This window comes from Neofelis nebulosa, chromosome 1, assembly GCF_028018385.1.
Source record: "Neofelis nebulosa isolate mNeoNeb1 chromosome 1, mNeoNeb1.pri, whole genome shotgun sequence".
Classification (NCBI taxonomy): domain Eukaryota; kingdom Metazoa; phylum Chordata; class Mammalia; order Carnivora; family Felidae; genus Neofelis; species Neofelis nebulosa.
This window is the reverse complement of record NC_080782.1, coordinates 72,775,721-72,847,809: the sequence shown is the minus strand read 5'-3', so window position 1 is coordinate 72,847,809 and position 72,089 is coordinate 72,775,721. Positions and strand designations below refer to the sequence as shown.

Here is a 72,089-nt window from a genome sequence, read left to right as displayed (position 1 = left end):
CTTTTAGGATCAGTTTGAAAGGTTCTAAAAAGCAGTTTTGGTTTTGAACAGAAATAAAATTTATGGATTAATTTGGGGAAGAATGTATATTTTCAGGCTATTGATTGGCCTTCCTGTATATTTTTTTAATTTTTTTGGTATTTATTTTTGAGAGAGAGAGAGGGAGAGAGCGACGGAGCCTGAGGGGGGGAGGGGCAGAGAGAGAGACACACACATAGAATTCAAAGCTCGCTCCAGGCTCCGAGCTGTCAACACAGAGACCAACGTGGGACTGGAACCCACAAACTGTGACATCATGACCTGAGCCCAAGTTGGAAGCTTAACTGACTGAGCCACCCAGGCACCGCTCCTTTATAATTGTTTTATATTTAGATCTCCCTATATATTCTTAACCAGTTTCAAACAGTTGGTTACATCATTTTAGGTTTATTTCTTTTTATTTTCTATTTATTTGTTGTTATATGGAGTATTTTCTACTATATTTTAAATAGATTATTTGTTTTGTATAAAAATGCTATCGATTTTTTTACATTGACCCTTGTGTTCAACAACCTTGCTAAATTGTCTTCTTGGTTCTAATATTTTCTATGTAGAATTGAGGAAGGGTTTGGTGTACATATTTCCTCCATAAATGAGAACAATTTGGTCGGTTATTTTCCAATTTCTATGCCTTTTACCTATGATTTATCCAAAAATGCCCTGAGTTTTTCGTAGAGGGTGTGTCAAAATTATGAGGTCATTGTGCTATCTTAATTAGAACTTCTTTGATGTTTGGTCCAAGTAAAGAAGAGGGCCCAGTGTGGCAGGCTGTACATCAAAAGAATAATGGAATGTTTTAGGAACAAATTACAAATTTCTTCTTTTTTAAGTTTATTTATTTATTTTGAGAGAGAGAGCAGGAGGAGCAGAGAGAGAGGGAGAGAGAGAGAATCCCAAGCAGGCTCTGCGCTGTCAGCATGGAGCCTGATGCAAGGCTTGACCTTGAAAATATGAGATCATGACCTGAGCTGAAATCAAGAGTCAGACGCTTATTCAACTAAACCACCAGAGCGCCCCCACAAATTTCTTGTTTTTTTTTTAATGTTGATTTATTTTTGACAGAGAGTGTTATGTGAGCAGGGTCAGGGCAGAGATAGAGACAGAGGATCTGAAGCAGGCTCTGCACTGACAGCAGTGAGCCAGGTGTGGGGCTTGAACTCATGAACTGTGAGATAAAATGACCTGAGCCAAAGTTGGATGCTTAACCGACTGAACTACCCAGGTGCCCCATAAATTTCTTATTTTTAATTTAGACCTTAGTTATCTTTGAAAATTTTCTCAAGATAAGAGGAGAATGCTGAAAATGGGTTTCTGTACTTCTTGGTGTTCTCCCTTAAAAGATGAAATTATCATAGGAGGACTTAACTCATTAAGAAGTGATTTTATTGATCTTAAGAATCTATATAATAATACATCATAATATATAGCAGAAGATAATAGAGGACCCAAATCTAAATGACATTTCTTTAGACTTACATAGTCAGCCCACTTGGTTAGTTTTCTTCTTTAATTAGTGTCCAATTTTAAAATTCATTCTTTCACCTTCTCTTGAAAATCAGAGATGAGGCAACATTCCAGATGGCAATATTCTAGTGGATTTAAATACTGCTTCCTCTCGAAATAGGGCATGCATTCTCCTGTGTGCCATAATCCAAAGTACTGCTTTTGGCTTCTTTTATGCTGAGACAAAGTGTCACTTGCCAATTTTCATCCCAGTTTCTGCTTTTATTTTTCCTCTCTTTTCACTGTAAGAGTTAAGATCTTCCCACATTTGTGCTACTCCCTATCTGCTATAGGCATTTGAGTGTTCTAACCTTCTTGTGGGCTTTTCTTATGTAAAGTATTTTCCAACTACCAAACCTCCTCCTTCATGAACATGGAGAGTCTAATTCATTGGCAATAAATTCCTTTTTGGAATCCACCCAGTTCTGATGAAACATAACCTCCATCTCTCCAACAATATACATTTCCCCCAGATTCCCTCCTTCCTATATTCTTATTCTCTGCTTCACTCTGTTTTAATCAGTTTCTCGTGTAACTACGTCTTTAGTGAGTTCTGCTTCTATGCAGCTGACCTTTCCAGAAATCCTGAATATGCTTTTGCCTGTCTGCCCTGGTTATTAGTGGTGACCTGGCAGATTCAGTTCATTCAAACAGCAGCTACAGTGTAACACTAAGCTGCCTAAGGGCTTATGGACCTGCTCCTCTGGACCTGGAATCTCTGCTGTTCCTCCCAGATTGTCTTGTAGAATGTGAACCCATGGGGACTGCACCCATGAGGTAGCTTTTCTCTTGAGGTTATGCAGTCTGACTGTTATATATTTCATACAAGGGAATTTTCTCATACATTCCACATTCACCTGAAATTTCATTTCATTTCATTATTCCTTTCAAAAGTGTTCAGTAATTACTGTCTCCATTTGTTATTTATATTTAGACTATTATCGTTTTCTTACTTTGTTGTTCCTCAGAACTTACAAAAAATCTTCAGCACCTTTAATCTTCCTTTATAAATTGTTTCTTCTATCCTTTTTGTCATCTTCTTATCAATCTTACCCATTGCTTCTCTCAGAAGTTCTTATATGTGCACACAGCTCTTAGATAATGAGGTGCCAAAGCTGATCATAGTGACCCAGCATCATTCTGGACACCCATTCAGAGAGGGCCCTTCTCATCCCAACTCTGGGATGTGGGGCCCTTCACATTCCCTTCCAAGTAATAATGGGAGTGTTTCTCCTCTGTGTCTCTACATTATTTTACTTTAAATCATTTACTAAACATGTCTCATATTAGATAGCTTTCTTCCTTCCTTTTTCATTCAATTATATCTTCTGACATTTATTAGTCAATAGTAAAAATGTTTTTATTCTGTCTTTTCATATCTCCTCACATGCTGACTAAGATTTATGTATTTTATGTCATTCACTTACTATAAATGCATTTGCTGGTATTATATGGTCTTGTGTGGCATGTCAAGCAACTAACAAATCATATTTTGTTAAGTTTTTAGCTCAAGATCAGACTATGACAAATAATCTTTCTATAAGATCATAAACATTATAAAGGAAAAGATTCAGGAGGACCTAAAATGTCGGTGCACCCAAGTAGCTCAGGCAGCTGAGCATCCTACTTTTGATTTTGGCTCAGCTTGGGATCCTAGAGTCATGGGATCGAGGCCCACACTCAGCATGCTTGAGATTTTCTCTCTCCCTCTCCCCTCTCCTCTGCTAGAGCTCTTTCTTTCCCTCTCTAAAATTTAAAAACAAAAACAAAAAACCTAAACTGTGAATGTATATATCCTTAAATACTTTTTTACATGTTAAAATGGTTAGTTTCAGTTTTGCATCTCTTGGGACTTATTCAAACATTTTAAAAACTGAAATGAATAGTAACTAACTTAAAAAAAAAGTTTGGGTAATTAAATCTTAAATGTATAACGTATTGGTATAATTTAAATCACATATTCTGTTCTTAAATAACATTCTAGTTAAAAACATCTCCTCCATTATAAATATTCTATAACAGTATATGAGAATTTGTGAGCTCCTCTTAGGTTTATCACACCTTAATACAATCTTTTAAAATATTCCTTTTGAATTATGAAATATTTTAACACCAAATAAAGCTAAAGCAATGTTGACAAGTTTGCAATAACTAAATGGATTATAACTGATTTTCCTATTAAAAATCTAAATCAGTCTACTTAGATTATTTTCATCTCTAATGTAAATACTTTTTAACTTATTATCATGTGATTAGCGGTTATCTTAGAGGTCATCTCTGCCTCTGTGATATGCTCCATTATTCAGTTTTTGGTGCTGATCCAGCTGCATTACAGGGACAAAAGCAGAGAATTTCCATGCTGCTCCACCATCTTGGCCCCTCCTAAGCTAATTATCCATTATTCGGGTTTTAATATGTAATTTCACCTTCCTGAGACCTAGAAAATATTTTCAAGGAATCCACAAAAATATTATAGTTAATTTTAATAAATTATTGAGCAGGTCAAATTATTTCATATAAAATCATGTTAAGAAGAAAGGACGTCTGTGAAGAAGGATAATGGTGGTTTATCCTTGGTTTAGGTAGGAGATCAGATCTGAAATACATAATGGAAGAAATGCAGAAGTAATAAGTACAATCTCTCTGTTACTCCTTTCTTCCCAGGTTAAATGGCAAAGGGCACTGTCACCAACACATAAAGTAATTTTGTAGGACAAGAAGAAGGGACCAAACCAGCATGTGTCTTTTTCTATACCTGTTATTTGCTGTCTCGGACTATTCCATGTTCTCCCAGACACAAACTTCCTACTTCCTCAACCCCAGTGTGACAGGCCCATTTGTTATCGGTGACCTGAGTGAACATCCAGTCTGGGTCAGAGATTTTCCACTTAAGGAACTATACACGTTCTACAGGCGCACCAGATGAAACGTTTTTCTTTTCTGCAAGAGAATGGGAAAGTGTTTGTTACCAAGGATCACAACCGAATTAATAGAAAACTATTCTTCTTTTCCTTTGAAAACAGCATGAAATTCAAACTGTATAACGTTATAAGATTAATTGGTTATTTTATTGGCTAATATTAAATTTAATTGGCTAATAAAAAAGTTTACATTATCAATTGGTAAATAACATTTTTTGAAGTCAACTTGGAATTATTTCCACACTCCACCATATAATCTTCTGTGTTTAAGTCCCTTCATCTGAAAATGGAAATAGTTACAGTTAATACCCTAAGGTTGTTTTGAAAATTAAAGGTGACAATGCTTATAAAGTGCTTAACACAGTGTCTACAGCACTGTAATCTTTCAATACATGTTAACTCATTATTTTTGTTATTATTATCTCAGAGTTGTTTTTATATAATCACCAAAGGGCATTTTAGGGTTGCACTGTGATACATTAGCTATTTGGTTTTTTCCTGGGTAGATTATTTCATGTATAATAGTGGTGAGTGTTAACTAACTGTAGGTAAAGATTAGTTACAAATAGGAAAACAAGGTAGTCATATTTCACAATTATTAGTGCCATACCAAAATAGAGCTCACCATGAACATAGAGGTTCTTAATAAATGTTGCAGGCTTCCTGGGTCAAAAGGAGTCAAAATAATAGTTAGAGACTATTGGGTAGCTAACTCTGAAATCAAAAACAGTAAGAAGTATCCATGATCCACATTCCAAGAATGCTTCAAGCAAAGTAAACATTGAATGAAATTAAAAGAATTAATGAATTTTGTAAAATGGGACTACATATACTAACCAAGGAAGATGTTAGAAAATGACATCGTTACATCGTGTGAGCATACTGAAGTTCTCCAAACAATGACTAATGGTAACGTGTTTACTAAGCATTAGTCACTTTGGATGAAAAAAGTCTGTTAAATTCTCATAGTTACAACGTTTTAAATGTAATTACTGTTTTCTAGTGAACTATTTTAGAACTTTATTGCAATTTTCAATGTCACAAGAAGAAATTGCATGGACTGTGGCTTTTAGACCGATAGTGCAAAAGGATAGAATATCTCAATTTATTAATTTTTAAAGGAACTATAGTTTACTTGAGGTCTGGATAAAAAGAAGACATTCTGCCTAATAGCAATATATCCCATGATCATAAAGAGAGACCTCACATTTATTATGCTAATTTGTACCAGTTGATGAAGGGATCGGATGTAATATACTTGTCTCTTGAGACAAGTATAACAATAGGAAATTTGATCATGCCATATTTGCAGGAAGAACAGAATGTTAGGATAGGTAAAAAGATAATATGAGAGGTAATTTGATTTGGCGAACTCCAAATGACTTTGGAGACTGCTCATGAAATTTTGATGAGTGGACACAGCTAGGTTGGAAGAGCCAAAGATCAAACTTCATACTTCTGGCTGTGTCTGTTTCTTTGTCTTTTCCTTTTGCCATCGAAAGATGCATTCAGTCTCTGAGAAAGAAAATTCTCATTGAAGGGAAACAATATATTAAATAGCATAATGCCACTGTTTGTAAGCTCACATGTAACAATTTTAATTTGTTATTAATCTATGTGTAGAAAAGAGATACTCATTATCTCTTTATATTATACTAAACAAATAATTTCTATGAAGTCTAAAAGTTGGGTAAGGATAAATAATATGAAGTATAGAGATACTTCCTTAAAAAACAAATTAAAAGTTTAAATGAATGATAACTGGAGAACATAATATGATGGCAGACAAAGATGAGCCTTTTCAAAACTCATAGAAGCAAAGTACTTCAATTATTTGAGAAAGAAGTTCATGCTTAAAGAAGTAATACATAAAATATTACTTTATGCAATCAAAATATTCAATCATTCCCATCTGCCTCCAGGACTAAATCCAAATTCTTTACATTGATCTAAATTTACCTATTTCTTAACATTTCCCTACTCAAACAGTTTATTCAAGGAAAACTGTTTAATGTATTATCCCTGAAAATATTCTTGTGTGTGTCCTGATTTTAGTATTTGCTCACACTTTGTGTCTTTTTTTAAATGCCCTTCATTTTTCTCCATGATCAACTAAAATCTGTCTGTCTTCACAATACAGGTCAAGATTCATTTCACCTTTAAAGCTTCTCCTATCACTTCATCCCATGGAAGGCTATCCCTCTTTTAGTTTCCCCTGGCATTTGTCAAGATCTATATTATATTTGTCAAGATCTATATTAGCCTGGAACTAGCTCTAGGATTAGAACCCTGGAGATCTTGCCTTTGAAACCCTTATATTAAGTACTAGGCTTTGCAGAGATGAATGTGCAATAATCACTTTTTTAGGTAAGGATGCTGCTGATGAAATGAAATGTGATCAAATTTTACATCCAGATATACTGTTTGCAGGACATTCTACAAGGAATTGTTCCTTGACAAGCCTAGAGTTACCTACATATGAGTTATCTTTCTATCACTCTAAATCCTACTGTAAGAGGTAGGCTATGGTTCTTCAGAAGATTGAAAGATACAATCTTAGAAAATGTTAAATATTGTAGATCTACTTATAAAGCAGCTAAGAAGTGATTATTATGTACTAGGCATCAAGATAGGTACCATTTGGGAAAAAGCAATCAGTGACTGTAGAATATTTCTCTATGCTATTTGTCTTCAAAATGGCTTTGTCCTTATTTACTTTTGTCCTATTTTTTATGTTAATAATTCTACAAATAGAGAATAAACAGACTAAAAGAATACATTAGGTTTTCTGACAATGATTTAATCTATGTCCTTTAGTGGCTGCAGCTACCTTTATCTCTAAAGGGATATATATTAAATATTACATTAATATTATTAATATTATTATTAATTAAATATATTGCATGTTTATTAATATATATTAATATATATATTAATATATATTTTTAAGGTTGCTGATTCTTACAAATGAAATAAAGAGAAGGGTTAAATAATCAGCATACTTTGTATTATACATGAAGTGAATAATTTCCCATCAAGTCAGTTAAGAAACCAACAAAATAATAGGCATGAAATCATTAAATAAGAACTGAACCGGCTGCAGTGGGCGTAGGGGTAAATAAATGACAAAAGAAAATATTTAAATGGTATTCGATGAAAAGTTTTTTGTTTATTTATTTGTTTTATAGGCAACAGCAAGTGCCATTTTCAGATGACAGGAAGAAAGCCACTTGTTTTGCCACATGGAATTTTAAACCCTTCCATCACTGAGCCCAGGTCTGCAGCATAAAATAGCACACAAATGCAAGGGGAACAGAACAGGCAAAAAAAGTCTTATGAAAAAAAAAAGGACTCCCCTAGTTGGCCAGAATGCAGTTAGTCACAGGGCTTTGAAAGTCAAATGTCCAAAATAAAAATCAAATTCTGTATGAAATAAGGTACAGTTATTCCCATGCAATTAAAAACAAATACCTTAAATAATTATGCTTTTGGAGTTAGGGTTACAAGAGATTATGACAAGAAAACAACCCAAAGCTTCCAGCTCAAAATTTTTTTCAATGTTTAAGTGGACACATTTTAAATGAAGTAAGCCTTCTGATTATTCAAGTTACATATATACTAAAAAATATGTTGTCTGAACAAAGCACTTATTATTAGCATAAACTTATGAAGTCACTGTAGCTACCATTCAGCAAAAGGGTAATTTTTCAGATGATTGTTAAGCAGTTCATGAATTCCTAGAAAGGCAAGAGAATTAGATTAGCAGCTATGCAGCCAGGAATAAAACCCAGACCACACTAGGATAACTCCAGTGCCTACTGCCCCCTCATAGCACACCCTCTGATGCAGGGCAGTGTTCACCTCATTTATAACCCACCACCAATTCCTTTTTTCAGAATTTATAGGTATGTGTGCGTGCAGATGTGTGCTGTGTAGATACCTTTATATACCTATATATAATCTGTACATCCATATATACTATCAACTTCTTGTAGATCTCCTTCAATAGGGTGGGTTTAGCTGTTCCTCAGTACAGCCTTTGATGGTTTGCATAAAGTCCTGAAGTAGGAGAACACTCCAGATATCATGTATCTATATATATATAGATAGATAGATAATATCGATGTATTGATTGATACTTCTATCTCTATCTCTATCTCTGTATCTATATATATTGATATATAGATATATCGATATATCCATCTCTATATCTCTCTCTATCTCTGTCTCTATCTGTATCTATCTATAGTGGGTAAAATGGGGAGAGCAAGTTTATTTGTGGTTTATTTACATCGTATGAGAAGCACTTTGGAATCTTTCATTGCACCACGCCCAGAAGGTATTGGATAGAAGTTGGCAGGAGGCCAGTCAGGCAGACGCAGGTGTACAGGGCCTGTGGAGGAGGGAGTCCTCTTCTTTCCCTTCATTCTACCAACTTGGACAAAAACCATCTTGCCATATGTAGAAGAATATTTTCAGAGGTTAAAAGAGGAAAAAAAAACTGAATTAAGGATATCACGTGCCAGCAATCACAAAACTTGAATTCTCAAAAGGATTAAAGGACCCAGGAGAGCTAACGTTCTTTAACATTCATGAAACATACCCCTGAGATTAAACGTTGATTTCTCAGGAAAAAAGCATTAACTAAATTCTGATTCAACAAAATGTTTTCCTCCAATTTAAATTTAATTCTATACAGAAAAGCTTTCTTGTTTTGCACCCAAAAAAAGATTTATTTATAGACATTCTCTTTTGCAACTATGCAAGTGCTAGAAATTATAAGTGATGGTATGCCTTTCCCCATTCTTATTCCTTTCTAGTATTCCTTTGTCTCCAGTAATTCTTCCTTCCTGTGGTATTACTCTCTCAAAAGAAAAAAAGATGGGGAACCTGGGTGGTTGAGTCAGTTAAGCGTGAGACTTCTGCTCAGGTCATGATCTTGCGGTTCACGAGTTCCAGCCCCCATGTCAGGCTCTGTGCTGACAGCTCAGACCCTGGAGCCTGCTTCAGGTTTCCTGTCTCCCTCTCTCTCTGCCTCTCCCTCACTCGTGCTGTCTCTCCCTCTCTCTCAAAAATAAACAATGAAAAAAAAAAGGAAAGAAAGAATTTACTAGGATAGAAAACTGTTATTTCATTCTTTTTTATTTTTGCTTTTATTATCAAAACCTGTTTAAATTTACTGTTAAATTTAAAAATGCCTATTTAAATTTCTTCTTTTAAGAAGAAAGATGATTGTAACATTTTTCAGATTAAGTTGGCTACTGTATTATAAACATCAAAAAATCTGCAGTTTAACAAATCCAGTCAATGAGCTATTGAAGTCTTAAGTTTTTCTGGTGACATTACACATTGACAGTATTCAACTGAGACAGCTCTCTGGTACATCAAAGAATAAGGGTGGTCTCCATTATTCCAAGTACTCCACAACATATTTGTTTCAAAATGTTTTTCAGAGATTACAGTTCTATTAAATGGAGATGATCATTTGTATAATGAAAAACATCTTAACTAAAGAAATTATAATGGAAGATGTATATCTGTTATTAACTTCTTGGCCTCAGTGTGATTTTTAATCTGGTCTGAAAAACAGAGGCTATTCGACTTACAGATATTGATGAGGGAACAAAACCTCCCTCTCAGCTAAAATTTTGTTCATATGGATATTAATATCTTTGAGGTAAAAAGATCTGGTGAATTCCTCCTGGTCTTTCTTGGCCAACAGTAACAATACCTAGTAAGTAACAAGATACAGCTGGCCCCCAGGTATGTCTGACTCAGGTTTCCACTATAGAACATGATGGTTGTTACCCAATTGTGCTATTTTATTATAAGCATTTTCTCTTCTCAAAAAAAAAAAAAAATGTCAAAAATATGGCAATCATAACATGCCCTTCTGTCATTTAGGCAGGGGAAGAATTGTTTCCTTATAAATTCTTGATTGAATATTTTGTCTACCAGCCTCCAGGGAGCTCTCTGAGTTACAAGGTGGTCTGGCAGTCTTCTCAGATATGACGGTTTTCTTCCTGGGTGCTATTTTCTCTTCTTCCAAACACTGATACGGGGCAACAGGGTTAACCATAAATGTCGAAAACCAGTCCATCAGCCCCCAGCCAAATGCAGGTTAAAGTGGTGACACAGAGAAGAATATACTATTTTTAAGACAACATAATTCTTTTTTCTACAAGTTTAAGGTCACAAACATAGTATGTCTTATTTCTAAAGAAATGAGAAAACTGAATCTAAGTGATAGTCAAAAATGCTGATAAGCAAGTGCCAGTGGGAAGAAGTAACTATCAGAGACCACCTACACACTACAAGTGAGCCCCCCACCCAATAGATAAGGACTTAAATCTAAGTGACCTGCCCCAAAAAGAGCAAGTAGATTTCTAGTCAGGCACAAGTTTAACATATACATATTCTACTACATATTATATATACAGCAACATACATAAGAAAAACTTCATATGATTGAACTAGAGGATATGACAGAAAGTAAGGTAAATTTAGGATGAAAGCTTGAGCAAGTAGAGCAAATGAAAAAGATTAATTCCCCTAAAGTCTCTCAAGCCCCAGGTTCCAAAACAATTCTCATGTAAGAATCATAACGTAAAAATTTTCTAAATGCCAGTAACACAATAATGCATTTGTAGTAATTTCAAAAAAAAAGGGGGGGGTGGAGGAAACAAAAAAAGATAATGCCCAGTTGCCCACCAAGGATCTGAAGTCATACTTAATTAGGATGGGCCCTAATCCTATAAGATTGGTGTACTATATAAAGACACAAGACTCAGACACACAGAGAGAATCCATGTGACAAAGGAGACAGGGGTTGGAGTCATGGACCTACAAGCCAAGTATTACCAAGGATTGCCAGCCACACAAAAAGCCAAGAGAAAGTCATGGAACATATTCTCTCCTAGAGCCCTCAAAGAGAACATAGCTCTGCTGACTTCTTGACTTCTGATTTGATTGGTTGCTTCCAGAAAAGTGACAAAATAAATTTCTGTTTTAAATAAACTGGATACACCAAAATAAATTTCTGATTTAAAGCCACCCAATTTGTGGTACCTTATTACAACAGCTCTGGGAAACTAATACAGGGAAGATACTCCCAGTGATTCCATCCAGAAAGTATCTTCTCTTCAGAAATGTTTGCATAGTTCTGAAATTCTCTAATGGAAATAGAAGGAAATAAAATGTAACATCTGTGAGTGGCATAATCTTACATCAGGGGAAAGCTAACGTGTTCACCTTGAATATCAGAAGAGAAATGGCTAGTGCAGAAGAAACACTGGTGATAACCGTGAAAGCATTTTAATTAACATATCATTTGATGCAAACAAAGGAACATATGTGTTATTCCAAAGCATAAAACTATAACAAATATGCTTGAACCACCACAGAACCCAGGAAGAGTGGTAGGAGATGAGGAAGGGAGAAAAATAGCGAGATTATACGGGATTTTGTAGCCCACATTGAGGACATAATCTTTCACTTGAGAAAAAAAAAGGAGCCATCCTAGGATTTGATGCAACTTAGATTTTAAAGCTGAACACTATGCAAGGGCCATGACATAAATATCTCTTCTATACCCAAAGCTTGGGTGCAGTACTGTGTTTCCAAGTTGATTGGCCAAATGATAGATGAACCCTTTTATGCAACATTGTTGCCTTCACAAAAATGTTCAGGATGAGAGAGCTGAAAGGCCAGCCTGCCACTCACTTAAGTAAAGTGTAATCCTTATAGGAAGGCAGTATTACATACTGACTGAGACCACAGACTCTGGAAGCAAGCTGCCTGGATATGAAACCCTGTTCACCATATGCAAGTTTCAAATCATCAGTTTCCTCATTTTAAAAATCCCTACTTCCTAGGACAGGGGGAGGTGATGTAAATACTAAATGTGAAATTGTATCAAAAGCCATGGTATCATCTTGAAACAGAATAAGAATTCACTTGTAGTCATATGATATATCATAGGATAGTTGTAAGGATTTAATGAGATAATCCAAGTAAGCACACATAGTAAGCACTCCATAATATATGTATCTGTGTGTCATTATTATTGCTGTTGGCAAAACCAACTTTCAAAATACATTATTAAACATTATGCATTTTCAGGCAATAATTTAATAGACTCCATTGTAGTTAGCATGCAGAATGAAAATGACAATTACAACAATTACAATTTCCATTTTAATCCAACGCAGTTCAACAGAAGATTAGATACTTGTATGAACACTAATAATGTTTGCAGAAAATTCATGACAAAAGAAATTGCAGGCATCTAGAAAAAGGGTCAGAGGAAGAACATAAAACAGAACCTTTCACAGTTATTGATATCATTCTTTTAAAATGTACACAAAATGTTTTCTTTGAGTCATCAGACATTTTTCCTGCAACGCACTGTTTACATCATATTTATGGATGAAGATATTTTACTAAGATCATATAAAAGGAGATAAAATTGTCCTTTTGATCCCTACCCCACCTTAATCATACCTCATGCTCAAGAATCAAATAAACCCCAAATGGAATATTAGCCATAGTCATTTTGCAAATCAACTAACAAATATTTAATTGGTTTCTTGAAAAGATATATAGAAGGCTTTAGTGGAGTTTTATCACATTATGACAAATTCTGAAATAGATTGGCATCTGGGTAAATTGAAATCTCAATATAGATAATATTTTTCCCTATAATCACTTTGCAATGAGCAACCTACCATTTTATCTTTCTTTACCTAGAAGTTCTAGAGATTTTGCCCTTTAATTTAATGTCTAAATTGATTCCATTCTCTTCCCACAACTAATGACCACATTTGGTTCATTTTCAATAAAACTTAATGACTAAATTAAAAAGGTTAATCAGGTTTAAATAAAGATGAGGGTGACATTTCTTCCATATTTGTCTGGCTCCCAACCTGCTTTCTGCTAACTTTGAATTCTGCCTTCTGTGAAAATTATGCCCTCTAAAAACACGTGTTGTGAAAAAGGCCATATGGGGCAAAATTGAGTTTTGGCATCCAAAATGTAAGAATATTTTAAAATAAAAACATTATAACAAATGAGGTAGCCATTTAATTAACATTTTAGGTAGGGGTCATTGCTTTTCATTTGGATGAAGAGAAACCAAAAAGAAAACCCCAGGAGAAAATATAACATCAGAATACTTTACTAAACACTAAAAAAATGGGCATGAGACAGTAACATGAGGTCTAAACTGAATCCCATCGAAGGCTGTAATTAGCCCATGCTTTCGTATTTTGTACAATACAATGAAGCACTATTTTACCCAATATATCTTAATTAAAAGCAAAAACACAATACAACACAAAGCTACCATCAAAGAGGCGTTATTGGCACTCACATAATACAGAAGATGGGGAAGGATTTTGTTTTCTTTGTTTGGCAAGAAAATTGGAACTAGGCATTCTATTTTCCACACAGCTCTCAATATAGAAGCATTTGTGTACCAAAAATTGCATTTGCACTGTAAATTATATGGATGAAAGCCACAGAGAAAGAGATAGTTTGTTGTTTTATAATTCAATAGTAGTAATGCTTGGATTTCTTTTCTTTCTTTTTCACAAAGAAAATAATTATTGAAAGCTTGGTTTCTACCACAATGTGTTAGTTGAATATTCTAATGTACATGTTTTATATTCCCTTTTCACTAGGATGCATTAATTATGCTGTGGCATTAAAATATACACACAAAATAATTTTCCTGTCACCTCAATTTAAAATTTTCAATATCAAAGAAACCAGAACTATCCACTGTGGTCTGTTCTTTATAATTTGCTAATATGAGGGAAGAAAAACAATGAAGTAAATTCTAGCCTTTAACAATTATGAATAAATTCTCTCCCAGAACCCAGTTATCTCTATACCGAATATAAGCACGAATGTAAGCAATGAATATAAGTTGATTTATATGGCATCAAATACCCATGATGTGACCATTTATGAAGAGATTTTAACGAACGTAAGTGAACCAGTTGAAGATTAAAAATGAAAACAGGGGGCGCCTGGGTGGCGCAGTCGGTTAAGCGTCCGACTTCAGCCAGGTCACGATCTCGCGGTCCGTGAGTTCGAGCCCCGCGTCAGGCTCTGGGCTGATGGCTCGGAGCCTGGAGCCTGTTTCCGATTCTGTGTTTCCCTCTCTCTCTGCCCCTCCCCCGTTCATGCTCTGTCTCTCTCTGTCCCAAAAATAAATTAAAAAAAAAAATGTTGAAAAAAAAAAAATTAAAAAAAAAAAAATGAAAACAGAATTCTCAATAATCTGTATAGAGAAAGATAACCCAAATACCAGTCAACCATAAGACAGACCATATGGAGTATTTGAAGTTCAAACATCTTTTATTTTACATCTGATATCTAAGATGTTATTTCTATCAAATTCCTCAAGGGTTTATAAACTGCAATGCCTTACCAACTGGGGAACAAAATGCACAATGGTATATCAGCTGACTATTTCCACACAGTGCTGAATGAATTTCTCTAACTTACCATAAACCTTAAACTCAACTATGAGAGCTGGTCATTCTAACTGCCCTTGGAAAGTGGGAAGCAGGAGAAAGGTCAAGAAAGTACAGCCTATCACTAATATAATCTAGATGTATTAATTACAGATGAAGAATCAGATGAACTTACTTTCTCCAAGCCAAATAGATAATACCAAAGGGAAGACCAGAACCCAGAACACCTATTTCCCAAGCTCTTTTCCTTGATACCAACATTACAAAGATGAAATGCTATTTTTTTTATTTATTTATTTATTTATTTATTTATTTATTTATTTATTTATTTTTACTTTAGAGAGAGAGACAGAGCTTGGGGGTCAGGGGGAGTGGCAGAGAGAGAGAAAGAAAGAGAGAGAATCTTAAGCAGGCTCCATGCTCAATGCAGAGCTGGACACCAGGCTTGATCCAACCACCCTGGGACCATGATCTGAGCCAAAATCAACCAACAGAGCTATCCAACTCTACAAAAAATAAGCCAAATGACCAAAACAATCTGGAAGTTGTGAAGTAGGATTCAAGTGCCTATCCCAAACTTCTATACCATCCTTGTGATAAATGTACCATGTGTTGCCCCATGGCATAGTGGAAGAAAAAATCCTACAAATGTGCCAAGGAGAACAGAAGAGTAATGGTCTTCAGTGAACAGTTCAGAACTCCGTCTGTGTCTACTGGAAGAATTGTGGCAACTAACCTAAAACTGTGGAAAGTGAAGGTCTTTAATGAGATGGAATAAGAAGTTTAGATGGATTAAGCAGTTTAGGAAAACTATGAAACTAAGGTTTGCTGGAGAGTGCCTGAATCTAGGTCATATGTAAATCTTGATTTTAGCAATAATAGATTAAATCGTCAAAGTGTTGGGTCTGATAAATGTGGCTGAAATAACAGGATGGATATTCAAATATAAATCCATTAGTACAGCACTTAGTTATGTCATAAATACCTAATCAGTGAATATTAGATACCGTTGATGACTTTATCACAGTGTAGCAGAATGCATTTGTGAAGATACATTCTTCATTAGATTCAAATGTTGATGAGGAAAACTGTATCCACGGCCGTGCAGCGACTGCTAAAGATCAGTGGGAAATAAGTTGGGTTGAAAAAGTTAAAGGAGAAACAAAAATGGGGAGATAAGTCAAAGGCTCAAGTCTAAAGACATGGTACATAAAACTACGTAACACCATGAAGCAGTCTCCAGTGGTGTGCTTACGTAAACAAGTGTCCCCCTAATCTGCAGGAGGAAAAGAAAAGAGAGTGGTGGAGAGGAGAAAGACTGTTCTGCTTCTCCATCCCTTCTAGCTCCCCTGTGTGTTTAGACTTATTAATGAATCCATCAGGAAAAGGTCATCTGTAGAGGCAGAAAAGTGGAAACGTTCTGCTCTAATGATTTATACTGCATAGTTTCCTTACTGGTGTTTTTAAGGGCAAAGTCTTCCCGAGTCAGTGTTAAGTTTGCTTCACTTTGAAGCCATTAATAACCTATTACATATTATTTTTTTTTCAATTAAATGAAGTATCTGCTTTTTTGGTTTTCATAACAGGAAATATATTTAAAGAACTCAATTGTGCAAACTACAACTGAATGAATTTCATAGCAATATGTTTGTGGCCCTCTTAAATCCAAATTTCCAAATTAACAAATTTCAGAATTATTGGCCAATTTTTGCATAGGAAATCTTAAAGATAGGGATGTGCCATCTTTGTATTCTTTTGCTGCCCAAAGTCTAACAAGGTGACTGGTATATAGTAGGTACTTCAAATATATAAGGAATAAATATATGTGTAAACATGGAAATAAATGTTAACATGACAGAACCTTAAAGGATTAGATTTTATCTCAAAATGATTTTATTTTTTTATGTCGTGATTTAAAAGCCAGTGGTTCCTCTTTTATCATATACTTCACATACTTTTTCTCTGTCCATTTGCTCTGGTATCTAGGATTGCCTAAAAATAGTAATAGTTGGCCTGTGGAGGGCATGAGAGACTTCGCCAATGCGAACCTGCCCAGCTCTGGTGCCCAGATCACCGCTTTTTGGATGGGGAGTCTTGGCTGGTGACTTTTACTTCAGCCCTCCCAGTGCGGCCACAACTGGCGTTGCTCTGCTGTGCTCCATCACGTTCTCCTAAAGATGCATCCCGACTTATCTCGACACTGGCCCACTGAAGAATACAATGTCTTCATTAACTGGCTTAGGGAGTGTCACAAAAATTATAGCATTTGGGAAATTTTTGGTCATTGCAATGATCCTGATCAGGAGAGGAGAAAATGCTTGAATAGTGAAGACACAGAAAAGAAGACCAAGAGCAGGGAGTATAACAATGCATGCAAAAAAGATGTGTGTTTTGTTTTGTTTTGTTGTAAGTGAACTCCACACCCAAAATGAGGCTGGAACATACCACCCTGAGATGCAGAGTCGCATACTCTTGGGACTGAGTCAACCAGGTGCCTCTGAAAAGGAGTTTTAATCCTGCAGAGGAATCTGAAAAACAAATTACAGGCATACCTTGGGAAAAAAATAGTGATAGTTGGCTTTGTTATGAATGCTATGATACCTCCAAAATTTAGTCTGGAGAATAAAAATATATCCACCCTGAGTGATCTAGTCACCTTTATATGTATTTGGAAAAACTTGGTAGGTAGTAACTTTTTTCCCCCAAATTCTAACTCAGAGAAATCCCTGCCTTTTTCCTATATACATATGGGACTCCTCCAGATCCCAGACATAGTAAAACAGACATTCTGGGACTTGATTTCTAACTTGAGTAACTAGAGGATTTGAATTCTGTAGAATAAAATACAAAAAAAGTCTTGCATCTGTATACGTTGTGCCTCACATTCCTTAAGTAACTTGATTTGATTCCAGTTGAGATTGTGGAGGGTTCAAACAGGGCTTTCATGTTTGCTTGTTTTTAACCGCAGAACACCCCTGTATTCTAAGAAATTTGACAAATGAGTGCAGGACAGCAAGTCAATGCAGACTGGACACTGTCTTTAGAAAACCTCTGTGCAGATCTGTCACCACCTTGGCTGCTCAAACATTCAAGCACTGTAGAAACAGTGAGGAACCTAAATGAAATGGTAAATAATTGTCCTGTCATCTGAGCATAGATACGTGTTTGGAATCAGTATGCTTCCTGTCTTAGTCTGGTGAGATTGCCGTAACAAATTACCATAGACCAGGTGGTTTAAACAACAACAAATTATTTTCCTACAGCCCTAGAGTCTGGAAAGTCAAAGAACAGGGTGCCAGCCTGGTCAGTTGGTGGTGCACGCTCTCTTCTTGGCTTGCAGACAGCCATCTTCTCATTGTGTTCTCACATGGGAGAGGAGAGATCTCTCTCTTTTCCTCTTCTTATAAGGCCACCAACCTCATCTGGTTATGACCTGGCCCTTAATTACCATCTAAAGATTCTCACTCTAAATGTAGTCATATTAGGGGCTGGGATTCAACATAAGAATTTCAGGGAACATAATTCAATCCAAAGCACTTCCCTTAACCAGTTTCAGTTGCAAAGACCATGTGGGATAAATGAATGAATATAGACTGAAAAACGGCAAGGCCAGAGTCCGTTTGAGAATTAGCAAAGTCACTTAAATTGAAATTGTGTGGTACCTTGAGCCATTGTTTTTGCAATATTACAGATCTGACAATGGCAGATATTGGAAAAATGTGACCTAGTAGATGTTCTTTGTTTGATACAAAATTGTTGAAATAAATCAACAGGTATTTTCCCCGATTTTAAGTAAGTTTTAATGTAATCTTCAAGTTACCCCTTCTGGGCGATTCTGAGCACCTGAAAATAGCCATGATATTTTTCCCATTATAATTTCCTCGTCCTACATGTGAGTGTGCCCCAATCCCTTTCTTCAACATGCTGATTGCTGCCCTTAATGCTGCTATACTATAGCACTAATATGATGCTCACTTCAGTTAGAAGCTCTCTGCATATCTTGCTTTCATTTCCTGTTCTATTTGCTATAAACATAGTTATTTCCATTCTGTTGCTTTCAGTCACATATGGCATTTTGAAACAGTTAAATAAAGAGATTATCAATATTAGATCTATCTCAGCTGTAAAACCTACATTTATAGAGAAATATGATCTATTCAATTTCATTTCTGAAAGCCCAGCATCCAAGCGATGGTCATAAATTCACATGATTACCCTAAGCATTAGATTTTGCATTTGGATCACTATTTAACTGGAAAAAGAAATCAAACATTCATGCAAGCAAGGAAGCAGCTCTCTATTAATGACATGTGCAAGGAAACTGAAAAATATAAATGATTCTGACCAAGATCATCAATAAAACTTGACACTCAAACAAAATGACTCTATAGTATCTCCTTTGGGGACAGAGAGCATGAGAAGAATATTAATATTTTGCCAAATTCAACATTTTTCAGGAAATCACTTTCTGTGTTACGAATTTGTCAGGAAAATTGTAAAATAGTAAAAATGATATATACTATTATCTGTAAAAATGCAAAGTACATATTGACTAATATTTAATTGAAGACTTCCTGAAAGAGCTTCAATAACATCAATTATTTTAAGCACAATATTATTATAATCAAGTCCGATTCAGAGCCTAAGGAATGATGTACGCAAAACAGTCACTTTAACAAATAAAACTTTTTAAAAAATCATAATCTTAATGGTTGCAGATTATAAACAAGTTCATTTAGAACATTCCTGCAGTGAAAAGGAATGATGCTTGCAGATCTGAAAAAATACATATGACAAATTAACATGGCATTTACTTTTTGTTATGATCTGGAAAGAATTCTGAAAATTATTATTTCACTGAAAAACAAATGCATTTGTTTTTCTTCCTTCAGCCCCTCTCCTGAAAATAATAGTCCAACTTAAACATGAAAGGAAAAGGGAATCACCAAAGGGAGTTCCTTTCCTGACACTCCAACTTCTCCATGGTTGTTCTGATAGTATATCCCTTAAGAATGTTTGGGGACTAAGACATATAGATGTTATAATTGAAAACCAAACAGGGGCTAATGTCCACCACGGGGGAGATAATTAGAAAAATCATGTATTGGGCTACTGTTGTGAATGATAATCAAGTAGAGCTCTATCATTTGATTACAAGCCTCATTCAGTAGAGCCCACGTGTTCTTGGGCATGAAGTGATTAAGCAATAAGCATGCTGAGCTCCTGCTGGGGGGTAGAGGGATGGCAGAGATAGGAGGGATGGCAAGGAGTTGTTTATTAGCATAGCAAGGGAGTGTCACGCTGCTGAACAGTAGACAAGAGAACCAAACTGAAGAACAGTGTTCAGAGAAACTCAGAAAGGACACCATGATGTTGCATAGTCATTGCTGGTATGAAGCAGTAAAATGGGAAGCCCGTATTTTACAGATCATTTTCTTGCCATTGGAAATAATAGATTTGATAAAGACTGATCTTTGAGGTAGCGTGAGCATAAGTTATGGTTATCGTAACTAGTAGGTGTGCCATTTTCAAATGCATGCCCACTCCACTAATAAATGAGAAACTCCTTGATTGCGGTCTTGGCACTGTTAAAATGTTGCCTGATAAATTCTGATCTACCAGGTTTGAGAGCCTCAGGCACATGTAAACATAAACACCTTTGAAAAATCAGCACTATCTTCTCTGAAGCAAAAACAGATATCTGAGCAGAACACTGAGGGATAAGAGTAACCTGGGATGCATAAAATAAAGTCCAGAGCAGACCCAACAAAAGCAGAACATTTTGTTGGCTCCACCCTTAAGCGGGCCAAAATTGATATTAAAATCCACTATATATTCTTTATAGCGCATTTAAATGTTGACAAAATTTCTGGCTCATGGATCTGAATCGAAGGAACATCTTGAAGAATTTGTTTCTGGTTTTTTTTTTTCCAAATGGAAACTCTCTCATAATTTATTTAAGGACTTTCACAAGATTCCTTTGGTATGAGTTAAGAAGAAAATAAAAGACTAGAAAATCTTTGGCCAAATCTCACTTAGTATACAACAAAGATCTCTTTGATATTTATTCCAGCATATTACAAATCTTAGTCTAATATCTGAATTTTTATCTAATCATCCATAGGATAATTTATTTTTATTTCCTCATTTCCTCCATTTCATCTTTTTATAGGATGTCCTTTTGGTGTGGGTGAAGCGTGGTCCATACAGTGTAATGTCATCTATGCGGTAAGTGCGTTTGGTTCTTAACGTTTTACAACATACTATCAAGTAAGAAAGCTATAGCTAAGAATCTTTCACATTTACATATGTTCGTCTTCAGAAACCTCACGTTTAAACTCCCTAACTATCAATTATTAAATTAGGGGGACAAATACATTCTTCGTGGCCTGCAGGAATTTTATGAATAAATATAATGAAAATGTAAGGCAACCTAACACTATGCAAATCATTTGGCCTTTAATAATAATAAAACATGGGACATATTCAAGAATATGAAACTTCCTAAAGCCGTGTGCTGTATGGAAACATGTAAGAAAGTGTTTTTACTTTCAGGGAACAAGACAGTGGGGTAATTCTGAAAAATGTCTGGTAATTCTGATTGCACAGATCTTCAGAAAATCTTTCATATTTCCTATGAATGAATGTGTTCCAGTAGGGTTAACTGTACATTAAATCCTGTATCTCACATTAGAGATTAAAGGATATAATTCTCTAAATTGTAGTTATTCAAGTTATATGTGTTTGAAAAGCTACTGTTTGTCATTTTATATGTTATACATATTTAGAATACTGCCATAGCCAACATTCATAACACAAGTATAAAATCACATGAAATAATGACAATAAAAAGAGATGTATACTCAATTATGTTTTTAATGATTAAGGTTTAGATATTTTTTCCATGACCCTTTTTCTTTTCTGAAGCTAGATTTAAATTTTAAGTCTCACCTTTCGGCTCTAAAGACCCTAACAGGAACGCTCAAGAAATATTTTTTAAAAAGAGAACTAGAATATATGACATCACTTTGTATCTGTCATATTTAGTGTTATAAATTTTAAACTATATCTCTTGGATTCATTTTTGGCTACAAATGCATATTATAGTTGAAGAATGCCTTACAAAATAATAGGTATGTTCAAAGATAGGAAAGAGCCTTAGAATGTTCCTCTCTCCACTCAGAGATGACATGAACTCCATCTTCAGGCTGTAATCTACCGACCCAGTCATTGATGTCTAACAGACATAGTTTCCCACTTAATAACCCCTTAAACTTTATCTCTTTGACCCTCTGCTTTAATACCACACTTTCCAAACACTGCAGGATATCAAAAGAAAAATACAGAATTACTTGGCATGTTAAATTACTATTCCCAAAAAATGTCCTGTGGAATTTTTTGTGAGATAATCAATATATCTTTGAAAGCCTTAAACTTATAGAAATGCTGAATATATAATTTATTAAATTAAGTTTCTCTACAAAATTTTCCCAATAGTTGCATCAAATTAGTTCTTGAATTTTCACTACCAGTACGGTAACCTGTATTAGTCAGGGTTCTCCAGAGAAATAGAATGAATAGAGTGTGCGTACATATATAGAGTGAGATCTGTCTTAAGGAGTTGGTTCACAGAAGAGTAGGGAATAGTAAGTTCAAAACTTGTAAGGAAGTCCAGCAGGTTAGAAATTTCAGCAGGAATTGACTTGCAGTCTTGAGTCTGAAGACAATATGAATGCAAAATTCCTTCTTCTTCAGAGAACCTCAGTCTTTCTCTTAAGGCTTCAAATGATTGGATGAGGCCCACCCATATCCAGTAGATTAAAGAATAATCTACTTTATTTAAAGTCTACTGATTTCCATTCACAGCTGAACATTTTTTTTCATGGCAACACGTCTAGGCTGGTATTTGACCAAACAACTAGGCACCATAGCCTAGCCAAGTTGACATTTAAAGTTAACCTTCATACTAGCTAAGTCATCATACTAGCTAAGAAACTATGCTTTCTTCCCTTGTCTTCCTGAAAATCACACCAAAGCAACAAAGAAAAGGAACACCACCCTGTAACTTCAATTTTTTAGGGAAATTAGGAGGCAGCTATAATAAGCTGCCTTCATCTTACATGTGGGGGCTGCCAACAGAAGCTTAGATGGACACAAGCCATAAAGGAAGAAATCATAAGAAAGCAGAGAGTTCAAGAGGCCCTACCAGGGCAGTCCTCTGACTGCATCAACAAAGATGAGGGGCTCACTCAGAAGTGCAAAATCTACATCTCTTGAACAGGAGAGAACATGATCTCTGGACCAGATATGATAAAGAGAAACAAAAGTGGCGGGATGTTGTAGGAGTGCACAAAGACATACACAGAAGCCACATTGGTAGGAAGCAGTCTGTCTCTATGGCAGCAGGAGGAGAGCTTTTAAGTTGTGAAGGCTGGAATGCTGCCTAGGATCCTTTCAAGCTACTTTCATAAGAACCATCTACAAATATCTAGTTTAGGAAAATGTAACTTATTCAGTGATAGGTACTAAAAAAAGATATGGCACAGAATCAGTATATAAATACTGTAAAAATGTGGTAAAGATCACCAGATTAACCAACAGATTAAAAATACTCAGAATTCTTTCATCTTCCACTTCATATATTTGTAGGGCTCCCTCTCCATCTCACTCGGCAAAAGCTAGACTTGAGAAGAACCTGTGAAGCTCAAGATGATATCTCTTCCCATTACCTCTGACTTCTAAACCTTTCTGTCCCCTAGCCATCTTGCTTTTCCAAGAACATAGAAGGCATAGTCATCCCTCAAAGACTTTTCTTGTTCTTTCCTCTGCCTGGCATATTCTCCCCAAGACAGCAATATCACTCACTCCCTTATCCCCTTCAAATTTTAATCAACTGTCACCTTCCAAGGGTGATTGTCACAGGTCACATTATTTAAAATTGTGACAAACGCATCAACATTCCTTATTCCTCCACTCTGAGTGGTATTTCCCTGCATAATACAAGTCACAACCTGATACAGTATTTTCACAAAACTTTTATTTTATTCTGTATTATCTACTGCTATATCCTCAGTGCCTGCTACAGTGTAGGAATTCAAAATACATTTTTTTAAAAATAAATTAGTGAATATACACTCTTCAGACAAATGTTTCCACAGAACAGATAAAGGGTATGCCCAAGCCTATTCTTAAAAATTTAAAAAAAAAAAAAACAAAACTGAATTCTTCACTTCCATGAAGGAAATTCAAAAAGAACAAATTTAAGAATGTAGGACAGAAAGAGGGGGACAAGGAAAATATGCAATAAGATTACTGGGTGCAGACAGGCACAGGAAGAAAAAAATAAACACATATAGAAAAATGAAATTTGAAATTTGATGAAAGAGACACCTCAGAAAATCCAATAAAGAACATATGAAATAGAAACAAGCAAAGCAAGCAAAAAAGTAATAGAAAATAACTGTGTATACAGATTAAAATAAACAAAATGTGGCATATCCATATAGTGAAATGCCACCGACTCATAATAAAGGAAAAAACCATACTCAAAATACAGATGAAAGAAGCCAGATATAAGGCCTACATATTGTATGATTCCATTTCTGTGAAATCTGGAAAAGGTAAAACTATAGTAACAGCGACATGGATCAGAGATTGCCTAAGGCTAAGGGTGGGGGCAAGAATTGACTGCACCCAACATGAGAGAGGTTTTGGGGGTCATCAAAGCGTTCTAAAATTTGACTGTAATGGTTATTGTACAACTATATACATTTGCCAAAACCCACAGGACTCTATGCTTACACTAAAAAAAATCCCAATGATTCTTTTTGGTTTTGCTATTGATTAAGGATTAGAGAGAAAATAATGTATTAAGAAGACAGGCAAATAATACCTAATATACATATAATTAAACTTCTCTAAGAACAAGGTTCAAATAACATTTAAATACATAAAATCAAGAAAACTTTTCTGAAAGAAATTTATTCTGGTTTATTTATTAACTTATTAATTAAAGAATATCATTTACTATATATCAGGCACAGTATTAAACATTTTTAAAATGATAACTTAATATCATAACAACCTTCTTTGGCAAATCCAATTATTTTCCCTGTTATACAGATGAGGAGACTTAAATACAGAGAAGTTAAATAATTTTATCAAGTTTCAGCTAATAAGTAGCAATGCCCTTTGTACTTACATATTAATAGCCACATTATTTGGCAAAGCAAACTGAGTAGGATGCTCATCGCCAGACATATGTTAGTAAAATTACTAGAGTTTAACTATAAGTAGCCAAGGGAAAATAACCAGATATCTAGAAGGGTAAAAAATGAGGCTGGCTACAGAAAAAGTCAATGCCAGAAGACAGTGGAAAACATTATAAAATAAAAAGATAACAAAAACAAAAAAGAAAGGCCATTTATAAATTTTATAATAAGTGCAGGTGTCATGAAGTCATTAAAATTTGAAAATGAACAGATTCAGAAAATACTGTTCACATGAGCTCCTCTTAAAACTAAAACAATTGAGCAAAATGATAAAAGGGCAATTTAGACTAAAAGGCTAGGTGGTGATTAGGGTTCTTCAGAGAAACGGAAGCCATACGATGTTTGTGTGGAGAGACAGAGAGACAGAGAGATTGTAAGACTTTGATTCTTGTGATTTTGGAGGCTGGTGAGTCCAAAATCTGCAGGGTAGTTAGATAGGCTGAAGACCCAAGAGAGCCAGTATTCCAATTCAAGTCCTAAGGCAGTCTGCCTTAGAGCTAAGAAGGGCCGATGATCCAGATGAAATCTTAAGGTAGTCCTCTTCTTTGGAAGAGGCAAATGTTTTTGTTGTATTTTTCAACAGATTCAATGATTGAATGAGATCAACACACATAGTACAGAACAATCTACTTTACTCCTAGTCCACTGATTTAAATGTTAATTTCACCCAAAACATTGTCACAGAAACATCCAGAATGATGTTCGATGAGGTATCTGGACAGGCCAAAGCCCAGTCAAGTTTATACATAAAATTAACCATCACAGGTGGTAGAGACAATATTCTCTAATAAAAATGCAACAAAATTAGAAATTAACATAATAAGTAAATGTATGTATCTACAAATCTGGAAATAGAAAAAAATCTCTCTTAACTCAAACACAAACAAACAAAATTGCAAAACGTCCAAAAAAAAAAAAATAGTCCATATTTGAACATTTGGAATTTAGATAATCGGTGCTCAGAGAAAAATGCACAGCCTTTAATACTTAAACTGGTTAAAAAGAAAAAAAAAAAACAAAGTAAGGAACTGATTCAGTTAGAAGTACAGAAATAAATTGAAAGCAAGCATAAAGAAAAAAATAGCAATAAAAGTAGTATTTAGTGAGATAAAAATATGCAAACAACAAAAACAATTTTAAAAAACCCTAAAACTGCTACTTGGAAGAAAAAATAAGCAATAGAACATACAAACCGCTTGTTAATAAAAATTGATTAGAATAAAGCATATAGGACCCCCGAGTGGCTCAGTCAGTTAAGCATCCTACTCTTGGTTTCAGCTCAGGTCGTGATCTCACCGTTCTTCAGTTCGAGCCCCACATTGGGCTCCACCCTGAGAACATGGAGCCTGCTGGGGATTCTCTCTTCCTCTCTCTCTTCTCTTCTCCTGCTCATCTTCTCTCTCTCTCTCAAAATAAATAAATACACTTAAGATTTTTTAAAAAAGAAGAAGAAAGCATATAATTGGAAGTTATTATGAAGAAAAATTCATAGAAATAGAGGAAATTGGATGACTAATAAAAGTGCTATTTCAATAATATAAAAATAAATTTGAAACCTGGATAACTGATATTTTTTCCTAAGAAAAACAATTTGTCAAACTTATATTCAAACTTTGGAAATCAGAAAAGGTTAATTTCCATAAAACAATTGAGAGAAAAATAGTCAAAGATTAAAGGGCTTCACAGGAGAATTCCAACATGTATTTAACAATCAGCCCATTGAAATGCTATTAAACGGCTCCAGGCATAAAAAAGAAAGCAAGCTTATAAAAAGAATATGACATTGATACTAAAGCCTTAAGACTTTGAAAACAAACTGTAGAATAATCTCACATAAATATTAATACAAAAATAGTAAATAAAATGCTGAAAAAGAAAATACAGCAAAATTAAAAGATAATTGTACCATGACTCAGTTTTGTTACATAAACGTAATGATGATTCAACATTAGGAATTCTATTAATATAAGTAGTATAAATCACCAATATCCATGATAAAAAACATTTGAAAGAATTTAGCAACCACCCCTAATAAACATTTAGTTGAATTATATGGAAGGGTATTTTTGTAGGTGAAAAAATAAATCAAATATTGTTCAGCCTAATAATACTAAGTGAAACAGAAGCCAATGAATTCATAATAAAAAGAAATCTATCTCAGCTCACAAGCCAATGAATTCAGTTAGAGTAAGAAACTGTAGGTAAAACATTTTGGAAGGGGGTTGTAAAATTACTACTATTTGCTAAGATATGATTGCTTACCTGCAGAACCAAAGAGAATGAACTAGAAAATTATTACAAAACATTCAGCAAGCTAAAGGGATATTAAATTAATATTCAGAAACCAATAGCTTTCATATATGCAAATAACATCCAGTTAGGTAATACAAGGAAAGAAAAAAAAAACCCATTTACAATACCAAGGTTAAATAGGGAAGAACAGCAATAATAAAGATGAAAAAAATCTCTTTTAAGAAAGCTTTAAAGCAGCTTTGAAGGACAGGACTAGACATGAACAAATGTAACAGCATACTGTATCATTCAATAGGAATACTCAATATCATAAAGACTTTACTTCTCTGTAAGTTACTCTATAAATGTGATACAATCTAAATAAACAGTGCTAATTATGCAAACTATAAAAACTAATCATAATTATAACCAAACATAATGTTTAAGTAGAAAAATAAAAGTCCCCGGCAAAACTCTGGAAAAGAATAAGGTAAACAGCAAGGAGGACCCTCCTTATGACATAAAAATGTGTTTATAATGTTGTATAATAAAGATTAGTAAAGTTTCAACATTAAAACAGTGAGGTGTTGGTTCATAAACAAGCAGAGCAATGGCCCAGAATAAAACATTCCAAAGTCCATATAAATATATATATATAAATATATATAAAATATATATATATATATATATATATATATATATATATATATATATATATATATAAATTTGAAAGAGGATAAAGTTAGCCTATCAAATCAGTGGGGAAAAGATGAATTATTCAAAAATGGCATTAGAATTACTAGAGATAAGTAAGCTATATCCATACCTCACACCAGACACCAAGATAAATTCCAAAAATAGCAAATATTTAAAAAGTACATAAATGTGTCAGAAGAAAACAGGAATAATAACTTCATAAAACTGGAGAGACAAAAGCCTTTCTCAGTTTAACTCAAAATCCAGAAGTCATTAAAGAAAAGATAGATTTAACTACACAAACATAAAGAAAGACTGCAAGGCCAAAGAAAAAATATTATAACTATAGTCAAAGGGCAAATAAAAAGTGAAGACACAATATTTTTCAAAATCAGTTAAAATATCTCAATATATAAATTCCACAAATATTAGTATTAAAGAGTATCAATAAGAAAAAGAACAATAATCCAATGGATCTTTGGTAAAGGGATATGATCATACAGTTCATAGGAAGGCAAATACTTTTTTTCTAATGTTTATTTTGCAAGAGAAAGAGAGAGATAACACAAGTAGGGAAGGCATAGCAAGAGAGAGAAGGAGAGAGGACGAGAAAGTGAGAGAGAGAGAAATTCCCAAGCAGGCACCACACTGTCAGCACAGAGCCCAAGGAGGGACTCAATCTCATGAGCCATGAGATCATGACTTGAGCCAAAATCAGGAGTCAGATGCTTAACCAACTGAGCCAACCAGGTGCCCCAGCAAATGTTCTTTAAAATATTAAAAGTAAAGCATAAACTCAATGAGAATAAAAGGATACACATGAATGACACAGAAATGTCATTTTTTTAACCTATCAATTTGGAAAGAAATGATAATATTCCATTATATGCTATAGGTCAGACTGTGTGGGAAGCCAATTTCATATATTTCTAGAGTAAATACATATTTACAGCTTTTATGATGAACAATTTGGTAATATCTATGAAAATTTTAAATGCATATATATTTTGACCCAGTAATTTCACTTCTGGGAAGTTTTCCACGAATATATTTGTGTTTTAAAGAATGTAAGCAATATATTACTAATTACATTTAAAAAGTTTTCTTAAAAAGCAAATGTTCATCAATAGGGAGCTGTTTAAACTATGGTGCATCCATATAATGCGATACTATGCAACTATAAAAAAAATGAGAAAGCAAAAAAAAAAAATGAGAAAGCACTTAATGTGTGCATATAGATTTATTGTTAAGTGAAACATCAGGGTGTACAATAGCATGTGTAGAAAACAGGGAAATAAAAATACATATTCATATTTGTTTAAGTATAAAGAAACTGCTAATACTGGCTCTCTGTGGGACAGAGGTGATAGGGACAAGGAGAAGAGAAAGACTTTTTTGATAACTTATATTTAATATGTTTTATAATTTGGGGCCTCAAAATATTATCTAGTAAAATAATTAAATTTTTTAAAATATATTATAAATTCTAATGCTTAATATTGCATGACTATCTCTGAAACTTATCTTTCAGTTAAATATTTATGATAGATTTAGAATCGTTGTCTTCATTCTATGTTTAAGTATTCAGTCAACCGTTCCAATTCTGTTTATTTTTGCATCATTCTCATCTAGTTTAAAACTATAGACATCTCATATTACACAGTTGCCCAATGTTTTATAGGTAGCATAAAGCATGAAATTTGAGTTCATATTGATTAAGAGATTTTGGGGAATGTTTTAACATAGTAAAAAAAAATTAAAACTTCAATAGAAGCATATCTATGTTTTAATGTAGAAATACGCTATTTAAGTCATGGATTTTATAGCCCTCCCATCCTTCCCCTCACTCCCAAATAAACAAGAAAACAATAGCACATAATATTGGAAACTAATGGGAAAGTCTCTTCAAATGAAGCCCTTCTCTTCTTTCCACCACCATAACCATACACACCCACTTGGAAATGGATTCATAGGATTAGAGCAATCCAAGAAAACTATACTTACATTTGATGTTTTCCCAGACAGCGAACCAAAATTAAAATGTTGCCATGCTGTCCAAAAACATTTGTTGAAACTTGTATGTTTGATATGTGGAAAATGTTTATAGTTTTGACACCCTGTAGAAATTAGGACAGGATGTATCTTCAAGATCAGCAGTCACTGAAAGGCTAGCATTCATCAACTCCAGTGGCAGTTAATCAGTACATGCTGCCTCAGCATCAATGGAAGGACCAAATATGGCCCAATGGATAGGCCCTGAAACTCCAAGAAGAAAAAGAGGCAGCTAGGCCAAAACTTCTATTCATCTCACTGTCTTGTACTCCCTAGAGTAGACCAGCCACCAACCAAGTACAACCAATTGATTCAGGTCAACACAATGTGGGCCAGAGGAATTACCTAGCCAAGCCCTACCCAAATTTCTGATCCCTCACATTTTGAGATATAATAAAGAGTTTTCTATTTTAAGACACTAAATTCGGAGGTGTTTGTTACGTAGCAATATATAATAGGAACAATCAGACAGGAAAAACTATTAACTGATGGTATAATTTGGCATATTTTTTTAAACGAAAAATGTTTCATTTGATTTTCCATCTTCAAACAAGCAAAAAACCCTTTCCTAACAAAGTACTCTTTAACTAAGGTCAATTATCATCTCCCTATGAGTGTGTTGTCACTATTCAACCTCCATGCAATTAGGGTACTATGTCTCATATTAAGTAAATACTACATTTTCATAATGCAAAGTAAACTAGAAATTTCAAAAATTAAGAAATTATTTCCCCAATATTTGAGTAGATATTCATATAACGATAATATCAAAGATTCACCATGATGATATTTTATTAGATATCAACCACCTCAAAATAATAATTTTTTGATTATTTTAGTCCTTTTTCATTTTTCAACCCATAAATCCAGTATTTCTAAAAGTGAAGATTTGACAGGTCTCTGACGGCCTGACAAGCCTCCTTTAATAACTCCTTCTTGGGAGGAACAGCACTGCCGACATGGGTCTGCGTAGAGAAGGCCTGTTTAATATTAGCTTTCCATCAGTCCAGTTGTGTGACTGAGACTCTGAGCTACATTGCTTTAGGCCTGCTGGCAAGAGAAAACCTGTTTAATTACCTGCCCCAGCTGTACTTACTAAGTGGAATGATTATTAAATCTGTCTCTCTATTTCACAGTTTCAGTATACAATTCAAATCTGTGCCAAAAGGAATGGGGGACACAGATTCTGTAGGAGTAGGCAGGATTAAAACCCTCATCGCGACAGGTGTCTTAAGAGTATTGTTGCCTAGGGCTCAGCCGACCCTCTGTCCTCTAATATAAAAATGGAAGGTTCTTAGATGCTCTGCCAACTTTGAAACTGAATATAACCTCTCATCATTTACCCACATTATTGTCCAGTTCACGTTCAAAGGCAGATAATAATAATTCTTGGCCTTTTTCTACTTTTTTTACCTGCCGAAGGATAATTTGAGCCCTTTACTCTTAAGTCCTAAGACATGATAAAACCACAAACTTGTATTGTTCTCATTTGCAAATTCCCATCATCTGTTTCTCAGAGTTCATTGCTCTCCTACCATTTGTGACAGAGGGAACAAACACCCACCCTTAGAGCAAACTAAGTGACCTGCTTCCATTGTAATTCCTGCTATGTTGAAAAATCATGTAAGGTTTGACTCTACCCCATAATATATCCGTGTTCAGAATTTACAAAAATAATGGTTAAATCATTAAAATGTTTATTAAAATAGGGCCTCCAAGAAAATGAAATGTGTTTATTTTGTAGTCTAACCTATAACTTTAAAGAGCCTCTGCACACTTTGCAGAGGTAAGCACCAAACTTTGGGAGTGTATACTAATTTGTACTCACGCTTTTCTAAAAACAGCTCTTCATTCATAAAATCCTTTTGTTGTCTAATCTTGTAACTTATCTTTCTTTCTTTGGTATTTACTTTGCTTTATAAATCAGTGGCAAATTAAATCTCATTTTTTGTCTGTAAACTTTAAGATAGTTTTTGCTAAATTCTGCAACCAGAAAGTAAACTAGCTTTTGCACTAACTCCACTTGTGTCATTGATGATGTATCTAAGTGCCAGTTTAAATAATACAGTCTCCCTTTTAGTGTTTCACAGTTAGAATTCATTTCTGTTTTGCAATTTTGTTTGGAATTTTAAATCAGGGTGTTGTTAGTGCCATGATTTAACAACGTGTAGGTTAAATGAATACAGTAGGCCATGAGAATTGGTCAGAGGAATACTGTATTTCCCTCTTGTTATTTATGGTAGACAGAAATTTGGTGTGACAAAAAGTATCAAATATGAATGCAAATCATACAAATAAAGAGTTTATCGATAAGCATTTATGGAATTAGTAAGGGAAAAACGGCACCCTTTTCTCACTCCATCAAACCATAACATTTTTGGTATAAATAATGCATTGTCATTTGGGGTATCTATGCATCCTGTATGACCAGCCATGTCTTCTTGAGTAAGTCACAGAGATGATATCAATATCAAATAAAATTCAACAAGTTAAGCATCTCTTTATGCTCATTCTTTACGAGGATTACACCAATAATTTTGCCCAGCTGTATGAAATGTCACAGAGCCTCGTGTAATCTTTGAGATCCAAATCATGGACATGAGGAATAATGTGGTGGAGGAAAAACACTCTCAACTTTCCATTCTGAGTCCAATCTGAGTTTGACTCTTAACCCTGCAACTCATTTTTTATGTTATCTGAGACTCATCATTTTTTTTCCTTTTTAACTTACTTATTTTTTTCCTTTTTTTGTATGAGTGTCTGTGAGAAATAAAAATGCCTGGTTCTCCTGATCATAGGATGGTCATTTTTGTTTGCCAGTCTGTCAGCACCTTTTGAGGTTTTGGGGGGGAGGAAGGGTCTTGTTGTTTACTTGTCTTTTAGTAAGGTATAATTGACATACAACATTATATTTGTTTCAGGTGTACAACATACTGATTCGATCTTTGTATATATTGCAAAATGATCACCATGATAAATCTAGTTAACCTTGAGTTACAATTTTTTTTCCCTTGTGACGAGAATTTCTAAGATCTACTCTCTCAGCAGCTTTCAAATACGTAATGTGATATTATTAACTATGGTCACCATATTGTACATTATATCCCCACAAATTATTTATTTTATAACTGGAAGTTTTTACCTTTTCATTTCACTCTTCTTGATATCAGTTTTTCAGCTGCAAAATAAAGGCTTTGTTCTAACATGACCATTCGAAAGTTCTCTTCCAAGTTTGAAATTCAAAAGTTACTAAGTTTATTGTGTTATTGGATGGTTGTGAGTGTTAAATTACTGAATTATTTTAATATATGCAGTTTTAGCACAGGGTCTGGCACAGAGTGATCTAGTACAAAGTGAGTGTTCAAAATGTTTTCCTGTGGCCAAGCTTAGCCTGTCTTATGCTATGTAACTTCACATTCACATTAGAACAGATTAGCATCACCTCAAGTTCCATCATGATTCACTAGTCAACATCAGTATTTGGTTCTCCTTTCCCCCTGGGCATCCTGAAGGTTACATTTATCAGGTTTCTGTGTAAATTGTAAGTTGGATGAGAACGCATGACTCGTTCTGATCAAAGAAATGTAAGCAGAAAAAAAGTGTGTTACTCCTTGGCTGCGGTGAGAAATGCCTATGTACATTTCTTCTGACTATCCCTCCTCTGCTGCTAGGATATGACTCCATCGCTACAGGTACAAAATGGTGGCACTGTGGCAGCCTGGTCCCTGAGTGTTTGTATGGAGCAGATGTCCCTGACAGACTACACGGGATATATACCATGAGCAAGAATAAACCTGCTGTTAATCAACACAAAGTTTTTGTTCTTTTTCTGCAGCATAACAGCCTATCCTGAGTAACATCCTTCATGCCATTAAAATGAATTTACACAGTTTCCGAGCGGTATATTTAGCTGTGCCTTCCTCAGTGCCATTCAGATACAGTTATTTATTTCCTTCCCCTCAACTTCATAATTAAACCACAAACCAATTTGGTTAATAATTAATATCTTTATCCTGTGGGGGAGGAAAAAATAAATTTCCCTTTACTTTTCTAAGTTCTTGGTTGGGATTTGCCCCCCTCCCCACTGTGATAACAGGAGAAAAACAAACAAGTTTAATATCATGTATATACATGATATATATATATATATATATATATATATATCATGTATATACATGATATTATGTATATATATATACACACACACACACATGGGAGAGACCCAGGAAAACTGAGTAACTCCCCAAGTGGCACAGTCACCTCCTTAAATATCATCTCCATATAAAGACAAAAGAAAGATGTTGGGGGATAGGTGAGGTGGAGAAGAGCAGTTATGGGAAGTTATCAGTCAAAGCACATTAAACAAGGCTATGGTTGTTATGCAGATTTAAGTCTGTGCCTTCTCCTTCAGTAAGAGCTTCTAGGGAGTAGGTCATCTTTGTCTTCCTGGTACACAGAGGGAGACACCCTTACAAAAGGAGATTTCCCTTGTAAATGTAAATATCTATTACAGAAAGGTAACTTCTACTTGGTTTTCACAGCTTCTCCTAGGTCTGGTGTTTCTTATAAATAAACAGTCTAAAAGAATGTTTACTCCAAAGAGGGATATTTGGGGGCAATAAATTCTGCTCCCCTTCATCTCCTAAATCTCTCCCACAGGTAGCCCTTCCCTTCTAGTCCTACCATTACTCCCCCAGTCCAGGCCTTCAGCTGTTCTCACAAGGTTACATCTGTAGCCTCCTGACAGGGTCTCAGTGCCTCCAGATTACCCCACTCAGATCTCTTTACCCTTGATTAAATTTAAAATGCAATTTTGCCTTACTGGTCTCCTTTAAAGAAAAAAAAAAAAAGTTTCCAATATCAGGAGTCCAAGCCTGGCAGTGTGACATAAAAAGCCCTTCCATGAATTTGCCTGTTAATCTCTCCATTTCCTACTTTTCTTTGCCTGGAAAACTAATATCTAGGAGATCATGAGTTGCCTATACTTCTAGATACACCATGGTGATTCACACCTTCTGACATTGCTCATGCTATTCTATCTATCTAGAATGACCTCCCACTCTTTCTTCATCTGACTCATTTCTACTCATTCATCATGATTCAGTCAGTCTAGAATCCCAGATCCTGTTGTATTCTGCTGTGTGGCTACACCTACTCTGTGTGTACTTCTAAGCTTGTTATAATGTAACTGTTTGTGTCTTTTTTGCCTACTAGATCCAGAGCACCTAAGGCAAGGATATGCCTGTCATGTATCTTTGTATTTCTCGCCTGCCCTCTATAATGCCTGCTAGTGCTCTGTAAATGTTGGTGAAAAATTCTTACCCCTAAGGATCACTGTTCTTAATGCCTGGAAAATCCCACGCTCTTGTCTCTGATTCAGCTTTTACTTGCCCCCATTTTGCCATCATATTGCGTCCTCACACAGCAGTCCTTCTGACTGAGCTTCTGTTTCAGTTTTCCTGCTGAGACAGAAGCTGTGCCATGGACCAACCCCCTTCAACGTGGACTAGCCCTGCTGTGCTGTTGTCATTTCCTTGTTTTTCAGAGCTAAAGTCTGTTTCACATGCACCTTGCTAAGAGTTATCTTGCCAGGAACAAACTGATCACTTTGTGATTCATGATGTAGCCGTCTTTTTGACGTCAAGTATCACCTACCTCTTTTCTTAGAACCTTCCTTCCTGATTCTACCTATTGGAATAAACTGCTCATATAGAGCTGTAACCCAAGTCAGGCCCAAAGGACCAGTTCTACCTTCCGCTTTTCAAAGATAATCACTTTCCTGCAATAGAAAGAGCCATTTATGAACATCTGCCAGTGCCTCCATACTTTCCAGAAAACGTTAGAACGTGTCAGCCCAGTTCTAAAAGATCTTTCCACTTTTTTTGGAGGGAGGAGCAAGTAGAGAAAAAAAAAATAGGTAGTTCATATTGAAGTGGTAGGTGACATGGTGATATGGTCCCGAAGAAAAGAAATGTAGTTTGAAGCAATAAGACACCAGTGCATAGAGAAGCTGAGATCACCTGCATTAGCACCTGCATTGTACCTTTTCAATCTAAAGTCTTTTTAATCCGGACAATGCCACAATTTTCAGTTATTTCATGTTAAAACTATTACAAAGGGGAAATGGAATTTTATAATTAATATAATTGTATAATTCAAATACATGTATAATTCATTTTATAATTAGGTTCATTTCACAGACATTACACCAGGTAACAGTCACGGTTGCATCTACCATAAAGGCCTGGCATGTTCTCGAGGATCACTGAGTGTGTTGTTGGTGATCAGTTAAAGTCCAAGTTTTAGGGTTAACTTGGAACCCTTTTGAGAAACAAATCCATTCCTCATCTCCCCTACATCGGCATCTCTTCACAAAAGAAGCAGCACAGATTAACCTCCCTGGAGACAAGGTAGGGATTGGAAGAGCAGGTGTACAAGCCCCATTATGTGACTGAGCAACTTGTGGCATTCAAAAGGGCCCCACACTTTGTTGAACGCTTTATTGTCAATCTGTCAAGCTCTCAATATTTTTGAATAAGAGACCCACATTTTCACTGCCCACTTGGTCCCACAACTTAAGTAGCTGATCCTGGCTGAACCAGTAGATATGTGTTTCTCATGAAACCTTTCATTAAGGTGCCATTGACCATTCAGAGTCTGTAACATATGAATCAGGGGATACATGTGAAAGTGAGAGTTAATTCTTCCTTAGCCAGAGTCCTTATTATTTCTAAAAGTCCTAGAAAATGTATAAAAGCTAGATAAAAGAAAAAAAAACACATGACCCAGAAATACAGCTGTGATCATCAATATAATCTCTACCAAATATTTAGCTTTATGTGTTTGGGGAAGGAAAAAGAATTTTCCCTTTACTCTCCTAGCTTTTCAGCTGAGAATCCTTGTAATAAAAGACGGATTAACAGGAGAACGACAACAACAACAACAACAAACCCAGAAGTGTAATAATATATGTACCTCTTGTATACAAGACAGATACCCAGGAAAACTGAGTAACACCCCAACATGGCCCAAGCTGCCACCTTGAATTCCATCTCCAGCTAACTACAAAAGGTGTTGAGGGAGGGGGCAGTTATAGGGTGTTATCAGGTAAAACACTATAAACAAGACTATGGTTGTTATGAAGCTTTAAGTCAATGCCTTCCCCGCACATAAGATTTTCTAGGGTTTTAGTCCTCCTTCTCTTCCTGGGACAGAGAGAGCCACCCTTGCAAATGCAGATATCCCTTATGAGTATAAATGTCTCTTACTAAAGGGTAACTTTTACTCTGTTTTCAGAGCTTTTCCTATGTTGTGCTATTTATTAAAAATGATCAGCCTAGAATAATCCTTATGCCAAAGAGACATATTTTGGAGGCAAATTCTTCTTTCCTTCATGTGCCATTAACAGAAAATTTGGTTAGGAAAAAGGTCATTTTTAAGCTCAAAGTCTCCTGCGAGGAAAATGTATAGATAAAAGACTAAACAATTATCTTGACAACGGTTAATGTGCTCCTCTCCCTTTGTAATCCAAATTGTAAGAAGAGTCGTTAAAACTTCAGTTATTATATCAGTATAAAATTAAACTATTTTCTTTATAGTTCATCACACTGCAACCCAGTTAAGAGTTGTTGCATTGTAAAGAGCTGTACTTTGTTTACAATTAATTCATTGAGCTTTCCTTTTAGTAGTCTTGATCAGAACAATTTCATTTGTTATTCATGCTGATTTACATAAATACTCCACAGCGTTTTCCTATTAAAGGACACTTAAAATGAAGGGCAACATTTGCTTCTCTCCTCTTCTATGCAATTTATTTCATGTTTTCTTTGAAGAGGGTTGTTATGATCAGCAGACAGGAGCGAGTGAAAACATAATTTTAAGTCTTGAATGGTGATCATTTTCAGTCTTTTAAAGACTGCTAGCCTTAATTGATTTGTCTCCATGTGAACTGAACTGTTATGTCTGAAGAGAAGCTTCCTTTAATCTCTCGTATACTCTGAGGACCTAAGCATAATGAATAACTTGCTTCTAACTCATTCATTCATTCATTCATTCGTATAGTACTCAAAAAGTACTAGTTGGGTATCTGCTATGTGCAAAGCACTGTCCTTAGGCATAGGAGATATAAAAACAGGAAAAAAACAAACATGATCTGTAACCTAGAACATAAAGTCTAGTAGAAGAGATAACATTTAACAAGTAATCGTGAAAACAAAGGCAAATGGCTTCTGTGGCAAATATATGAAAGAGAAGTACTCAGAGCTAGGAGACATACGGAGGAAGTCAGATGGGTTCTAAAGCAACATATTTGAGTGAAGATCTGAAAAATAAGTAGTGTGCAAAGAGTAATTACAGTAATTATTTACATCAGAAACAAACATTTAGAAAACACATTTTAAAAGAAGATATTTCTTCAATTACAGTTAAAATTATGACATACTTGGCAATGTTTCTTTATAAAGCATGTTCAAGAAATTCATGGAGGAAAAAAAGTCGATTTGAAGATGTAAAACAAAACTTTTAAAATGTCTATGCACTAAAAACTCATTATCAAAATTATGTCACTTTTCAACAAATTAGTCTCTAAATTCAATGCACTTTTCACCAAAATTTAAATACAGTCTTTCATTGAGTTTGATAACCTAACTAAAGAGAATGCATGTGGAAGAATAAAGAGCTAAAAATAGGGGCGCCTGGGTGGCGCAGTCGGTTAAGCGGCCGACTTCAGCCAGGTCACGATCTCACGGTCCGTGAGTTCGAGCCCCGCGTCGGGCTCTGTGGGTTCTGGGCTGACAGCTCGGAACCTGGAGCCTGTTTCCGATTCTGTGTCTCCCTCTCTCTCTGCCCCTCCCCCGTTCATGCTCTGTCTCTCTCTGTCCCCCAAAAAAAAAAAAAAAAAAAGAGCTAAAAATAGCAAAACCGAGGGCACCTGGGTTGTATCCAAATCCGGATTTCCGCTCAGGTCATGTTCTCACTGTTTGTGAGAGGAAGACCCCAATTGGGCTCCAGGCTATCAGTGCAGAATCCTGCTTGGGATTCTCTCTCTCCCTCTCTCTCTGCCCCTCCCTCACTCTCTCTCTCAAAACAAATAAATGTAAAACAAAAAACAAAACAAAAAACAAAAAAACGAATAGCAAAAACATTACTGAATAAAAACACTTACACTACAAAATATCAAAACTTCCTTTATACAGTAAGTTTTAGTATATTCATTATTGATACAAGAATTTTAAAAGTAAACCAAATGGAGAATTCATGATATAGGACAAATTTGATACTGTAAATCAGTGGGGGAAGTATGGACTACTTAGTACACGTAGGCATTTGGTTATATATGATCATAAAAACAAAATATGTCTCATATAACACACAATTGTAAATTTTAAGTCTAACTATAACATTAAAGCACAATAAATATGGACCGCTTTAAAACTCTGAGAAGAGAATGTAAGATAGTACTCTTACAATCTTAGGATACAGAGATTTCTGGATATGAAGCACCAAAAGCAATTTGTAAGTAAAAAACTGAAAAATTTAATTACATTAAAATTTAACATCTGTTCAATAAAAGACATCATAAACTAAGTTAAAAGAGAAGACACATAGGTGTGCCTGAATGGCTCAATTGGTTGAGCGTCCGACTTTGGCTATCATGATCTCATGGTTCATGAGTTCGAGCCCCACATCGGGCTCTGTGCTGACAGCTCAGTCTGGAGCCTACTTCGGATTCTGTGTCTCCCTCTCTCTCTCTGCCCCTCCCCACTCATGCTCTGTCTCTCTCTGCCTCTCAAACATAATAAAAAAAAAATTAATAAAAATTTAAAAAATAGAGGACACATATAAGGAGAAGCTATTTGAAACACATGTGATGAGAATATTTTAATGTCTAGATGTAAAGCATTTTTATAAATCAATAGGAAAAAGACAATGACCCTATATAACATTGGATAAATTAGGTGAATAAGCAATTTATAAAAAAGGAAATTGCCAATAAAGTTATGAAAAATATTGAACGTTATTAGTAATCAGGAAAATGGAAATGAAAACAGAATAGTTGACATGACCAAATTTTAGGAAGCAAGTCAAGAAATGGATGTTTCGATATGAGGATGAATTGGTAAATCTGTATTAGAGAACAATTTAACAACATTTTATGAAATTGAAAATGTCCAAGCCTTAACCCAGCAATTGTACTCATAAGTATATATATATATTAGAAAAACTCTTACATTTAGGCATAAGTAAAATGTGGAAAAATATTCATTGAACTATTACTTATAATAAAATAATAAGAGGAGGCATAAATTACCACATGATTACAGTTAAATATAACCATTAAAGTGAATAAATTAAGTCAACATGGATACATTTACAAAAAGCAATATTGCTTAGGTAGCAGGAACTGTGTAAACCATGTGAACCCATTATATGCATTTTTTAAGATGCAAAAAAAACTATACATACACACACGTTCAGGGATCCCTATCCGAACTCTTGCTCTTCAAACATAGGAATCAATAGATTCAGGTAAATTTTCATATAAATCTCCTCCTCCCCCTCCATCTAAATTCTCACTACTTGCTATTTGAAATTCCAGAAACTAATAGATTCAGATAATTTGCTATTCTTTGCTCCCTAATCCTGTACCCAAGCTCTTATTATCCAAATTCAGATAAAGATTATAACTGTACAGAGAGGGTAACTTTGAGTCTAAAATAATTACTGGGGATGCACCAGATTCCCAGTAGTGTTGATTTAGGATTAGGAAGGAAGACAATGGAATAATAGCTACACAAGTTACTTTCAATGTTTCTGTAAAACATTTAGTGTTTAAAAAAATTCTGAAACAAATGTGAAAAAATATGTAACTCAATAAATAATGTGTAGACAATAATGTTTGCTGTTATTCTATGTATGTTTCCTAACACTCAAAATAATGCAGACTTTGAAAACTGTAAAGAATTCATTAGGATATGAGGTGAGTTAAGAATATTCCAGATAGAGTAGCATATGTGAAGATTTGTGGCAGGATGGAACATGATGCACTCAAGAAAGTTAACCAATTCTTGTGTTCTGGGGTAGAGAGGCCAAGAGAGGCAGGGATGTGAAGGGATGGTGTAGGCTCTCTAGGGACTGTTAGGATCCAGTGACTTTATTCTGAGAGCAAAGAGAATTCATAGAGAATTTCAGATATTTGTGCAAGGGTAAGGAGGCTTTGGGTGGTAATAAGATTGATCTTTTAAAAAGGATTTAATTTAGTTGCAGTATGAGAAATGATTTGGAGTGAATCCAGTGGATGTGAGTGGGTATTAGGAAGGCATTGCAGTACTCCAGGTGATTAAGAAAAATTGTAAGAAATATTACAACTTTAGCAGAAAAAAACTGAGTTAGGTATAGACATCAAGGTTGACACTTAACACTGATATACTCATTGGAAGATGGAGAGGACTACACAAAAATAAGAGTCTGATCCAACTTGATGATTCTTGCATCTAAAATTGAAAATTATTACCAAGAATGGCTTCTGAAGCACTCTTATGGTCCCTTAAGCCTAAATGAAAAGATAATAATAGGGGCGCCTGGGTGGCTCAGTCAGTGAAGCGTCTCTTGGTTTCAGCTCAGGTCATGATTTCTTTTTTTTTTTTTTTTTTTTATTTATTTATTTATTTATTTATTTATTTATTTATTTTTTTAATATATGAAATTTACTGTCAAATTGGTTTCCTTACAACACCCAGTGTTCATCCCAAAAGGTGCCCTCCTCAATACCCATCACCCACCCTGCCCTCCCTCCCACCCCCCATCAACCCTCACTTTGTTCTCAGTTTTTAACAGTCTCTTATGCTTTGGCTCTCTCCCACTCTAACCTCTTTTTTTTTTTTTTTTTTCCCTTCCCCTCCCCCATGGGTTTCTGTTACGTTTCTCAGGATCCACATAAGAGTGAAACCATATGGTATCTGTCTTTCTCTGTATGGCTTATTTCACTTAGCATCACACTCTCCAGTTCCATCCACGTTGCTACAAAAGGCCATATTTCATTCTTTCTCATTGCCACGTAGTATTCCATTGTGTATATAAACCACAATTTCTTTATCCATTCATCAGTTGATGGACATTTAGGCTCTTTCCATAATTTGGCGATTGTTGAGAGTGCTGCTATAAACATTGGGGTACAAGTGCCCCTATGCATCAGTACTCCTGTATCCCTTGGATAAATTCCTAGCAGTGCTATTGCTGGGTCATAGGGTAGGTCTATTTTTAATTTTCTGAGGAACCTCCACACTGCTTTCCAGAGCGGCTGCACCAATTTGCATTCCCACCAACAGTGCAAGAGGGTTCCCGTCTCTCCACATCCTCTCCAGCATCTATAGTCTCCTGATTTCTTCATTTTGGCCACTCTGACTGGCGTGAGGTGGTATCTGAGTGTGGTTTTGATTTGTATTTCCCTGATGAGGAGCGACGTTGAGCATCTTTTCATGTGCCTGTTGGCCATCCGGATGTCTTCTTTAGAGAAGTGTCTATTCATGTTTTCTGCCCATTTCTTCACTGGGTTATTTGTTTTTCGGGTGTGGAGTTTGATGAGCTCTTTATAGATTTTGGATACTAGCCCTTTGTCCGATGTGTCATTTGCAAATATCTTTTCCCATTCCGTTGGTTGCCTTTTAGTTTTGTTGGTTGTTTCCTTTGCTGTGCAGAAGCTTTTTATCTTCATAAGGTCCCAGTAATTCACTTTTGCTTTTAATTCCCTTGTCTTTGGGGATGTGCCGAGTAAGAGATTGCTACGGCTGAGGTCAGAGAGGTCTTTTCCTGCTTTCTCCTCTAAGGTTTTGATGGTTTCCTGTCTCACATTCAGGTCCTTTATCCATTTTGAGTTTATTTTTGTGAATGGTGTGAGAAAGTGGTCTAGTTTCAACCTTTTGCATGTTGCTGTCCAGTTCTCCCAGCACCATTTGTTAAAGAGACTGTCTTTCTTCCATTGGATGTTCTTTCCTGCTTTGTCAAAAATGAGTTGGCCATACGTTTGTGGGTCTAGTTCTGGGGTTTCTATTCGATTCCATTGGTCTATGTGTCTGTTTTTATGCCAATACCATGCTGTCTTGATGATGACAGCTTTGTAGTAGAGGCTAAAGTCTGGGATTGTGATGCCTCCTGCTTTGGTCTTCTTCTTCAAAATTACTTTGGCTATTCGGGGCCTTTTGTGGTTCCATATGAATTTTAGGATTGCTTGTTCTAGTTTCGAGAAGAATGCTGGTTCAATTTTGATTGGGATTGCATTGAATGTGTAGATAGCTTTGGGTAGTATTGACATTTTGACAATATTTATTCTTCCAATCCATGAGCAGGGAATGTCTTTCCATTTCTTTATATCTTCTTCAATTACCTGCATAAGCTTTCTATAGTTTTCAGCATACAGATCTTTTACATCTTTGGTTAGATTTATTCCTAGGTATTTTATGCTTCTTGGTGCAATTGTGAATGGGATCAGTTTCTTTATTTGTCTTTCTGTTGCTTCATTGTTAGTGTATAAGAATGCAACTGATTTCTGTACATTGATTTTGTATCTGGCAACTTTGCTGAATTCATGTATCAGTTCTAGCAGACTTTTGGTGGAGTCTATCGGATTTTCCATGTATAATATCATGTCATCTGCAAAAAGCGAAAGCTTGACTTCATCTTTGCCAATTTTGATGCCTTTGATTTCCTTTTGTTGTCTGATTGCTGATGCTAGAACTTCCAGCACTATATTAAACAGCAGCGGTGAGAGTGGGCATCCCTGTCGTGTTCCTGATCTCAGGGAAAAAGCTCTCAGTTTTTCCCCATTGAGGATGATGTTAGCTGTGGGCTTTTCATAAATGGCTTTTATGATCTTTAAGTATGTTCCTTCTATCCCGACTTTCTCCAGGGTTTTTATTAAGAAAGGGTGCTGGATTTTGTCAAAGGCCTTTTCTGCATCGATTGACAGGATCATATGGTTCTTCTCTTTTTTTTTGTTAATGTGATGTATCACGTTGATCGATTTGCGAATGTTGAACCAGCCCTGCATCCCAGGAATGAATCCCACTTGATCATGGTGAATAATTCTTTTTATATGCTGTTGAATTCGATTTGCTAGTATCTTATTGAGAATTTTTGCATCCATATTCATCAGAGATATTGGCCTGTAGTTCTCTTTTTTTACTGGGTCTCTGTCTGGTTTAGGAATCAAAGTAATACTGGCTTCATAGAATGAGTCTGGAAGTTTTCCTTCCCTTTCTATTTCTTGGAATAGCTTGAGAAGGATAGGTATTATCTCTGCTTTAAACGTCTGGTAGAACTCCCCTGGGAAGCCATCTGGTCCTGGACTCTTATTTGTTGGGAGATTTTTGATAACCGATTCAATTTCTTCGCTGGTTATGGGTCTGTTCAAGCTTTCTATTTCCTCCTGATTGAGTTTTGGAAGAGTGTGGGTGTTTAGGAATTTGTCCATTTCTTCCAGGTTGTCCAATTTGTTGGCATATAATTTTTCATAGTATTCCCTGATAATTGTTTGTATCTCTGAGGGATTGGTTGTAATAATTCCATTTTCATTCATGATTTTATCTATTTGGGTCATCTCCCTTTTCTTTTTGAGAAGCCTGGCTAGAGGTTTGTCAATTTTGTTTAATTTTTCAAAAAACCAACTCTTGGTTTCGTTGATCTGCTCTACAGTTATTTTAGATTCTATATTGTTTATTTCTGCTCTGATCTTTATGATTTCTCTTCTTCTGCTGGGTTTAGGCTGCCTTTGCTGTTCTGCTTCTATTTCCTTTAGGTGTGCTGTTAGATTTTGTATTTGGGATTTTTCTTGTTTCTTGAGATAGGCCTGGATTGCAATGTATTTTCCTCTCAGGACTGCCTTCGCTGCGTCCCAAAGCGTTTGGATTGTTGTATTTTCATTTTCGTTTGTTTCCATATATTTTTAAATTTCTTCTCTAATTGCCTGGTTGACCCACTCATTCGTTAGTAGGGTGTTCTTTAACCTCCATGCTTTTGGAGGTTTTCCAGACTTTTTCCTGTGGTTGATTTCAAGCTTCATAGCATTGTGGTCTGAAAGTATGCATGGTATAATTTCAATTCTTGTAAACTTATGAAGGGCTGTTTTGTGACCCAGTATATGATCTATCTTGGAGAATGTTCCATGTGCACTCGAGAAGAAAGTATATTCTGTTGCTTTGGGATGCAGAGTTCTAAATATATCTGTCAAGTCCATCTGATCCAATGTATCATTCAGGGCCCTTGTTTCTTTATTGACTGTGTGTCTAGATGATCTATCCATTTCTGTAAGTGGTGTGTTAAAGTCCCCTGCAATGACCACATTCTTATCAATAAGGTTGCTTATGTTTATGAGTAACTGTTTTATATATCTGGGGGCTCCGGTATTTGGCGCATAGACATTTATAATTGTTAGCTCTTCCTGATGGATAGACCCTGTAATTATTATATAATGCCCTTCTTCATCTCTTGTTACAGCCTTTAATTTAAAGTCTAGTTTGTCTGATATAAGTATGGCTACTCCAGCTTTCTTTTGGCTTCCAGTAGCATGATAAATAGTTCTCCATCCCCTCACTCTCAATCTAAAGGTGTCCTCAGACCTAAAATGAGTCTCTTGTAGACAGCAAATAGATGGGTCTTGTTTTTTTATCCATTCTGATACCCTATGTCTTTTGGTTGGCGCATTTAATCCATTTACATTCAGTGTTATTATAGAAAGATACGGGTTTAGAGTCATTGTGATGTCTGTATGTTTTATGCTTGTAGTGATGTCTCTGGTACTTTGTCTCACAGGATCCCCCTTAGGATCTCTTGTAGGGCTGGTTTCGTGGTGACAAATTCCTTCAGTTTTTGTTTGTTTGGGAAGACCTTTATCTCTCCTTCTATTCTAAATGACAGACTTGCTGGATAAAGGATTCTCGGCTGCATATTTTTTCTGTTTAGCACACTGAAGATATCGTGCCAAGCCTTTCTGGCCTGCCAAGTTTCAAAGGAGAGATCAGTCACGAGTCTTATAGGTCTCCCTTTATATGTGAGGGCATGTTTATCCCTTGCTGCTTTCAGAATTTTCTCTTTATCCTTGTATTTTGCCAGTTTCACTATGATATGTCGTGCAGAAGATCGATTCAAGTTACGTCTGAAGGGAGTTCTCTGTGCCTCTTGGATTTCAATGCCTTTTTCCTTCCCCAGTTCAGGGAAGTTCTCAGCTATAATTTCTTCAAGTACCCCTTCAGCACCTTTCCCTCTCTCTTCCTCCTCTGGAATACCAATTATGCGTATATTATTTCTTTTTAGTGTATCACTTAGTTCTCTAATTTTCCCCTCATACTCCTGGATTTTTTTATCTCTCTTTCTCTCAGCTTCCTCTTTCTCCATAACTTTATCTTCTAGTTCACCTATTCTCTCCTCTGCCTCTTCAATCCGAGCCGTCGTGGTTTCCATTTTGTTTTGCATTTCATTTAAAGCGTTTTTCAGCTCCTCGTGACTGTTCCTTAGTCCCTTGATCTCTGTGGCAAGAGATTCTCTGCTGTCCTGTATACTGTTTTCAAGCCCAGCGATTAATTTTATGACTATTATTCTAAATTCACTTTCTGTTCTATTATTTAAATCCTTTTTGATCAGTTCATTAGCTGTTGTTATTTCCTGGAGATTCTTCTGAGGGGAATTCTTCCGTTTGGTCATTTTGGACAGTCCCTGGAGTGGTGAGGACCCGCAGGGCACTTCCCCCGTGCTGTGGTGTATAACTGGAGTTGGTGGGTGGGGCCGCAGTCCGACCTGATGTCTGCCCCCAGCCCACCGCTGGGGCCACAGTCAGACTGGTGTGTGCCTTCTCTTCCCCTCTCCTAGGGGCGGGATTCACTGTGGGGTGGTGTGGCCCGTCTGGTCTACTTGCACACTGCCAGGCTTGTGGTGCTGGGGAGCTGGCGTATTAGCTGGGGTGGGTAGGCAAGGTGCACGGGGGCGGGAGGGGCAGGCTTAGCTCGCTTCTCCTTAGGTGATCCACTTCAGGAGGGGCCCTGTGGCAGCGGGAGGGAGTCAGATCCGCTGCCGGAGGTTTGGCTCCGCAGAAGCACAGAGTTGGGTGTTTGCGCGGAGCGAGCAAGTTCCCTGGCAGGAACTGGTTCTCTTTGGGATTTTGGCTGGGGGATGGGCGGGGGAGATGGCGCTGGCGAGCGCCTTTGTTCCCCGCCAAGCTGAGCTCTGCCGTCCGGGGGCTCAGCAGCTCTCCCTCCCTTTGTCCTCCAGCCTTCCCGCTTTCTGAGCAGAGCTGTTAATTTCTGACCTCCCAGACGCTAAGTCGCGCTTGCTGTCGGAACACAGTCCGTCCGGCCCCTCCGCTTTTGCCAGCCCGACTCGGGGGCTCTGCTTGGCCGGCGAGCCGCCCCTCCGCCCCGGCTCCCTCCCGCCAGTCCGTGGAGCGCGCACCGCCTCGCCGCCCTTCCTACCCTCTTCCGTGGGCCTCTCGTCTGCGCTTGGCTCCGGAGACTCCGTTCTGCTAATCCTCTGGCGGTTTTCTGGGTTCTTTAGGCAGGTGTAGGTGGAATCTAAGTGATCAGCAGGACGCGCGGTGAGCCCAGCGTCCTCCTATGCCGCCATCTTCCTTTTCTCCCTCAGGTCATGATTTCATGGTTCTGTGAGTTTGAGCCCCATGTCGGGCTCTGTGCTAACACTGTGCAGTCTGCTTGGGACTTTCTCTCTCTCCCTCTCTCTCTGAGCCCCTCCCTTGCTCATGCTCTGTCTGTCTCTCTCAAAAATAAATAAATAGACATTTAAAAAAAATTTTTAAGATAATAATAATATAGGATAGTGCCTCCACATACAGAATTTAAGCCAAAAAATGTCTACTAATAGTTACTACACTGTTTTATTTAGATCTCCATGGGCTCCAATATATATATGTATATATTTTTAATATATATTTATAAATTAATATATATTTTAATATGATTTTTACAGGGACTAGATATCATCATTTAAGATTCAATTCAGATATCACTTTCCCTAAGAGATCTTCTCTGATCACTAGTCATATCACATTAACTTCATAGGATTTATTACTCCATGAAATCATATGTTATCTTGTTATTGTCTCTAGCAGAGTATAAGTTCCCTGAGAGCAGGAAAATTATCTGTTTTATTTTTATTTTTTAAATGTATTTATTTTGAGAGAAAGAGAGCACAAGCAGGGGAGGGGCAGAGAGAGAGAGAGGGAGAGAGAGAGAATCCCAAGCAGGCTCCACACGGTCAGTTCAGAGCCCAATGCGGGGCTGGGACCCACAAACTGTGGGATCGTGACCTGAGTAGAAACCAAGAGTCAGTCGCTTCACTGACTGAGCCACCCAGGTGCCCATGTCTGTTTTTTAAATGTTCTGCTTCACCATCTACAGCAGCACTGGTACAAAGTAGGTACTCAACAAATAGTTGTTAAATGTAGAAGTGAATAATTTCATAGGCACACGGGAAGAGAGCACAATAGAAAGACGGTTTTATTTCTCGATCCCATCAAATTTTGAGCAAAAAAGGAAAATAAAACAGAAAAAAAAAAGGCTAAGTAATGTCTTTCAATGTATTTATAGATTCTTTCCTCAAAAGACCTTACAGTCATTTTCAGAGATGTCAGCCTTATTATCCATTACACATACACTGGCATTCGGTATGGAAATTCCATATGCGTGTAGTCCATCTCATAAATTCTGGTGTCATGCTTTACAATTAATAAATATTTACTACCACAATTGTCTACTTCAAATGCTGAGGAGCATATTTAAGGCTCCTTGGGAGACATAAATATTTCATGTTAAGCATTCTATGTGACAAGTACAAAATATAACAACAAAATTCAACGGGTGGAGCACATTTCACATAATCAATCATGTCCTAAGACAAGTGTTACAAATAAAATGGATGAGTTCAACATTTCTGGGTCAAATATAATTGCCACAATGCACTTACATATTTGATAACAGTGAAGTGAATGGAAACATTAGATATGAAGCATATTTTACTTAAATATAATAATGCATATGAATATAAAATTGTTAAATTATATTATTTATATTGAGAAGGAATTGTTTTTAAGCAGACTGAATTTTAAAAGTATCTGAATAGTTCTAAGTGTAAACATACACTCATAAACTGCCCACTGGTAAATAAGAGACCCAAGTTGGCAGATTTCTTGATGTATTTGTCACAAGGGACCAGGCTGCAATAACAAATACCCCAAATCTCAAGAGTTTAGGACGACAAAAATTTCTTCCTTATCCATGAAAATTCTACATGGTTCTAGGCCACTACCTAGGCCATCTGTCTACCATTCAGTGACTCGGGTATTCAGGCTGCTTTAATCATTTGATTCTGACATCTCAGCTAATGAAGACTACAACCACCACAGACAAGGAAGGGAAGACACTAGCAGGTCACTAAGTGGCTTTTAATTTCATTACCCTAGTGTAGCACACATCATTTCAACACACATTTTATTTGCCTGGAACTAATTACATGGTCCCATGTAATTGCAAGGTGTTGGAAAGTGTAATTTTTTTGTGTGCCCAGGAAGAAGTGACAACCACACTTGATTTTTTTTAAACTCTAAAACTCTTCAAAATTAGCATGATAACATATCACAAATCCATCACAGATTAAGCAAAATAGATTCCCCATCTAAAAAATATATTCTGTATAATCATGGTAAATTATCATTCAAGAGTTTACAGAATACAGATGGCAAGAAATAGTCCTAACATCTAATTTGATGTATGATAGAATTTAGTTGGCAGATGTTGGAATTACTTTTCAAAAGAACATTTGGTCAGCATCAAATTGTAACCAAATAAGCAAGCTTTTACTTCGTGGTACAACTAAATCAATCTTTCAACAAAAATTTTTAACGTCACTCACTGGGACTAGAAGGAAATTACTAGTAAAATGTAGAAAGACAGTCAAGAAAAGGATCTTTTAGCTCAGAGATATAGTTTGAACTGTCATCTCATTATTCTAAAATACTAAAGATTAGGCATATTTCCATTTTCAATATTATTCTCCTTAAAACATTATTCTCTCTTCAAATATGCTCTGAAATTTTTGGAAATTGGTAATAATTTGTCATTCCTTATCAGAAAAAAAAAGAATCCTCAACAAATATTTAACATAAATTTTGAGCTGAAAATTAAAATTGTAGAAATATATCTAGAAGATAATTCAAATATTTATTTGACTTTTACATTTGAATTTGGACTTTTGAGTTGAATGAATTCCCCAAAATACATACCATTTTAACAATCCACTAACAAACAAATTATTTTTATGGTAGAGTAAAATGTTATTAATTGTGTTATTTTTCACTTTTATATGCTCTTTTATCTTTATAATTCTTTCAAAATACTATCTTTTTCTGAACATTTTTACTAATTGAATTTATGTCACTCACATTTTAAAGTTGATGGTGTTAATTACAATTTATCATGGCTTCCCTACCTTTTCCAACAATTATTGTCTGAGCTTTGTTGTATGTGACATTCCCAATAGACATATGAGAATATTCTCTTAGAAGTAGGTGGTTTGAATACTATTACTTAAAAGGAACTACATAAGAAAAAAAAGCAGGAAAAAAGCAATTATAGTGCTTTTTAAACCCACATAATTAGTCAAATAAAGAAGGCAAAATATGTAAAAACAAAAAAAAATACAAAAAAACAAATGAAATAATATAGACAGTAAAGTTTAATTGATAACACATGTATGTATACATCCTATAAATAGAGAATACACAATTTTTTAGTAACATGAAACAATTTTTAGGATTTATGACTTATTGATCATAAAGAATAAAGTCAGTGAATCCAAAGAATGCAAAACATGTGACTACATTTTTATACCATAATACACTAAGTCAAGATGTTAATAACATAACTATAAGTGAACAATAAGAAAATAAAACTATAAAATTATTTAAACAACTTAATATAAGCAACTAATTAGTAATATAAATGAAGGTGTTTTATAAATGAAAATAAAACATATTTTAATGTGTTTTCTTAAAATAAGAAATGGTAAAGAACAATTGGAGAAGACTTTGAAAGTTATGAGATGTTGTGTTATGGTAATATATTTTATATCTTACTCTAGTGGATTTTCTGATGAAATTAGAATCCCCACAATTATCATACATAAAAATGCCAAATAAAACACCAAAATTGAATTTAATAATTTATTAAAAATTAGTTCACCACATCCAAATAAGGTTCTTCCCTAAACAAATTTTTCCCTATACAAATGTTTTTGTATAATTTATAACACCAATAAAATTTAGATGAAAAGCTATATGATCATCTCAAAAGATACTCAAAACATATTTGATGAAACTTGACCATAATCCCAAGAAATATTCTTAGTAAAATAGGAATAGATGAGCACTCCTTAAAAAAATGCTATGGAATATCTATCTTAAATGAGCAAACAACACATTAATGAACAAACATTAGAGGCTTTTCTAATAATATTTTAAGTTTCATAATAAGGATGGATGCCTGTCATGCTAATTACTATTTAACCCCCTTCTATCCAACGAATAAGAAAAGAAATAGAATTAATAGATGCAAACTTTATAAAGTCAAATTTGTCATTATGTTTAAGATTTATGGTCTATCAAGAAAGCCTAAAATAAAATACTAAGCTACAATTAGATTTAAAAAGCAAGTTTATTGAGGTAATAGACAAAAAAACCCCTAATATTACAAATCTAAAATATATCTAATAAATTTGCAATAACAATTCACAAAGTACCCTTAAGAAGATAACTTAAAAATATAAAATAAATAAAAATATGTGAATAATGTATAGAGAAAAGTATCAAATTTTGCTAAAAAATATAAAACAGGTTTGACTATATAAGAGATACAGAAAGTTCTTGACGGGAATAATGAGTGTTATGAATATGGTAATTTCCTCCAATTTAACATAATTCCAATTAACATCCTCATTAAATCAGTTTGAATTTGATAAAATTACATTTTAAAAAAATGATTATGTAAAACAGAAGAATTTTGAAAAAGAAAGTCATAAAGGGAAATAAGAACCAAATTAGATTGCCATGAATTCATCCACATATCTCCTAAAAAGAATGTTGTTAAAGCTTTTAATTAAAATGGGTCTGGCAAGAAAACCAAAAAATGTTCTAGGTCTTCTCTCAATTCATCCATTTTGCAGCAACTTGGTTTACTTCAGGGAAATGTAAGTTGCTTAAAAAGAAGCATTGACAAAATAGCACGCACTGACTAGAAACAGGTCCAGAATTTCATTAATGTCTACAGGGATTTTAAGAGACTGCCCACAGAAATAAAAATTTAAAACAAACATAAACAGCAGTTTTAAAATAAAAGAAATTGTGTGTCCTTTTATCAAGAGAATATTTTTCCTCTTGAAATGAGATTCTTTCTAAAGACAATTACTCACCAATTTGTCATAAATCTAATGATTTTAAGCTTTTATTTCTCATTTGAAGTAAGCTTAACACAAATTTTTATGAAATGTTCATAATCTTAATTATTTTTTGTGAAATCTATATGTTTATTTGCAAGTAAGAGTGAATGAAGAAAAAGTTAATAAGTTAATCTACTCAGAGGGAAACAAATTTAAATACTCACTTTCCAGAGAATATACAGCATTATCATAGGCAATAGCCTCCTATATTTCTCCCTTCATTCAGAGAAATGAATATTCCACAGACATGGATTTAAATTAATATTTAGGTATATCACGGGCACCTGGGTGGCTCAGCTGGTTAAGCATCTAACTTTGATTCAGGTCAGGATCTCATGGTTCATGGGTTCGAGCCCTGCGTCGGATTCTGTATTTTCAGATCCTCTGATCTCCCTCTCTCTCTGCCCCTCCCCTGACTGCTCACTCACTCTCTTTCAAAAATAAATAAACATTGAAAAAAAAAGAATTAAAAATTAAGTTTATCAAATATATTACTATAATTTGAAAAAATAAAATGGTACTTAAAAGCTACATAATTGAAAAGCTACATAATTGAAGTTCCCTGCAGTTTTTGCATATATCCCACTACTTCTTAGGAGTTTTAATGTGTATATTGTCCCTCTAAATCTTCTTTAGTGATTTTAATTGTAAATTCCAACTTGTAAAATAACTTTACCATTTTTAAATTTCTTTTGCTTTCAAATACCTTGTACCTCTTTGTCCATCTCTCTGCTTTTTCTTTCTTCACCTCCTGCTCCTCTTCTTCCTGATATTGATGATGATGATGATGATGATGATGATGATTCTTCTTCTTATCATTATTATCATTATTATTATTATTATTATTATTGTTTTAAGCATTTTCCTTGCAAACACACACATTTAGGTTTTGCTTTGAGTTGTAATCTATGTCTTTTTTTTAATGGATAGTTTCAGTCTATTCATATTTAGTGTAATTAATAATATATTTGACTTTATTTTAATTTACTCTTAATTATTTTAGATTCTATTTTATTTTATTCTTGGCCTACTTTTTGCTGGCTGTTTTACTGATTTCTATTCTAGGTTTCTCCTCCCAATTAGTTTGAAGATTTTTTTCCTTTCTACAGCAATGTTTGGTATCATTACTTTCTTAAACACACATGATTCTACTATTATTCATTCTATTACTATTACATTAACCAATTTTCCTCATGTATACTCACTGCCTCTCTCACAATGATGTTTCAATTCCCATCTTGCTTTGCTTTATTTCTTCCTTCCATAGAATAAAACCTTTAAAGTAGGATTTCTTCTCTTTCTTCCCCCTTTTATTTATTTATTTTGAGAGACAGAGTGAGCATGTGTGCAAGCAGGGAGAGAGGCAGAGAGGGAGAGGGGGAGAGAGAATCCCAAGCAGGCTCCATACTATCAGCATGGAGCATGACGCAGGGCTCGATCTCACAACCATGAGATCATGACCTGAGCCAAAATCAAGAGTGGAAAGCTTAACTGAGTGAGCCACCCAGGTGCCACTTTATTTTCCTCCTCATGATGAATGAAACATTTGGCATGTTTTTATCTCCTTCCTGCCAAACTTCAAGTGGTAGTGTTCACAGTTAGTTTGGATTAGAATTTCTCTCACAGAATGTCTTGTCTGTTTTAAACAATCTTATTGTGTTACATATTTCCAGGAAGTCTATCCTTAATCGTTATATTTCTATCTCTATATTGCTATGTACATCTATATCTTATGTCATTATCATTTCACTAATATTTCCTTTATGGAGAGGGGGTTTGTTCATGTTCATTTTAGTTAGAATCTTTCCTCTGACCACAGGTGCATTGGCCACTCTCATTGTTCACTCATGGGATCTTTACCCTTCTCTCCAGACACTTGACAGGATCTACACTTTCCATCCCTTGCAGTGGGACCCTGACACTGGTCTAGTCAATGTTGAGAAGCAGAAATAGTGTTTGTCACTTGTTTCTGTGTGAGAAATTCCAGAGCTCTCTTATCAAAGACATTAATTTGAGTCTTAGCAATGATCAAAAACTGATTGGACTGAGACTAATATTTTTAAATTACATATCTTGTTTATAAGTTCCAGAAAGTTTTACTTTTGGTATGTTTGGCTTTTCCAAATTACCGTATTCATTCAGGTATCCAGATATCTCCTCAGGCATTTTATTTCGCTGGGCTTGTAGCTGGGTGTTTCAACCTGATTGTTCTCTCTTTGCTAGACCTCTCAGATGGTGGCTTCTTTGGGTTGGGTGGCAGCTCAGTGGGGGTACAACTCATTGTTATGATATCCTAAATGGTGGGACTCCTACAGGTGTATAGTATGAAAGGTAAAATGTCATTCATCACTTTATCCCATTTCAAAGCCACAGACAAATATAAGTAATCATTGGTTTGGCAGTCTTTCTACACTCTTAGAGCTTCATGAGTAGTGGAGCTCAGCTCACTGACTCAACTCTCTACCAGTTATCTGGGAATCTGCGATACCCATACACTAATATAGTTCAACATCCAACTGTCCCTTGGGTCCACAGTTGGCTTGAAAAAGCTTTTCTTATAATCAGCTGCCCTCAGGGCCTCATCCCTGGTTTCTAACGCAGAAAGTCCAAGTTGCCGTTTGGCTCAAAGACAATAGAGTGCACGACACTTCAAGACCTCAGGAAAGTCAGAGACCTCACACACACGGAGTTCCCTACTGGTCCCAGGAAGGCAACTAATTTGGAACTGGGGAGCAGGAGAAGAGAAGGAGGGATGGAAAAAGCCAGTCCCAGGATTCTCTCACCTAAAGGCTCTCAACTCTTTTGTTTCTTTTAGTGTTCACCATTGTCCTAAGTAAGATATTTAATACTGGTAAGTCTTTATTTGGCTTTGGCAGCAACTATTGACTTCCTGTTGATGTTTAAATTCTCTTATTCCACCATCACCACTCCCAATTCCTCTCCCACAACATTCCAATATTGTAATATCATAATGTTTGGTGAAATCATTATTCAATTTTTATATATTTACAGTCTTGTAAAGGCTTTATTTACTGCTATGTCAAGTGATTTATGTTTTCTTCTCAATACAAGCTTTTTTTCTTAGAGTACATTACTGCCTTTTAAGATTTTCTTTGTTTTCTGTGTATATATTGCTGATATTTGTCCAAATGTTCCATCAAAGCTGTCAAATGCCTAGTAATGATTTTCCATAATACCCAAATACTTCAGAAAACTTGAACTTCTTCCACGCAGCCCTCTAACCACCTGCTCTAATATGAAGGATTACTTCTCCCTGTGTCTGAAACACAGCTGTCACTCTGGAATTTCAATTCCTCATTGTATTAGGGAGCCTTTTTCCTAGATAGCACGTTTTTTTTAACATCTGTCGGTTTATCATTTATATTTCTTAGATACATTCTCTAGAACCTTTCTAAGGCAGATTGCATGAGGACTAAATTATTAAGTCCATACATTTTTAAGATTATGTTTTTTCTTCTCTCACAGCTGATTGATAGCCTGACTTTAGTATTACAGGATGAAAACCATCTTTTCTTAGAATATTAGAGACATTATTTCAAGAACTTCTTGGAAACAGGTTAGCATTGAGAGAAAAATGAATGACATTTTGATATCCTATCATTTGTATTAGACCACTTTCACACAACATTTTGAATCTTTTGGAAATGCCTCTTTACTCTTAGTGGTTCAAATTACACAATGATATGTATACATTGGTATGAGTTTGTTTTTTGTTTTCTTCATTTTATGGGACACTCAATGGAAAGTTGATCTGAAAACTGGTATCTTTAAGATATGAGGAATTTCTGGTATTATTTATTTGATACCATTTCCTTATTTTTATAGTTCTCCTTTCAATTTAACTTCTATTATTTGCAAGTATATAAAGTTTGTTTTCCACCTCCCAGAATGTTAAATGCCCAATTCAATGAATGTTGAAAAGGATTTAAACTGTAAATTAAAACTTTGATTATAGGAAATGATTCATGTTATAAAGTCTAAGAAAATAATCAAAGCATAAAATTATTAGGCTATGAATGAAATGTAAGATAGTTGTACCAATGCTAATTAATTAACTTCAGAATTTAGAAAAATAAGTATATTATGCATACATATTATCATAATTAGTCCTTAAGGAAACATCAAATGGGAAGAATGATTAATAATAAGAGTTAGCTGTGACATAATAAGAAATATGCATTTGTACTCTGTCCCAAGTTCCTGAAACAGTGCTCTTAAAACCCTTAAAATTTCCTGAGTGATGGAAGTGATAGGAGTGTCTCACACAGAGTTCCTAAATGCTTTGGACTTTTCTGGGTGTTAGGAACATCTTTTGTTCTAATGAGGCAATTCTTGCTAGGCTCCTGGATGGGGGCTGGTAACCAGAAAGGCCAAGCATGATTAGAAGCTTGGAACTTTCACCTGCAAACTTCATCCTCGAGAGAGAGGAGAGGCATTGGAAATTGGAAGTTGATCATGCTTACATGATGAAGCCTCCATAAAAATTTTCTATGCTACAGTGGGCAGAGAGCTTCCAAGTTGGTGAACATATCCGTACACTGTGAGGCTGGTGCACCCCAAATCCCTAAGGACAGAAGCTCCTGAATTCAGGACCCTTGCACATCTCATCCTATGTACCTCTTCTTCTGACTGCTCATCTGTATCCTTCATTATATTTTTTATAATAAACCGTTAAACATAAATAAGTATTCCTTTGAAGTATCTGAGCCATTATAGCATATCATTAAAACCAAGGGCAAGGTTAAGGGAACTCTCGATTTATAGCCTATTGGTCAGAAGTACGATGGACAACCTTTGACTTATGACTGGCATCTGAAATGCAAGGCAGTCATGTGGTACTGACCCCTTACCCTGTGAAGTCTGCACTAACTCCTGGTAGTTAATGTCATAACTAAATCAGAGGACACCCAGGTTATGTCAAGGGAGTTGGAGAATTCATTGCTGTGGGGGAAAAAGCCCCACACATCTGGTGTCAGAAGTGTTGTGAGTAGAGGAAAACAAGATTTCCCATTCGTAGCAAATAAGACGTTTATTATGTCCAGGGACCATGCTAAGTTTCTTACATTTATCACTTATTTGAATGCATATAGCCATTTTAAAGATGAGAACATTAAAGGGGAAAGCGTTCAGAGAACAGTTGCACGTGCACACTTAGTAAGCAATGGAGCAGGGACTGTCACCTAGGTCTGATGGCATAAAATGTCCATGCCCCATGTGTTGCTGCCTCTCAAGTTTCTGTGTTTGCTGTAGTTCAGTAGTTTCTGTCATCTGGGGATAGCCTTATGAATAAAGTAATATTTCACATGTCACTACATGACAGAAAGACAGAAACCTAGTGATACTTTAAGCTTACTCTAGTCATGAAATATAGCGTAAAAAGAAGTATACCTTCAAAATGAGATGATTAAAGGAATTAAGTTGAATAGCTTCGTGACTCCCCATCAACCTGAACCTTCAGACAGGAAAGGTGAAAACCTATTTCTTTGCTCACACAGTTGCTATTTCTTCTCTCCTTTCTTACTTTCTACTAACACATCTTCTTGGAATCCACATCCTATGCATTATGGGGGATGTAAAATGAATCGGATAATGAATTCTGCCCTCAAAGAACTTAAAAGGCTATAAAGTACCAACTCTCATTATGAGAGTTCAGGGAAGGTGAAATGACTCCTGGCTGAGATTAGTTTGAGAAAGTGTGTAGAGCTGGGCACGGAGAAGAGTGAGCAGCTCCTTCAGAGTAGCAAAAGCACACAGAGCATGAAGGAAGAATAAAGGAAAATTATGACTGAAAAGCAGATTGGGCTCAGATGCCAGAAATCCTAGTATGAAAAGCAAGGTTTTCTTGACCTCATTCTGAATCAACAGCCTATATACTTTTTTTTTAATTAAATACCCTCCATCAGTTAAAAACAAGAATAAAATCAGTAGCAAAATAAAACTTTAGAAATTGGTAAAAAATAAACCACTAGTGGTGTGTGGTGTGGATAACAAACATAGTTCCAGATAGGACTATAGCTATCGTTAGCTACCATCTCTAGGCAAATATCCACTTAGATTGAGGGTTAGCACTAAATATAGTATGAGTAAATCTTCCTGATTATTGTAAATACTATTTGGCAACTTCCCATAGTGTCATTTTAGAACACACTTGTTTTCTCTTCTAACAAGGCTGGCAAAATGCCCACGAACCAAGTGGAAAGCAGCAACACCACTATTTTCACCTGTATCTACATTATTTATGATTCCTTCAACCTGCAATTTCTTTATAGGAGTATCTTAAGTCCCTTATTTTGTGAAAGTTCATGTAGTTAAAACTAGATAATACAGCCTGTAACTCCACTTAGTCTGGCACAAAAAAATTGAATAACAACACACGGACAAAACAAGGAAAAAAAAAGAGGCTCTACTGTCCCCTTCTGTCTACTGTGTCACTTTTATGAGACAAATAATAATATAAATCAACTTTGTATCTGAAGGTCATGATAATTCTCCAGATGGATGTTATGAGCGAAGTGATAAGACCTTAAACTATTTATGTTCACTAAATACTAAGTTATTTCTAATTGCAGGAATAGGGTGTTGCCAAAATATAACTTTAAAAGAAAATATGATCTTTTAAAAGTCATATTTTAAAGTGTCCCAATCTTGGGGTGCCTGGGTGGCCCAGTAGGTTGAGCGTCCGAGTGCAGCTCAGGTCATGATCTCACCGTTCGTGGGTTCAAGCCCCACATTGGGCTCTCTGCTGACATCTCAGAACCTGGAGCCTACTTCAGATTCTGTGTCTCCCTCTCTCTCTGTCCCTCCCCCTTCACACTCTGTCTCTGTCTCTCAAAAATAAGTAAACATGTAAAAACAATTTTTAAATAAGTAAATAAAGTGTCCCAGTTTCTTATAATATAGTTGAGATTGTTTGAATTACGATGAACAGAATAGCTGACAAAATGCAACTTAACGCAGTAGTTCTTAAACTTGAGTATGCATCAGAATGACCAAGAGTGTTTGTTATAATAACACAGAATGCTTGGTCTCATCCCCAGTGTTTCTGTTTCAGTAATCTGAGGCAGGACCCAAGAATTCTCTTTCCTAACAAATTTCTCGGCAATGCCAACATTGCTGATCCAGGGACCACGCTTTGAGAACCACCTGCTTAAGTTTACAAATATTCTGAAGAGGTAGGTTGTTTCAGCCTTGCTTAATTCAGCAACAAAGTGGCTTCATCGATGTCCCATGTGCTTTCCACCTCTCCTCTCTTCCATTTTCATGGCTTTTCCCACATTATCACAAGATTCTGCTGTAGCTCCATGCATCATGTGGTCATACAACCATATCTAAAGACAAGCAATGTGGATAAGTTTCTCCTATCATAAAAAATAAAAACAAAAACAAAAACAAAAAACCCTTCCTCAAAGCCTCCAAAAGGCCTTTTCCCTCAGCTTCCATTAGCCATTTGATAAATGTTATTGCCTAGCTTTAAGAGACGTTAGTGAAGGGAGTATCTGGCATTTGGGACCTTGAAGACTGACTTTTGCAGCCCAGAAGGCAGAGAGATGGGTAAGAGCAGCTACCTTCCGTGAGATTACTGCAGCCTTGCCTCCTCAAGCCTCATCAGACTGACCGCAAGGAAGCATTCAGATTTGTAAAAAGAAATTTAAAAAATATGACTCAGGTTTAAGGTAGTCTATATTAAGTAAAACCAGGTCCTAGAAGCCCTCATTATGAAAACCAGCTTCCTAGAAAAACACACAGGACAAACTCATAAGGGTTGGGGGAGGGGCGAGAAGTAGAAGTCTCAGTCTAATTAAATACATGCTAATTCTATAAATTAACCCCAATCTATGAAATGAACCATCCCTAGTGTCTGAAAAACAGAACGATAGGACATAAGAGTCATTACTGCTACTAAGTGGCTTCACATAATATTTGCTACGTTACTTCACCCCTGGAAATAGGCATAAGACATTGGATTGGCAATACTTCACTGTATTTAACTCAAAATTTGGGCTAAATTAAAGAAAATGGAGTGTTTCTGTCCAAAACTAGCTACATAATTTGCAGGTCCAGTGCTATATAAAAATGCAGTTCTGTTGTTCAAAAACTATTAAGAATTTCAAGATAGTGACAGCAGAACATTAAGCCAAGCGTGGAGCCCTTCTGGACACAGGGCCCTGGGTGGCTGCACAAGTCACTCACCTGGGAAGTGGCATTGCTGGTACCCCGTTCTTAGTTCCTGCAATGCCTTTGAGCTCCAGATTCTTCTCATTCTCTTGTGCATTTTCTTCTTATTTGCCTCACTCAAGTATGGGGAGGAGGGACTACGGTACTTTTGTAAACAAAAAATCTTCTCTCGGTTATAAATCATCCCACCCTCTAGTGGGTGGGAGCAAACGCAGGTGACTTTGGTTTAAATAGCAATATGTTTCCATTCCATTGCATAAGGACAGATAGATGAATAAGTAGCTGGATGGACTGAGTGACTCAGCAAGTAGGAAGATTTTGTCAATTTGAGATAACAGGGTGTGCATGTGTAGAAGGTGAAAATTTTAGACCTCTAATCGAAGAAAAAAATAACAGAGAAGATTTATCTGCATTTGAAATGTGAATATCAATGAGAGTCATCAGTTATTCTGAGAGTTACAGAACAGACTTTTAAAAGTTAAAGCACTCCACCTCCATGTCAAGTTCAATGCAGGAGCAAATTTTATCAGTCTGGTGTCCTTGCAGCATCAAAGGAACCTTCGTCTGTTCCCCGTTGTAGCACCCAGGAACAGGGCACGTTTTGCCTTTATAGGGAAGATGAAATGCTGGCCTGATAAATCACCTGCCAATTGAATCGATGTGGAAGGCTAATGTAGCTAAGTTGGGCTTAGCTCCCTCCTAAGGGAGGGCTATGGAAGAGAGATTTTGCAACTGCACAAACAATGCTATTTTAGTAAATTACTTTTTGCTTTAGAGAAAGGATATAGCCGTGAGCTCTCTGAAGTGGGTTTTCTCTTCCTTCTGCCTCTTCAGGGAACTAGCTCCCTTTTGGTATCTTTTGTATAAATTACAATTTGCATATGTATTGGGCTTACTTGATGAGGTAGTTCCTCTACACCACAGGAGCTTTCCATTATGTGTCTCCTTTTGAAGAACCAAAGAGACTACCCTATTTTGGTAACAACCTTATAGTACCCAAGGAAACATTTACTATGCCATCTGAATAGTTATGATGTCCCTGAAGTGAATTATAATTCAATTAATTAAATAACTTGTAGAATCTAACTTCATGTAAAAAAAATGGATTTCCAATCATTCTGACTGAGTGAATGTTCTTATATTTCAAATATGGCTAATTATATCTGTTAAAATTTCTCTGGAGGACTGGCGTTATTGTATATGGGCTCCAAATTGGTGGCAGTTGAATTAAAATAGAAGTCATTATATCTGCCATATAAGAAAGTCAACGCTCCCCAGACAACCAGTGAAACTGGAGAGGCTGTCATTTGATCAATCTGACCAGGATTAACATCCACAAACAATTGTTTGGATTTGCTGTTTCTGTCACTGGTGACAAGGAAACATGAGTTTAAAAATTGATTATCTTTTCCTGTACGAGCTTGTGACAATATTCTAGAATTGTGGATATGTACCAATGACACTGTTTCTAAAACTTATTTTAATGTTTGACATTAAAGTTTTAGATTACACCAAAATATTCAAGGGGGGGTGGGAATCCAGGGTATTTTAAAGAAGGGCTGAGATTTTACAAATGTAAAAAACTGGAAAAAGTTTTTAAGGTAGATGATGATTTAAAATATTTTCTTAAGGAAACAGTTCTGTTCAAATACATAATGTGTTCTTTGGGATTAATTCTATACCATTTTATGTGAGGAATACATGTGTTATTTTGCATCATGAAAACCCATTTTCCCCCATGTTTCCCTAGAAAATTCCTTCAAGCCCGAGATCAATCACTGCCTTCACTTGGAGGCTTTCCCAACTCCCAGAGACCAATAGGTGATCCTTCATTATGTTACCATAACACTAGTACCACTCCTAAGAGGTAATGGTGTGTGAATTTTTGAGATAATATTGGAGATTGGGTTTGGAAAACTAGATTGATCATATTGTTGAGTTTAGTTTCTATCTTGTAACCAATAGCATGAGAGGGAGGAGAGTTATGTTTTATTTTTTTGTTGTTGAAAATGGAGATTTTGGAAGATGTAATTTAGTGGTTTGAATAATTTGTTTTTTAGGAGATATCATTCAAGCAACATTGATTAAATGGCTACGAAATGCAACAAAATCATATTGATTGTGTGGAAATGAAAAAAATAGTTCTTATTCTTAAAAAAAAAAAAAGCTTATGATCTAGCAAGCAGGGACTAGAAACACAGAAAAAAGTAACCATAATGCAAGAAAAAGAATGGGAAGTATATCAACTTTGAAATTAACTAAATTTTACAAGTTGAGAGATGGTTCTAGTCTAGGACTAAATAGCAAAAATTATGAAGAATGTGCCAAAATTCTCTTTAGCTATAGAACACATATCAAAATTAGGGAAAAAATAGAGAAAAAAATGCTCTTTGGAATAAAAAAAGACCAAAGATAATTTATAAATGTATAAACTATAGATTGGAGAATGTTTTATTATAGTTAAAATAGGATCCCATAAGTTTAAGCTATTGGCTGTCAAGTAAAGAAACATTAGTTAACCAGTTTATAAATGGGTTCAAAATTTCCAAATCAAAGAAAGGAAAATATATGTATATAGTAGGCATTTAAGGCATAAATAACTATGAGCCAAATTAAAAAACAAAAATTTGAGAAACTTATTTCTACAAGCGCTCTTAAGAAACATGCCATCTAGAATCTTAGAGGCTTTTCTGTATACTAACCCTCTTGACTTCTCTAAACTTTATGAAAGGGCCAATGTGACTGTTGAGAGAATTACTTGTTTCTTATTCTGTAGAATTAAACTGGATTTAATCATCACCTCATATACAGCACATCCCTTTTCCCTTCACCCCCCCCACCACCACACACACTCTAAATTTAATTAAAATAACTGAAATGAAACTAGAGATAATTTGTTTTTTAAATAGACTGCCACATGCTCCATTTACATAAAACCCATTAGTTTGCATTAAATACAAATTAGCTGCTGATATGAATTAAATCACGTATAAATAGTTCAGAATAGCCGCAGAACCAGGCATTTTAATTAATATAACTGTTAACCAGATTTATTTGTAAGGTAATCAAGACTCTTACTCATTTATTCTTCAGTACAATAGGCCAAGCGACACTGGCTGTCCTAGAACAGGCCATCATTTCTATAGGAATACAAATCCAGGAGGAAGATTGATTAGGTTCTTCAACTACAAAGTGTTCAAATGATGAAAGCATGCCAGTTTAGAAATTATGGCATCTGGAGGATAAATGCAGAATCTCTTCAAGTAATTAACACATACAATTTCTTGATCACCTGAAATATCCAGCTTTTTTTTCCCTCTTTCCATAGCTTAGTCATGGTTTAATTTAAAACAAGATTTTTAAGACCTAGGAAATAATTTTCCTTTGCTGCTATTCTTATTTGGACTAATTTATGCATCACTAATAAGTATTTCATAGTTAATAATAACTTCCCAAACTAATTAGAATTTAGAGTTTAGCAAGAGTGTCTGTTAGTCCACACTCATTTTGTTCCAGGTAACTGAACCTTAAAGTGACTTAATATACTTAGATTCACGTGGTTAGGAGCACAGAAATGAAAACCCACATGCTGACTTCAGGCACAGCTAGATCCAACACTCTAATTAGGTCTCAAGAATGAAAATGGCTCTTACCCTGTCTGAGGAATGCTTTTCTCTGAAACTTCATTTCTTTGGCAGGCTCTGCTATCATGGTGGAAAGATGGCTGCCAACAGCTCCAGGCTTCATATAATCTCTCAACAACACCAATTTTTTTCTCAATAGTTCCGATGACTGTCTCTCAAAATGAGCCTTATTTGCTTCGATAATTTATGCCTCTCCCTATGACAACACAATGGAAAAGAGAACAGAATGCTCTGATTCACCTCAGTTATGTACTCACCACTCTGGAAACTAGGGAAAGGGCCAGCCCCAACTGAATCATAGGAATTGAAAGGGGGAGGATGTTTTAATAAAATAAAAGGTTGGTTGCTTTCCTAAAAAACTGATGGGGGAGGGGCACCTAGGTGGCTCAGTTGTTGAGCATCTGATTTCGGCTCAGGTCATGATCTCAGGGCTTGTAAATTCCATCCCCAAGTTGGGCTCTGTGCTGACAGCCTGGAGCCTGCTTTGGACTCTGTGTCTCCCTCTCTCTCTGCCCCTCATCCACTCTCTCTCTGTCTGTCTCTCAAAAATAAATAAACATTCAAAAAAATTTTTTCTTAATTGATGGGGAAGGGGAATTGACACGGAGAATGCAAAGAGGAACAGATATCCATTAGAGTATTATAGTCCTGTTTTGATGTTAAATTGTCAGTCTTCCTCAGTCACCTCATTTAGGCCCTGATTTATCAATCCGTAAAAAATCAAAGGTCCACAATCAATATTTACCTACAAAAATCCCTGATGCTAGCAACCACAGGACTTGTAAATGGCATCCATGGGTATTCAGCAAACAAAGTACCCATACAGAAAAGCCTTCGTCAGCCTTAAATCATGCTTTTGGACACCCAGTGTTAAAATATGAATGCTACATTATGTGCGGATTCTGACTGAAGGTTAGAGAGGATAAATGAGACAGGTTTAATTGACTGTAACAAAAGTCCTGGGCATTTGTAAAAGAAAAATACCACTTAAGTCATTATATTTAAGATTTTGACATAAAAAAAGCAGCATCTCATAGTAGCTGATGAGCCTAAGTAATTGCTTATATTTTCTTCCCATTTCGGTAACAATATTTCATTCTATTGTATCCCATCCTCCTTAGTCTTAAGTGTTATATTTTGAATGGCAAATATTGAGACACCAAGGAACAGACATTCTTAACCTTTTATATGCTATGAATCCCTTTGGTAACTTAATAAAGCCTAGGAACACAATAGGATCTTTCTAAAAATATTTTAAATTAAAAAAATAGAATACAAAGGAAACTAATTGTATTGAAATACAGTTATCTAAAAAATGAAATTTTTTATACGTTCTTCTGTAATAACTTTTAATAAAAAGTGATACCATTGGAGCATAATAGATGATATGTGAAATATTGTAACTCTAATATGATATGAAAATATCCAACATTTCAATTGGGTATAATGTCACAAGAACTACTAATACTAATGTGGTTTGTGGCCTATATTCACAATTGAAGGAAATGTAAATTTCAGTTCAAGGTTACTGAAAATAAAGATGTAAATTTTCCCATCCTCAAACATGGACTTCTGCCAAAGGACATTTGGTCATGACTTGAAGGGAAAAAATGTGCAAATCACTGTAATAAGGCATGCTATCCATCAGCTCTTGGACCCTTATTGCAATTTTCTTATTCATCTCTAGTTGATTCCCTGCCATATTTTCACAGTAGCAATTCCCAGTTTTATTACCCATTCCTATCCCAACCTTTCTCTGTGTGGTTAACTTTGCCTCCTCCATTACTTACAGAAGGAAAGCAAACTGTCATTAGTTTCCTTTCTCTATACCCTAAAATGTGTTGAATCTTCATTTTCACTATTTCTCTTGAGTATAAGAGATTATAGAAAACCTATGCCTGCCTATTAATTGATGCTTAATGAGAGAAATCAAGGAATATAACGAAAGGAAGAAACCATTCTAGCAATCCTATAGCCAGGTCTCATAAAGAAAGGTAGATGCTATCAAGGATAAAATAGGAGCTCTGGTGCTCTATTCCTTGCTTATGAGTATTCAGGGCCTCACTTTCTCCCATTAAAGATAGTGAGGGTTGGGCTTGGGTGTGAAACTGTGACAATTCATTTATTGGAAGAGAGAAAGTGAGAAATGTGGCATAACCCAACTCTATTAGATGCCACACAAGCTGAAAAGGAGAAAAGCATTTGGATGGTGTACAGTGGGATCTCACAAAGGAAATCGGCCTCACCCTTTCAACATCCTGCTTCTCTTGTACACCCTTCAACAGAGTATACCCTAGGTGTATCTCTTCCCTCCTGATGTTGTCTTTAAGGAACATCGTTCCATAGTCAAGAAGTTTATTTCCATTTTTTTTAACAGAATATTGATTTTATCATGAAAGAGAATGGATTTGCTTTATAGATGTTTTCACTGAAATACATGCACTCACAAAGCAAAATGCCTAGAGACCTTTGGAGCCTTTCTTTCCCCTGTGGGGAAAAGGAGTTGAATGAAATGATCCCGCATTCAGAGTTATGATTACCACATGACCACATGGGCCTTCCATTACCCAATTTGTTTGCTTCTAAAGACAGGGACATTTAAGGAATCCTGACAACTTGTCAAAATTCTAGCTGGATTAATTTTACAAATAGACGTTTTGCGGGTGTAATTTATCATGGAGAAAAGTTTTATTTACTCTTTAGGGAACCCATTTTCCCATGTGATTTATTCAAAGATCTGTTTCTTTTAGGTGTTTGGGCTTACTATGGGAGAAAGACTATCTGACGCTTTTATTTCTGTGGAAAGAGTGTGGTAATCATAGCTCATGCTTACTTCTTAATTAAAGTTTGCCCCCCTGGCTAGCTGAAAGACCCATGAGGCTCATCTTCAAAGCAGGCATTCATTGCTCACTACTCCGGAGTCCTGCAGTTAAGATGACTCAGCTATTTTCTGTCTCCACGTTAGCATGCCTGCCTCTGCCCAATAACACTAGTCTAATCTCCTTTTCTCTATTTCAGTTCTCTTGCTTGCTTATTACCTACCACCTCCCCCATTTTATTCCCGTCTGTCTTCAAATCACATGGATTCCATAGGCTGGTGACTTCCCCATAATGCCTTCTTTCAGTGTAACTCTCAACTTCTTTCTATAGCCCTCTACTGTTGCCAGCTGCTGCCTGTATTTTTATACCTCCAATTCAAACCCTCCAAGGGAAAAGGGGTTTTGGGTCAGTCAATCACCCTCAGTTTAGGGAGCAAGATGCCTAGGGACCTTTGGAGGCTTAACGTGCTTGTTAGGGCTCTAGGGACAGGCTCCCTTGCAATCTTCCATCTAAAATGGTTTTAGAGTCAAATTGCTGATCCAATCATCAGTTGACAGAGCGGTGGCATTATGTGGCAGAAATCATACCAACAAGAGCCCAAGAAGCTGCCAGGAATAGATAAGGGGTTAAGACAGACACTAGATATGTGTCCTTTCTTGCGATTTCAGGGGACAAACTATGCTCTATCCTCCAGAGTTCTCAGTTTTCCATGCCCTCACCCTGATAAGAAAATATAGGAGCTTTGGGAACTAATCAGATTTAGTACTAAACTGGCAGTTTGTTTTGATTGTTTGTTTATATTTGTTTTTAATGTCAGAACAGTTACTCCTATCTCCCATTTAAGTTCCCTAAACATTTCATCCTGGTGCTGTGCTGCTCTGTGTTTAGAACACGTGAAAAGGCTGAAGCCCATTAGAACCACAGACTATCTATTATTCATCATTTTTATCTCCAGTGTCTAGTATCATGCCTGATACAGAGAACATTCACAATAAATATTCCATGAATGAAAATACGCCTATGCAACATGAATTACAACCAAATTCTGTTAGCAGAAAAATACAAATAACTTGATTGCCTGCAGTTTGGGATTATCTAACTAAGTAGGATACATCCACTTAGTTGCATATTCTCTGTCTTGCCAGAGATAGAATTGCAAATTCACCTGTGCAGACGTGTATGTTTGTATATATGTTGGTGCATACGTCATCAGTCCTTGAACATATACTTTCTCCATCTCTACTTACATGCAAAGTACATTGGAAATATATTTGGTGTAAAACAGATGCATTCTTTTTTAACTGGCTGAAATAAATTATACCTGTGTATTTTTTTAGATACAGATAAGAAACATTTAAGCGTGTGTGTGTGTGTGTGTGTGTACAGAGACATGCATATATCAAAAAGGGAAAAGATTGGAAATACTAAAAAGCATGAAGGTAAGATTGGTTCAGGAAAATAAATTAGTTTATTCTCTTTAATGCTTACACAATATGCTATATAATGCTAGAATAACATATTTTCCACTGTGTATGAGTAATAGGTAGCAGGTACTGTATCCATAAGGAGATAGACACAGGCAGTAGTGCCTAGAAAACTCAATCCCTTCACAGGCAGCTGACCTTACGAGTCGGAAGGAAATCAGTCCAGTTACATAAAACATTGGCAGAGCATGTAATAACTGAAGTGGCACTAATAGTGAAATACAGCAAATGCTCCAAGTCCTTTTCATATAAAAAAGAGGTCAAGCTTCCAGATGTTTCCACTGATTCATAAATAATTGGCTACTGTTACAGTTACACTGCATTTTAATGGAGTTTGGCCATGTGGCTAATATTAGTTTGAGTCGTGTAAGTAGTTCAACCGATATTTAAGAAAAACTTAAAATCGGCTTAAATATCATTTATTGATAAGGATGGCCATAACATCCTTTTTATACCAACTTGTCTTTCTGTCCATTGTAGTATTTAGATCGTAAAGCCTGCCAAGTAATAAAGTTATTAAATAGGTACAAAACTACAAAGTCATTCTTGATCCCAGAGACTGTCTCTGAACATTGCAATGCATGTTGAAAACGTTTATTCTTTTAGCAATACTTAAAATCCCACATGTAATATCTGCTGCCCTTCCTGAGGCTCACATTATTTACTGCATGTCTCTTCTTTTTTAACCTGATTGTCCAAAGGTCTCTGGAGACAACTTTTTTTTCAAGAAACTAACTTATGTTGAGTCGTTTTTTTTTTTTTTTTAAGTCTGTACTCCACTGAACATTCCTGCCCTAGAATTTATCTGTCACACCTCTGACCACATCCTTCTTCAGTCAAGCCTTAATTAGCATTTTGATACTTTCTCCACAAAGACTCAGTAAAGATTGATAGCAGGTGCTGGCATAGCTATTTTATATTGAGTAGTCAAGAAAGCCTGCATTAAGGTGGAAACATTTAAGCTGATATTTGCATGATTAGAAGTCATGTAAGAGCAAGGAAGAAGTGATTAGAGGGCCTTAAGGCAAGAATAAGTTGGGCATGGTCAAGAACAGATAGAAAAGCAGTGTGGCTGAAGAGTGCTGAGCAAGTGTCACAGTGGAGAGAAATTGGGACAGGGCATGCGCTGGCCGACCATGAGAGCTTGGGAAGCCAGGGCAAGGCATTTGAAATATACTTTCCACATGATGGGAAAGCACTGTGAATTTTACATAGGGGAAGAACATGTAATAATTTATATTTTTAAGAGAACACTGTACTGCTGAATGGAGAATGGATTGATTGAAGAACAGAAGTAAGGGCAACTAGGTAGAAGACTCCTATGGAAATTCAGCTCAAAGATTAAGGTAGCTTGAACTAAAAAGATTTGAAAATAGAAATAGATGGATTCAGGAATATTTTGGAGATAGAATCAACCAGTCTTGCTGATAAACTACATGTGGGTATGAGGGAAAGAGAGAACCAAGGATGGCCATATGCAATATTTGACATGAGCAACTAAGAGGATGATGGTGTCTTAGTCAATGTTCCATTTGAGTCCAAAAGGAGGGAAAAAACCAATGACCCAGATCAAGGTAGTTAGGAAGGAATTAATTTCCTCTTACTCAAGAGGATGTCAGCCTTTTTGTTCTATTCAGGCCTCCGGGTGATTGGATAGGACCCACCCACATTAGAGAGAGTAATCAGCTTTACTCAGCTTAATTTCATCCAGAAATATTGTCACATACACATCCAGAATAATGTTTGACCAAATGTCAGAGCACCCTGTGGCCCAGTCAAGTTGACATATAAAATTAACCATCACAATCTGTTTTGTATCCATTTCTCATGCCTTTCATCCTGTTGATGTGGATTCAATGCAGATGCTTCTTTCTAAACGCATACATTGCATAGATGCACTGGATGCATCCTGGTCACCTATCAAGGACAGCTGTCCTATAAATAAACAGTAAAGATTTCACAAATCCTTTCCCAATTTTGGTTATCTGCACAGTTGCTATATGCACAGGGAAGGTGAACATAGCCAAAAGTTTGAGGACGATGAGATACAAGGTTTGAGACGACACCAATACTAGAGGACCTAAAACTCCATCAATTTCTTCTAATTAGATAGAAGATTATATTATGGAGATGGGGCCATAAATGCAGTTTGGACCCAAGTCTATTTATAGGAATTCCACACTATGGATAGTTACACTGGTGCCAATCTGTGATTATTCATTGTTGTTCAACCCTGAAACTAATTACCTGGTCCCTTGAGTATACAATCAGAATAAATATATATTGTATTTCCAGAACTTCACATTGCCTGTCTGATTGGTACAGTAAGTATCATCATTATGGAGGAAAGGCCAAGTGAGAGCTTCTGAAATTGCCTACTATACCCACTTTCCCTTGGTCAAAATAGTAAATAGGAAGCAATAGAACATCTCAGGAGGAATAGTGTTGCAAAGATTAGTACCACTATCAAACCTTCATTGGATTCAGGGATGATATTTTCCTTCATCTGGCTCTTAAAAAATGGATGGAATGTGGCAAATGACAGTAGACTAATGTAAATTTCTCCAGATAGTCACAGCTGTCATGCTAAATGCGTCCTTACTGGAGCAGATCCACAGCCTCTCTATTTTGGTATAAGGCTATTGATCAGATGGCAAATGTTTTCTTCTTTAACCCAAACAAGAGGCAAGGAAAAAGCAGTTTGCATTCACGTAGCAATTGTAGCAGTTCAGATTCAATGTATTGCCCCAGAGTTATTTTATCTTCTCTGGTTTTTTATAGAAATATGGTTATAGGGGGGCGCCTGGGTGGCGCAGTCGGTTAAGCGTCCGACTTCAGCCAGGTCACGATCTCGCGGTCCGTGAGTTCGAGCCCCGCGTCGGGCTCTGGGCTGATGGCTCAGAGCCTGGAGCCTGTTTCCGATTCTGTGTCTCCTTCTCTCTCTGCCCCTCCCCCGTTCATGCTCTGTCTCTCTCTGTCCCAAAAATAAATAAAAAAACGTTGAAAAAAAAAATTAAAAAAAAAAAAAAAAAAAAAAGAAATATGGTTATAGGGACAAGATCATCTTCACATTCTACAGAATATCAGGTAGTCTACTGTATTTATGACATCAAACAAATTAGATCTGGTAAGCAGTGGACATCACTGTGGCCACCCTAATAAAATACTTTTGTGTCAATGAGAGGGAAATAAAGCTTCAAAAGGTCCAGGAGCCTCCCATGTTCAAGAAGGTTTTTAGGGCCCAGTATCTGGGGCACGCTGA

General features: G+C 35.8%; 1 protein-coding gene and 1 long non-coding RNA gene across 2 annotated transcripts; one reads left to right on the top strand and one right to left on the bottom strand.

The window, feature by feature from the left end:
- The first annotated feature begins 17,121 nt into the window (after nucleotides 1–17,121).
- LOC131516583 (COX assembly mitochondrial protein 2 homolog) lies at nucleotides 17,122–33,977 on the top strand. Its single transcript, XM_058737819.1, has 4 exons — nucleotides 17,122–17,330; nucleotides 17,453–17,490; nucleotides 21,117–21,172; nucleotides 33,867–33,977. Exons 1-4 carry the CDS (start codon nucleotides 17,122–17,124, stop codon nucleotides 33,975–33,977), a joined length of 414 nt encoding a protein of 137 aa, XP_058593802.1.
- Nucleotides 33,978–63,928: 29,951 nt separating this feature from the next.
- LOC131510712 (uncharacterized) lies at nucleotides 63,929–64,703 on the bottom strand. Its single transcript, XR_009261162.1, has 2 exons — nucleotides 64,533–64,703; nucleotides 63,929–64,019 (listed from the first exon to the last, which is right to left on the bottom strand). It is a non-coding gene; the product is annotated as an uncharacterized LOC131510712 (long non-coding RNA).
- Nucleotides 64,704–72,089: the final 7,386 nt, after the last annotated feature.

Excerpts from the sequence above, each read along its gene's own strand:
- LOC131516583 (XM_058737819.1), top strand. The coding sequence starts at position 17,122 with ATGCATCCCGACTTATCTCGACACTGGCCCACTGAAGAATACAATGTC. Across the intron at positions 17,331-17,452 it reads AATGCATGCAAAAAAGATGT|TTTTAATCCTGCAGAGGAAT; the intron begins GTGTTTTGTTTT and ends TCTGAAAAGGAG. Across the intron at positions 17,491-21,116 it reads ATCTGAAAAACAAATTACAG|GATGTCCTTTTGGTGTGGGT; the intron begins GCATACCTTGGG and ends ATCTTTTTATAG.